This window comes from Sceloporus occidentalis, unplaced genomic scaffold (genome assembly GCF_023333645.1).
Source record: "Sceloporus occidentalis isolate IW3139 unplaced genomic scaffold, rSceOcc1.0.p SCAF_238, whole genome shotgun sequence".
Classification (NCBI taxonomy): domain Eukaryota; kingdom Metazoa; phylum Chordata; class Lepidosauria; order Squamata; family Phrynosomatidae; genus Sceloporus; species Sceloporus occidentalis.
Genome location: NW_028317218.1, coordinates 653,670 through 724,699, shown reverse-complemented (window position 1 = coordinate 724,699; position 71,030 = coordinate 653,670). Strand labels below are relative to the sequence as shown.

Here is a 71,030-nt window from a genome sequence, read left to right as displayed (position 1 = left end):
CTGGATAATTCCTTAGACCCGGATATTCGTTCCGACGACTCCTCTAAAAGCAGCCTTGATTTGCAAGACGAGCCAAACGGCTTTTCCGGTATCTCAGTTTGGGGTACTCGGAGATGATGCTATCAGGATGGAATACAGCACATCTCTCACATCTTTGAACTTTTAAACACTCGATTTCAGTTAATAAAGCAATTCTTTATCTGAATTCTAACAGGCAGTTTCTTGAAACTAGATAATGAAAGTCTTCAGATCCGTCATGAAAATTTCCTTACAGAGACAAGTTTATATGCTTTCATATTATAGGCACTAGCCCCCCCCCATTCAAACATCGACAGTGTATAGAGAAATAAGGAGATAGGAGGCAGGTGGGATGTATGCTGGTGGTACTTACACGTCATACCTCTGTATCGGAGTCACCTTGTTTTTATTTTTATCGACTGTACCCGTAGACAAATGCAGGAAGTTGGGGTTTAGCTTGTATAACTCCTGCAGAAGCTTCTGTTCATATTCTTGATGTTTGCCCGCCTGTAGGATGAAAATAAACGTTCACGTTAAACGGAAAGAAAGCCATCCCTTTAATCTGTATGACTGCATGTCTGTTATGTATTTACATCGGGAAGAACGAGGAACTTCCGAGGTCTTGATTAATCAATAAAGAAGCGGGGGTAGAGTCTGTATGCATGTGTGTGTGTGTATGGGAGTACGGTAGTGTCAGTATGTATAGAGCTAGAGTTATTGTGCGTGGGTTAGTGTATGTTTTTGGATAGGGTGTGCGTGTGTATAAGTGCAGTGTTAGTGTGTATGAGCACATGATGTGTGCGTTACTGTGCGACAGAGTGTCATCATATAGTATTAGAGTGTGAATTAGCGTATGCATGTGCGCATAATGCAACTGTAGGGCGTTCGGCACAGCCGTAAACATGTTATAGTATATAAGTATGTTGTTTAGAATTTATTAAGCAATTCATATTTATTAAATTAATGTAATTTAGCAGCTTAAATTGATCCATTGTTCACTTATTTCTCTTATAAATTCTGTATTAAGTGGATCACCATTAATATCAATTATATATATATATATATATATATATATATATATATATAATATAAATACATACACACCCGACTCCTACATTTTTTCCCTGGCTCCTAGATCCAAACTACATTTGTCGGCCCCTGTATACACACACACACTTGTAAATTTGGAAGCACTTCCCTGCCAATGATTAAAGTATTCACAAAGTATTTTAATATATAATTATTTGTCAAGGCGGCTGTACCGGTTAATTCATAAAAACAAGATATGGCATTTATTAATGGTCAGTTATTCTATTTCGCCTATTTTGTCTCTAGTGATTATCAGTATCATTGTTACCGGACAGGACGGTAATTTATGTTCCACCTTTTCATGTTAATTGCATGCGGGCGTTTCATTTTTTTTTTTTTAAATCTCTAACATTATAACAAGCTCTGTAATTAGTATGTTAATTGCCGTATTACACTCGGGTTGGAAAGCGATTAGCACCTCGCGTGACTGTTGGCCTTTTGCGTGGCTTTTTAGTATTTAATAACCTGCTATAAATTTAAATCTCTGTGTATAATAAAAAAAAGTTCCTTCGTTATAAGGCGTAATTAATTCCAACTTTGGCATCGTCGAGTGGAATAACTAGAAATTGCGCAATGTTTCCATTGTCCAGAAAGTACAGACAAAAAAAAAAAAAAAAAAGTTATGCTTGCAGGTACATGCTAAAAAAAACAACAACAAAAAACTGCTTTAATAGAACAAAAAAAATAAATCACACCGCATGCACCAACATTTTAAAGGGGAAGTCCCACTGCTTTTTTTTAGTTTTTATTTTATTATTACTTGTCTTAATGTTTTGGAATAAAAAAGAAAAAACAACCCAATATTTTTTTTCAGTTCTACACCCATATCATACTGCCTGTGGGAAACACTAGAATGGCAAAGTCTTAATCACATTCTTTCTAATAAATGTGTATGTAGACATATGCTTCACTAAACATTGCCATAAAGCATCAGTGTGGTTTTTGAGCCGGGAAAGTCACCCAAAATATCACATGACTGACAGCAATGGCCGCCTCCAGTTCTGCAGATAAAGGGAGTTGATGTGGGGCAAAAATCATTTTTTTGTTAATGCCTATCTTCATCACTGTATAGAGCAACGGGGTCTTATGCTCAGGGATTAACATTGTTCAAAACGATCAAAACGTTTTTTTTGCCTCGCATCATCCGTCCTAAACCGGCACAAACTTAAAGAATCATTTGATTGCTATGATGAAGGTCCTGAAATATTTTGTCTTTGAACCTATATTTTTCTTTACAGCCCCTCTCACAGCGTGTATATTTTATGAGAAACACAAGTTATAGTCATCCTATACAGCAAACAATGCGCCACAAACTGGGGGGTCTTAGGTGGGGTTCACATAGCAAATGTTTATTATAGTAATAAAAAAAGTACAGAAAACCGGTCTGCTTCAGACCCCAGCAGACATTCGGGGTATTCCGCGCTCAACACAGTAATCCTATTTTGGTTAATTTGCGACGAGAAGACTATGTGTACACTCAGCGCTGCGGATTATGGTGGTGCCATATAAATCGATAATATTATGATTATTATCAGCACCAGAATATAATTCCGAAGCAAAGATTGAGCACAAAAGCGACGGCCTCATCTTACCTGCATTTCTTCCTTTGTAAAGCTGGCCGCCTCGTCCCCTAATTCGTGTAAATACATACAGTCTGGCTTGGGACACTGCATGTTTTTTAAGAAGTAGCTGCAGTATTTCGTAGTACCTAAAGATGCCTTGGAGAGAGAACAGGTCACAGTTATCACGTTCATTGTATTATTTACAACACCGATTCTTTACATTTTCCTGCACATTTTAATTATTTTTAGTTATTCGTACAGCGCTGCTTCACTAAATGGTTATTTTGGTATTGCGTTCGACCAAAAACCACTATTCCTGCGCCCAAGAGACGTTCAACTATCGGAATATAAACCAATTCTTCCATAAAACAAAGATTACATCGCTGTGGAGCCGGTGGGAGATGAGCATAGAAGATATTGCCCTTTTAACCCCTTAAGGACAACGGGTTGACCTTAAGCCCACTAAGGGCAATACATTGTGAGCCTGTACATGTGTCGTGAAGGGGTCCATTACTAAAAAGTAGTAACGTGGAGAGACATTAGGAGACCCTACATGGCCGCTCTCACCCAGTTAATAACTCTGCGTGAATTGGCCTTTTATATAACAATTCAGAATAATGCGCTTTTAATTCCGCCGCGTGAATCGTTCTCGCAGAATTTGTGGTCATGCCTCGGAGAGCCCGAATCCAAATTAAAATGATTAAATTATAAGATTAACCCCGTGTCAGTCGTTTGGGGTGAACTGAGAATAATTCACGCTGCGGAATTAAAAAAGCGCATTATTCGGAATTGTTTATTATATAAAAGGCTGATTCACGCAGAGTCATTAACGTTTAAGTGCGAGAACGTTACACTTAAGGCTAAAAGAAACGAGGGATCCGAGAAAAACTTTACCACCCAAGGACGGCTGTTCAGTAATGAGAGCGGAGGTTTACCGCGCGGATCTGAATGTTTTCCCGTTTAAAAGCGCCTCGGAGTCGCAGAAGAAGTACAGTACATAACCTTCTCGCGGCAGAAAAGTCTTTTGTGCTCGAAAACAAAAAAACGTTTGCTTGTATTCAGGGCAGCGGCCTTCGTTGGATGCGGGAGGAAGGCGGCTTTTGTATGAAACGTTTCAAAAGGAACTAAAACGCCGAGTTATTTTGGCAGAACTTAAGCTGCTACGGGGGAGAAGTAAGATATAACGGTGCTGTTTTGAACCGTATAAGCGTGCCCCCAAATATTCCTGCGTGTATAGGGGTCTCTGAAAGGGCTATACGCAAAAATTGTGACTTTTAGGTTTTTAGTGCCGGGTCAGTAACACTTTTGCACTATTTCCACCTACCTTTAGTGTTCTGCCGTCTACCACCACATTGTTGACGCACTGGATAGCTCGAAGTGCATCTTCTGACCGGATGTACGTTACGTACGCACTCGCGCTTGGGCCCTGATGAAAGATACATTTAAATATTAAACGGCGATCGGAATTAGACAGAAGGTCGGATAAACGGGAAACATAACGAAAAGAATTATAGGTTTTGTTAATCTGCTGTGAAACACCCCGGCACGCAGTTAGTGGTTTACCGTGTAGACTGAACTTCTCATCACTCTCAGCCAATCTCAACCTAAACTCCAAGCTCTGCAGATTCCTCTGTTCCGCTAAACACAAGAGACGGGAAGCTCGCAGTAAGGCCGAAAAACATGCTTATTAAAGAAGGGTAATAAGAGGGGGGCTTGTGCCATAAAAAGCGAAATCTCTCTGGCATCCCCCCCACCGACTAGATTGTAAACTCACAAGATCAGGGCTCTCTTCTCCTTTTGTACCAGTTTGTTATCACGTGTGACTAAATGATTCCACTGATTGTACCAGCGCTACGGAATCTGCTGGCGCTATATAAATAAATGTAACGTAATTTAATAGAGAGCCCTCAGTGATTCATCCACTGTTCCAAAACGTACTAATTAACTAATTAAAGAGGCCACTGGTCCTATTTTCACATAAAACACATATATAATAGTCCATTTCGGCAATTTGCTGCATCCAAATATATACAGGTATTATTTAGATCATCAAGATTAGGGGATTTCAATATGTATTTTTTAACAACATCGCTAAACACCTCTACGGTGTCTAACATGGCAACAAAGCTTGCGAGGGGTGCTCTCTCCACCTAATGTCTTGTTATACCCCTTTAATATATGTATCGCAAGAAGCGCTGCGTAAATTGTGGGCGCTATATAAATAAAAGATAATATATAATTATATATAAAAGATAATAATAATAACAATATTAATAATAATATTAATTACTGCGACATGCTGCAGTTACGTGTTACACACATTTCCACAACGTACCTGTGAGCCTGCATAGGATGTGCTGTTATTAATGACAACTTTGTGTATTTTACCAAACTTCCCAAAATATTCCGGTCGTTTTAAAACCTGGAGAAAAAAAAACAAAAAAACCACAAGAATGAAACAGTATCTGAATGAATGCTCTAACCAGTTCCATGTATTAAAAGCCGAGTGGTCCCTTTAAACGTCAGACCGTGTTTCGCTGCAGCTTCTCCTAAACATAAGAGGAGGCTGCATTTTCTATTGCAAGATTAAGCTCATATTAAAAAGAGCTTCCAACAAAGGAATGATCAAGGAAGCAAATTTTATACAGTTCAAGGGGGGGAAAAACCAAAAACTGGTCACGTAACGTTACCGAAAATGATGTTTCTGGTACCTCTGGGTCTGCGAGCCGCTGTGATAATCCCACTACGAAAACGAGGTTTTTCTGCACAACACGCACGCTGGCCAAATGTTTGCGGTTTTCTGATATTTTCTGTTTCCTCTCGTTCTGCTTTTGCTTCTTTTCATTCTTTATCCTCTGTAGCTCCTCTTGGGAGAGGGGTTTGTATACTGCCGGGTCCTCGGGATATGGCTACAGCGGAAAGAGAGGCATTTAGAAATTTGCCCAGCCGGCGCAGCAGGACAGAGCAGGTCCTTTCAATAACAATAATACCTAAAAAAATAGTTTTTTATTGAGAAAAGCAAGCCCGTGGGGAAAAAAGGGAAAAAAAAGCCATCCGACCGACCATATTAATTCTTAAAAAAATGAAAAATAAAAAAGGAAATAAATATTAAAGAAATAAACTAAATTAAAAAAAATGAAAAATAAAAAAGGAAATAAATATTCAAGAAATAAACTAAATTTTAAAAAATGAAAAATAAAAAAGGAAATAAATATTAAAGAAATAAACTAAATTAAAAAAAATGAAAAATAAAAAAGGAAATAAATATTCAAGAAATAAACTAAATTTTAAAAAATGAAAAATAAAAAAGGAAATAAATATTAAAGAAATAAACTAAATTAAAAAAAAGGAAATAAATATTAAAGAAATAAAATTAAAAAATGAAAAATAAATTAAAAAAAAAATAAAAACATTGACGATGTGCTGCAAGCCTGACCTTTCTGCAAGCGGGGCAAAGCCCGTTTTCGTCTGTGCGTATACGATGCCAGCAGAACCGGCAGATCTGATAGCCGCATGTGCAGGGAAAGAAGTTGATGTCATCGATTTCCAACGGTTCCATGCAAAGGGGGCACTCCACTGGGTCTTCTTTCACATCGGGGCTGCGGGACATCTTTCTGGGATCCCAAAAACGCAGGAAAAACAGACAAACAAAAAAATATTCCAGGCTTGTAATAACTTAATGGGGGGTGGGGGAGAAATTAAAATCCGTTTGATGCGAAGATCTGAAAGAAAGAAAGAGAAAAGCACCGATAAGTTAGGGCATTGCTAATATCCGGGCGATGTCTTCACACAAAGAAGCCGCGAAGCAAGGGCCGGTCAGAACACGGCGCGGGGCCAATAGTTTGGGCTAAAGGGCATACAAAGATTTTGAAAAGTACAGGAGGGAAGTTTATTTCAAAGGAGGAGGAAGAATTGTGCAATACAAATGTAAACCAGAATAGTTAGCATAAAAAAAAACCTACATTAGAAAAAAAAATTGCCTGCCTTTTGTTTACCAACCAGTGTGACCAATTCGGTTAAAAGTGGGCGACTTCGGGAAAAAGTTGGAAGCAGAATTATCTAATTAACTAACATACTGCCCTGTTCTTTAGCTTCCTTCCAAAGGCTGCCTGAACCAATCAGCAACTTAACGGCTGAGAAACAACCTAACGAGACACTCGGTCTTAATCCGCACTTTAATGCATCCGACAGCGGAGAGGGATAGGACTGAAAGCGCTCCCATGGACTGTAATGGGAAAGCCATTCCTGCTGCCGATTGGCTGCTTCCATCAGCCAATCAGTTGCGTGTGATTACAGCCTGCGGGTGGGGTCTTCTGCTGCAGCTCTGGATCTGCAACTTCTCCCTTTAGGCATACTTGTATATGTATTCAATGTTCAGGGGGCTGCCTGGCACACAGACGTGGCCCTTTTAATTGGGAAACGCATGACAACAGAAAGTTATGGTTACCATGGCGTATCCGTAAGGTTTTTAAAATATAGCGTACCGTTCAAAAATTTGGGGTCACTTAGCAATGTTGTAAATGACTATTGTAACTGGAAACGGCTGATTTTTAATGAGGCTCTTTATCACTCCCATCACTCCTGTGCTCCAATGGCCCTTTATCACTCCCATCACTCCTGTGTTCCAATGGCCCTTTTATCACTCCCATCACTCCTGTGTTCCAATGGCCCTTTATCACTCCCATGTTCCAATGGCACGTTGTGTTCGCTGATCCAAGTTTATGTTTAAAAGGCTAACTGATCGTCAGAAACCCTTCTGTAATTATGTTACGGCCAGAAATTTCCTCGTTTCCCAAGAGTGACCCCAAATTATTGACCCTCTTAATCTGTATGCATAGAATTATTATGTGGTTTATGTATCAGAATTCTTTACCGCTCGGAATAACTGCAAAGAGAGCTTTCGGTTACACAAACAGCTCTGTTTACACAGTAAGATTATTCGGCCTCCTCCGAAACCCGAGGGGGACAATTTTGAAGAAAATAATAGTGTATTCGGGGGAAAAGCTGGGCGAATAAAGGCGGCCGATACAGATACAGAAAACTCGCGTACGGTAGAAAAGGTAACGTGTACTAGATCGGAAAAGAGAAAAACTCCCTGGGACAGACGCGCCGCGTCACCACTACTCCTGCAGGGAAGGCTTTAAGCTTTCCATACGTCTTTGTGGACCCACTCGCAAGGAGCTTATTTTTAGCCTGGTGTCAGCGGGCAGCTCTTTCTTCCGCGTAAGCATCTTCTCCGGCATGCCTCACTGAGTCAGCATGCGCGCCGCCGACACATCCAACATCGAGCCGCTGAATGAACAGCGGCTGCCGGAGACAGAGGGCCGGAGAGAGGGGGGAATATCCGGGACCTCGGACAAAAAATGCCTTCCGGAACATATTTTCATTATAATATTATATATAATTGCATGATATAATATAATATATATTTTTGCCCCCATTTATACAAATATTTGTTTTTAAAATATATATTTTTTTACATTTTGGATTTGAGGGTCAGCTTTAAAGATCAACCCTTTCCTAGTAAACAGATTACTTACTTTGCTCCTTTAAATAAAAATATTACCCAAAACTGAGCTGGGGAAAAAAAAAAAGTTACCATAACAATAATATAGGAGCCAAAAAAAAAAAAAAAAAAAAGTGCTTTTGTGACACAGCGCCGCTAAGAATTTTTTGCATTTTTAAAAAAAAAGTTATTATTGGGTAAGAGCGTTTAATAAAAAGGTAACATTTAATGCCGTTCCGGATCACAAAGGCTGAAGGGTGGGGAGAGCCACTGGTGATGATCCAAAGCAAGAGAAAAAGTCTTGCATGTTTTTTGGACGCTGGACTGAAGAATAGAGGTAAAACCTGAAAATCAGCAATTAACCCATTCCTGGCATAAAACATGCCACATCTGCCTATGTTTTATGTAAACATATTGTGTGTTTTTTGTCCTCTGCTTCTCATTCATTACTGTTTTCACCTCGCCTGCGTGTGTTGAGCCAGACCACAACACGATACCCTTTGCTCTCAAAGCACTCCATGATGTACTTTACTTTTAGAGGTCTCAGCGAGCTCCTTCTCCCAGGTCAACCAGAAACAATCACCAACTTCCCGAGGCTGCGGAAGCTCTCAGGACACGCCTTCCCTGCTGAGCCAATCACGGAGAGCCGTGTAGTGCAGGAATGCGGGGGCGTGTAGCCGGCACATTCAAAGTTGACATCCGCAACCTGCTCTGCCAGGCGGCAGATCCTGGCTCAGCTACTTGATAAGCGGACGCCAATAAAAGCGATATACCGATATATATATATATATATATATATATATATATATATATATAGCGCCATCATATTATGCAGCGTGGTACAATCTCTAGTAAAGAGTTTAACGCACAATGTATCGCTTGTGAGCAGGGTCCCCCCGCAACGTAGGGACTCTAGGAGGCGCTGCGGGAATTGTTGGTGCCGTATAAATAAGATAATAACGCACATTTTTCGACAACGTGTAAACGATGCGCTGCGGATCGTTGAATTTATAGACATCTCGTACTTTCTGATCGCTCCAGCCTAAAAACATCCAGCCGAGTCACCTTAAATGACACCGCCGTGCCATGCTGTAACGTGAAAGGGTTAACGGGAACGCAGGCTGGCGGCCTCGCTTTCTGGCACCGAGCTGTGCTTCAGCGGTAGTCTTGGCAACCGCTTTTTTTTTTGCTCCAGAGGACGCTTGTTTCAAACAGAAAGGTCCTTTCAGAGAATTCCGAGATGCCCCCCCCCCCGGGGGCTATTAATAGACGTTCTTTACGCCGACAAAAGGAGCTGCGGAAATCGATGCCGGCGAATCAAACAAATACAACAACGCTTCGGTCTGCAAATACACAAAAACAACAACAAGACGGGCCGTTCCACGGGAACCAAATGGGGGGGTTCTGTCTGGCGGATAGGGGCCGGCGCGGACCGCCGTTCGCTTTCAGTATCTATTTGGCTTTAATGTAATATGCAAGAAATCACAAGAAAAGTGGCAGATTCCATAAAAATGATTTGGAGGTTGTGGGGTGGGGGATCGGGAGTCCTTCTGCAGGAATGGCACGGAGCGCCGGGGGAGACAAACACCATTTGGGAATCAGAGCCCCCGAGCGAGTAATCACCGGGAACACTTCATTCTGCCTCCCTTCACATCTGTTACATTGTAATAGCAAGAGATAGAATTATATATATAACGGTGGGCAGCCGTTTGTGAACACTGAGAATCATGGGAGTTGTGGTTCAGCGCTGGCACCACTTTAGTTTCAAAGAGATACAACATAGCAGAGCGATTTCACCCAACCCGCAACAGACGCACGTCTAATTATTACGCTTTACACCGGAAACTCTACTGATCCCAACACCCATCCATATCCGGCGCCTCTGCACCGACACCCATCCATATCCGGCGCCTCCGCACCGACACCCATCCATATCCGGCGCCTCCGCACCGACACCCATCCATATCCGGCGCCTCCGCACCGACACCCATCCATATCCGGCGCCTCCGCACCGACACCCATCCATATCCGGCGCCTCCGCCCCGACACCCATCCATATCCGGCGCCTCCGCACCGTCAACCATCCATATACGGCGCCTCCGCACCGACACCCATCCATATCCGGCGCCTCCGCCCCGACACCCATCCATATCCGGCGCCTCCGCCCCGACACCCATCCATATCCGGCGCCTCTGCCCCGACACCCATCCATATCCGGCGCCTCTGCCCCGACACCCATCCATATCCGGCGCCTCTGCACCGACACCCATCCATATCCGGCGCCTCTGCACCGACACCCATCCATATCCCGCGCCTCTGCCTTGACACCCATCCATATCCGGCGACTCTGCACCGACACCCAACTATAAAGGGCCATTGGAACACATGAGTGATGGGAGTGATAAAGGGCCATTGGAACAGAGGAGTGATTAATTTCCAACATTAACACCGTCTGTGCTGGATTTCTGATCCAAATCTGATTTTCATTCAACAAGAACATTTTTAAGTGACCCCAAACTTTTGAACTGCAGTGTACATGGAGCTCAGAACACGTATCTCCCTCTTCCAACACGAGGCACTATGGCTCAAAATGAACCGCATCAAAACCAAAATCGGGCAGAACGAGCTCTAAAACTACATACAACGCTTTAAATAATCCAGAGTTTTGGAGGAAACAGGAAGCGAAGATTCCAGAACGCTCACCGTGGAGGAACATCGTCGGTAAACGCATTCTTTTCCCAACTCATGAATCAGAATTTACAACCTACTCCGACAGTCACATGACAAAATATCACATGATCAGAAGCCAATTCACTTAGCGTGACAGTAAATGCTATTTGCATAATAATTTCACATAAACTTGCAACAAAAACATTGAAAAAGAAAACGCATGACCAAAGGTGAGCCTGCTCCTGACTCAGGTTTTGTTGTTGGGTGCAGGGGATGCCAAGCAAACAGGACTGGTTTCTCGTCACAATTTCATTCCCTGTCAGCAAAACAAGTTGTTATTTGATTTCAGTAACACATTTTTTTAAATAGAAAAACAGCTATTATATAAACCACAATGGTTCGCCCATTCTAGGGAACTGTCACTAATTCTTTTTTAGCAAATATTTACACTACCGTCCAAAAGTTTGGGGAAAAGCAGATTTTGTCCATAAAAAAAAAACAACACATGAAATGGATCAGAAATCCAGCACAGATGGGGTTAATGGTAAATGACTATTATAGCTGGAAACTGTTGATTTTTACTGGAATCTCTTCACAGGCGTACAGAGGCCCTTTATCACTCCCATCACTTCTGTGTTCCAATGGCCCTTTATCACTCCCATCACTTCTGTGTTCCAATGGCCCTTTATCACTCCCATCACTTCTGTGTTCCAATGGCCCTTTATCACTCCCATCACTCGTGTTCCAACGGCCCTTTATCACTCCCATCACTCCTGCGTTCCAACGGCCCTTTATCACTCCTGTGTTCCAATGGCCCATTATCACTCCTGTGTTCCAATGGCCCATTATCACTCCTGTGTTCCAATGGCCCTTTATCACTCCCATCACTCCTGTGTTCCAATGGCCCTTTATCACTCCTGTGTTCCAATGGCCCATTATCACTCTCATTACTCCTGTGTTCCAACGGCCCTTTATCACTCCCATCACTCCTGTGTCCCAATGGCACGTTGTGTTCGCTGATCCAAGTTTTAGTTTAAAAGGCTAATTGATGGTTAGAAAACCCTTTTGTAATTATGTTACAGCCAGAAATGTCCTTGTTTTCCATGAAAACAGCTCAGTGACCCCAAAGTTTTGAACGGTCATATATACTTACTGAGGATATTTAAAGCTTGTCGGTCGCTGTGGATGTTTTGGAGATATTTTGTTTAAAAGTCTGTAATAAGCTGGGGACCGCGGGAAAAAAAATTAAGCAAAGATCTCAAACATATCCGTAAAGTAAAATCTACCCCATAATGAGTAGAAAGCTGCGTTCTGCGGGAAAATTATTGATTAAAGCGCAGGTTGTTTTCAATTTCACGCCGGCGAGTTAATCTGTCCGCGGAGCATTTAAAGGGCCAGGCGTGTTTTGATCGGAAGACAATGGACTGCCGTCTCTCTACTTCCTTATAAAGTTAAAGTCCATTTAACACACAGAGCTGCTCTCGGCTGAGAAATCTGTTTTGATCGCATCTGCCAAGAGAACTCAAAATAAAAACTTGTAAGCGGATATTTTTATTCCAAATTAATGATAATTAGAAAAGAATATAAAAAAAACCTATATACAAATTAATAAAATACCGTATTTACTCCATTATAAGAGTAGGTTTTTTTTTTTTCTAAAATCATCTGAAAAACAGCTCTCTTATAATCGAGGTCGTCTTTTATTCAGACATCAGGTCCACCTTCGCCGAAACAGAACCCCCGCCTACTACAGCCCCCCGGATGCATTAGAGACACGCTTGCTCGCATTCAAAGACTCGCCAGACTCAGAACGGCAAGCCAGCACGCGGACACACGTATGTGCGGGTCACGTGTGTCACACAGCGGTCACATGACCCCGCCGCTAAGGAACGATCCGCACGCAGTCCGGCCCGCCAGTCGCTGCTGCGCCTCGCAAGCTGCGGAGAGGAGTTTCTAGTTTAAATAGGGTCAAATCTTTGTGGACTACAAATCCCATGATCCTCAGTCTGCCTTGAGGTTGTTCCTAAAAAATTTGCTTCTCATCTGAGTTTGTACACATAAAACATGGAGTGAATTACCCCCCCACACACACTTTACTGCCCCCCCAGCTCTACCCGTTCCGTTCTCTGTACATCTAAAGACCTTCCGGGGTCACACAGAAAGGACCATTTCAGGACTGAGTTTCTGTTTCATGTAAAGTTTCACTTTTATTTACTTATTTTTTTAGTCGTTTTATAATAGCGGTTGTGCTCGGTAAACGGCGCCAGGGCAGCGATCGCTCGCCCGAAATGCGATTCCTGACATTCTGCTGCCCTGCAAACTCCAACAGAGTAGCCGGCGGCAAAACGCTGACCGAAGCCTCCAGATAGCGAAGAAACGACGGCCCCGAAAAACACGCTTTATTACTACGAGATAAAAATTCGGGGGGGGGGGGGGGGGTTCACGGAAACATCTTCAGCGATAACAGATAACCTTTAAAAAATAAATAAAAATAGGAAACACAAACTATCCTTTTCTTCTAAAAGATCTGCGGCGTTGCATCACGGCTGCGCTACAGTCTCCCAGTTACAGAGGACGAGAATTATTTTAGGATGGAAAAAAGGTCTTTCAATCAAAGTTCCCGCAATGCATAAAACGGCGAGGATTCCCTTAGAGTCTCTGGCGAACCAGCGGGACATCCGCCACGAAGCGGCCGCCGCGCGCTGAAGCTTTCAAGTCAAACTCGGCAAGAGCAGCTCGTCGAGAGATGATAATCCTGGAGTAACGGCTAATAGAAGCGGAGATGCGGAATCACGCGGGATACCCATTGTACTGCGCTAAGGAATATGATGGCGCAATATAAAACAATAAATAATAATAATAAGGAAAGAGTTGGATCCGCCAATGTTACGCGCCATTCGTTCGGCCCGAGCGCCGGCGGGGAAGACGTCCGGAGACGCAGCCGCTCCGAAAAGCTTCCCGACAGCCGGCGATCTACAGACGAGGCCTCGGCACTCCGCTGAAATTCCCGGATCGGTCAAATTAAAAAAGGAGGTGGCTGACGGCTATGATTGTCTGTAATAACCCGTCACCGAGTGACGCCCAAAACACACGAGGAAGAGAAACATAGAGGAGCGCAGACTCTGCCGGCACATCGGCCCCATCCGGCCCCCGTCCAGTGGCCCGTTTCTCCTGCTGTAAAGACTCAAACCTTAATCAGTCATTGGTCTCATCTTGAATTCAGGAGCCATATGTCTGTCCCATGCGTGTAATACCCTCACTGTATTACCCTCTACCACTTCTGCTGGGAGGTTGTTCCACTTATCAACCACTCTCTCAATCAGGTACACTTTAACATACATGTCAGGCCACTCACACATGGCAAGTCCCTATGCCACAGGAGGTAGCTGGGTGTATCTGACCAGTCCTTGCCTTTTTTGGGGCAGACAGTCTGGGAGTGCTGAGGCCTGGCAGTCTGAGGCCTGGCACTTTGCTCCCCTCACACCGCCCTGGTAGTCGCTGCTGGCCTGCCCTCGGAGGGGGGTGGGTGGGGTAGGGCCCAGGCTAGGCCTCCTAAGTCAGCCGGCCTGCTCCCGGCACTTACCCTCGTACCGCCTCCTGCGCTGTGTGCCTGGGGATGGCGGGCGGCTCCTCCTGCTGATTCTCTTCTGACTGTAGCCGGGAGTCCGCTGCTTTCTCCTGTGTAAGCTTCTCCGGTAAAAGTGATGAGGCCTAGTTCCGGTAACTCACTGTCCGTTTTACCTTCGGTGGCTTCTCAAAACCAGACGGCCACCATCTTACATTTGGGGGTATAGTGCTTTGGCAGCTGTGGTGGGTGAGAATAGGAAGTGCGCGTGCGCGGAGCGTACTGACGGAAGATCCCGGCCATGGCCTGCGAGCGAGCGCGCGGGGCATGATGGGAGATGTAGTTCTCTGGATCATAGATGGAAAACCCTAAAAGTTAAACGATGACAAATGTTATATTCTTATTATTAGAGGCCTCCGTGAGAAATGGAGCATTTTGATTATGGAAGCGCAAAAAGCCTTTCAGGACTCTCATTTTTGCGGCTCTATACTTGCAGCAAAGGCTCTCGGGAGACGCAGTCCATGGTGCTAGCTCTTTGATCGAGGCCGTCGGCTTACAGAAATACAACACCCAGAAGGCAGCACGGTGCCTGACAAGTTTCAACCAAAGTAAAAAATGATAGTAAGAGGGAGGGAAAATAGCGATTAAAGCTAAAGAACGAATTTGCGTGGCAACCGCTGTGTTTCACGGGGTTTATTCGCAGAACACAACGGGCGGCAGGTTATTCTCTGTGATTGTGAAGCACTTTATAGAAGGTTCTTTTCAGGCACTGACTGGGCAGTCCAGCCGAGGACCTCTGCTTCCGCCCAGGAGGTTGGGTCCCAAGATGGAGTCTCCGTTGGCGGTAAATTCAGGTAAATAAAAAAAAAAATAATAATAAAAATATATATACTGAGCGAGTGTGCACCGCTTACAATGTAGCACGAGGGGACGCGGCCGGAAACGGGGCGGCTTTTCTAGTTCATTGTTTTGACTGGGGTTTATGGGGCATTAGGGCAAAATGCCTACCCTGCACATGTTGTACACACAATTACTGATGGAGGGGTATTCTGTCTCCAATAATCGCCCTTAAGTAAATTAAAATGGGACATTTTACCAGTTCAACTAACATAAGTGTCCCTGTTAAGTTAATAATGTCCCTCTATGGGCCATAGTTCCCCTGACGCCCCTCTTTTCTAGGAGGTCAGAATGTTTGCTGGGTATGAGGGGATCGCAGGGTTCTACAGCCCTAAAAGCCCCGATAATGTGTATATAATGTGTTATAAATTAAGCGGGGTAAATAAAACCCATTCTTCTTAAATGCCCCCCCCCTCAGTTACACAAATACCCCGCAATAGGGCACAAAGTCTCATAAAAAGTAAAGCCCCAGCCACGCCCCTAACCACACCCCTTCAAAATAAAATCGTGAAATAATACGTTACCAGAAGAGGACCCCTTTCCCAACTCTGCCTGAACCCCAATAAAGTTCTTAAAGGTACCGGTTGGGTGTATTTCCTGTATTTGTCATATTCCCTTCATTTTTTCAATTTGTTCATTACTAGAATTGCATTAAATATGAGTTTCAAAAATATTGCGCTGTCTTCTTTTTTTAACCCTGTTGTGAAAGATGACGTGCCAGACCTCCAGCAAAAAAAAAATGTCTCCAGAGCGATCACGTTCGCCATTGGGGAAGGCAGCATGCCCCTCGTAAGATGGTGGTGCCCCTTCTGCTGTAAAAAAGGTTTCAAGAGGGTCTGTCCAAATCCTCCTGAGACCCTCTGAGCCCCCCCCCCCTGCACGATCACGGTACTGCTATCAGCAATGGAGCCCTACTCTGATCAGTAATATATAAAAAAAATATTCCAAATATATTCCAAATTTTAAAATACATAAATAATAAAAATGTAATCACATTTTAAAATAATAGATTTCAGTGATGTCACCATGACATCATAAGGACAGCTATACAGTTTCAAGATAATGTAAAAATTTAAAAAAAACCATATAAAGTAGATTAAAAATAGCTGCTCAAAACTCTCGTGCCCCTCACGCTAGAAATGTACGTTAAATATGCCCCTAAAGTGCAAAAATAAGACAAAAGTGTAAAATGTAAGGGGGCCATTTTACAGATAAACACAAACAACACAGAAATGTTAAAACAGCTATTATAATAAAGGCTACACAATTTCAAAGACAGTCCGGTCACGAATGAGTTTGAACTGTTATAGTTTTTGCCCCATAATGTTTTCCGGTAGCTGCATATCGGACATTTCTCATTCTGCTATCTGAGCCCCAATCTACTAGACAGACACCCCGACTTCTTATCATACAGTCTGTGGGAAACAATAGAATGGCTCAGTCTTAATAACCCAGCCAGACTCTCTGACTAATAAAAGTCTATGGAGGAACGGACTTCATTAGCATCGCCATAAAGCATCAGCTCAGTGCGGTGTTTGAGCCGGGAAAGTCACCCAAAATATCACATGACTGACAGCAACGGCGGCTCCAGGTCTGCAGATAAAGGGGGTTTATGTGGGACAAAAGGAGATAAAGCCGGGTTTTTGTCACTCAGTGACTATATTGTATACAGTGCTGGGGGTTATGTTTTTGGCAAGGTGTATTCAGGAGGCAAAGCTTAAACAAAAGATAAAATAGACATGCTGGTCTCATACTGGTCAGGAGATGACATAGACTAGAGATGCCTTTACTATCTTTTGCCGTTGATCTCAGCTTCATCGAAGTCAAATAGTTTATTGCTGTTAAACCGAATATCTTGAAAACAATTCCTCATTGCAAAAGGACAAACCGCTCCTAGTTCTGATATATTACAGATATGGAGATATATGCATAGGATACGTGTGTGTGTGTGTGTGTATATATATATATATATATATATATATTTGTATTAACCCGTGTATTGTGTTCCAGGGACCAGTCTGTGGGGTCCTTACAAAGACCTTTGGCACACCGTGGACAATGCGCTGCTCAGGCGACAACCTGACGCTATACAGCTACTGGACCTCGTCTTAAAGAAACACAAACCAGACTTCATATCCCTCTTCAAAAACCCCGTATGTATATATATATATATATAGTTACAGGGGATCTTGTTGGCTTAGTATTCAGTTTGGTATGGTCAATGGATTAAGCTTTCTGTTGTGGCCAGCCACACTCAATGTATAGAAACTGTCGTTCATTAACTCTTTACTTCACTTATTTGTAACCATTTGCAAGTAGGAAAATGTATGTTTTATGAACCCGGAGTCTAGTCCCTAAACTTTATTTTATTATTCATTTTTTATTGTTTTTTATTGTATATTTTATTATCCATTTTTTATTAGTTTTATTATGTATTATTTTATTATCCATCTTGCCCTTTGCCTCATGGAAATTAGTGCTTACGTTATTTATTTATTTACTGGAGTCAAGAGAACGATCATTTACCCCCGTGATGTGTCAGGCACATCGTTGTCATTAACATGTTTTTCCGTGACGTGCCTGGCATGTCAGTTGCCAGGAAGGGGTTAAAAAAAATAAAGATGCACAATATTTCTGCAATTTATATGCTTCATGCAGCTAAATCTGGCAATGGCGATTCATTTATTAGGATACTTAACTAGATGTTATAATTTATTATGTTGTAAGGAAAAATACTTTCTAGCATAAATTTAGGAGGATGTTCAAATTTTACTTTCTAGCCAAAAAGTGCCCAGCAGCATGAAATGATTAAAAAAGCCAGCACAGAGGGCATCGCCATCACAGGGCAACAGGGCTCCAGACTCCTTCCAGAGCAGCTCATCAAGGAAGCTTTCATCCTCAGTGACTTGTTCAACATTGGAGAGATAGCAGCTGTGGAGCTTCTACTCGCTGGTAAGCAGTGTTCCTTTTGGGTCGATCCCTAACCTTGTGTAAGGTCATGTAGACCACCGTGTGGGGTCACTCAGCTGTTTTCATAGGAAACAAGGGCATTTCTGGCCATCAATTAGCCTTTTAAACTTTAACTTGGATCAGCGAACACAACGTGGCATTGGAACACAGGAATGATGGGAGTGATAAAAGGGCCATTGGAACCCAGGAGTGATGGGAGTGATAAAGGGCCATTGGAACACAGGAGTGATGGGAGTGATAAAGGGCCATTGGAACCCAGGAGTGATGGGAGTGATAAAGGGCCATTGGAACACAGGAATGATGGGAGTGATAAAGGGCCATTGGAACCCAGGAGTGATGGGAGTGGTAAAGGGCCATTGGAACACAGGAGTGATGGGAGTGATAAAGGGCCATTGGAACACAGGAGTGATGGGAGTGATAAAAGGCCATTGGAACACAGGAGTGATAAATGGCCATAGGTGCTACGTGAAGCATTGCTAGCCTGTTTTTTTCTTCATACAGCTGTCAAAGCCAGTTCCTAGAGGTCCTAATGTTGCCTGATATTTAAAGATTCATCAACATAAAGAAACGTTTAAATGTATGCCACAAAGCTTCTCTCCTCCCCTGTGTTATATATTCCATTTTGTAATTGTTTTACAATGTTATTAAAGTAAAGGAGGTACTGTGTATCAAACAGGTAATATTTGTATTTGACAGGAGAACATCAGCAGCCTCATTTTCCTGGCCTGACACGAGGGTTGGTTGCCATTCTCCTTTACTGGGATGGAAAGAACTGTATCGCCAGCTCGTTACGCGCTCTCATGCAGTCACGCAAAGGCAAGACCTTCACCCTGGAACTCAGGTATTGCTTGGGACAGACGCTCTCTCTCTCGTTGTCTCTTTCAAAACGTAATTATATTTTAGGGCAGATTCTAGATCGGATTTTTCCTGGTCGATAATCTGTAAAGCGGGATACGGTCGGGGTACAGACATATATCACTTATGCCGTCTACTGAACAAAGGGATGATTCATCCAACTATTAGCTATTATATGAATCACCATCGGAGGAAAGCATACAGCGATTTCTCACCCGTGAGATCAGCAGACCTAAACCTTCCTTTGCAAAGTGCTTTGCGGTGCATTGTGAAACTGCTCATTCCAAGGCCTTGTAGCGGTAAACGGTTTAAACAGACCCCGGGGGGGGGATTGTGTGCATCCCTTTTGTCACCTTTTTTCTTCTTTTGCAGTCCGGAGTTGGTGTCCATGACAACTCGCTTCACCGATGATCTGATGGAGAACGGACTGACTCACAAGATCCTTGATCTGCTCTCGCAAATTGACGTTAACAACGAGTTTGAGAAGCTGCAGAAAGAGAGGGGCTTGGGCAGCGAGAAACACCGCAAGCAGGCAAGACATGCGGGCTGTGGGGAGGATAAGAGCCCAATGACTCGATACATACAAACCACGGCTTCTGTTAGCCGGCCGTAATTAGTTTTTATCGATTTTGCAAATACATGAGTGCGGTTTATCTTTCGGTCAAAATGTTTTTATTTAGAGTGGATCTGGCACATTCTTACATTACTTTTTACAGTTCAGTATCCTTAATTTATATGCACTTTTAGATATTAAGCAAAGCATTATATGTACCTGGCAGAAACCCATTATAAACCCATCTTAACTTGCCATCTTCTCAGTAACTTGCTTCTACCCTTTGATGAAAGTGGCTTGGCTTCTTCGCACTCAGAAGGCGTTAGTCTGTTGTATACGATCGTCTCTTATTCTATATGAGTTTGTAAACTGGCTTCTATGACTCCCTTTGGATCTCCAGGTTTCAGATCTAATCAAGGAATGTCGGAAATCACTGTCAGAAAGCCTCTTCTTGTGGTCCTGTCAGTCTCCCCTGTCCAAGGAGAATACGCTGCTTCTGATCGGACACCTGGAGAAAGTCACGTTGGAAGCCGACGGCACGCTGCACGCTGTTAACCTGACCCTCCTCATGGCTCTCCTGTACTGCTTAGATGTAGGATTTCTGGATCAGGGGACAGAAGACCGAGAAGGTAAAATTCATTCTGCAAAATAGAAACCTTTTGTGGTTTATTAACTAGCATTTTTTTGGTGGTCACTCATAGACATGGGTTTTATTGATCAGAACTATTGCACTTTTTTTCCCACTTGGGTATATTTAAAGTTTAATTTTAAAAGGACCCCTTTTTAAATATGAATATAAGTTGTGTAGATGACATGCCCTCCCTAAAGTGTGCGTGTTTTGGTTTTTAACTCTAAATTTTAATATTTCTTAGGTTAGTTTGAGAATGACTGGTCTTCTGGAGCCAGAAGGGATTTAATCACTAAACTGTGAATTGGGGGGGGGGGTGATTAACCCTGACGTTTTTAATGACACATCTTGGTTTTCGTTATTGAGTTGGAGTGTGACATTATTGGTGGTTTTCTGCATAAGCCTTCCAGTTACTTTACAACATCTTGTTCTCTGATGTCTTTTAGAACTGATTCATCAAACGCCTCTTCTTACCGAAAGGCAATACATAGCAGCCATTCACAACCGACTGCAGGACAGCCAGCCATGGAAGCTCCCGGGCCTTCAGGCCACCGTCAGACTTGCGTGGGCGCTTGCACTTCGAGGGGTGTCTCAGTTATCTGAAGTGACAGGTAGGATGAGTAAAGGAAGCCAAATTTCACATGATCTATTCAAATAAATTTTCTTATACGTCATTGCAGTGTAATTCATGCATGATGTTATAAGTAATGCCATACAATATAATAGGATACTGTTATTAGACTATTCATCGATGTGATTAGTGTTAATATCGGGACATGATTAGCTGGAGACTCTGCTGCCCATCGTAGGTTGAGCCGCTTTCAATGATGAAGAAAAAATAGCATATATGCCGGAGCAGAGTATACGTTTAATATTTTCCAGCCATTGTAGCGATCCCATACTTCTCATCTCCTATATAAGTAGAGATTCAACTTGGGAGACCTCTAGAATAGCAGAGTGGGGGAATAGAGAGTTCAAACAGTACAAGTACAAGGTGAATCCAGAGACAGATAATATAGAGATATAAGTACAGGACCACGATTTTGTTCCATCACCATGCATTGCTTGTGTGACCCTTTACCATCAGATTTCTGGCATTTCAACCCCCCCCCCATCTATTTCCATAGCATTGACAGAGTTTGCTGAAGCCGACGAAGGCATGGTAGAGCTGGCTATCGGAGGCAATGCCTTCCTCTTCCTCACAGATGCGGTGGTGGGGTCAGAAGGCTTCTGGCCGGAGGAATTCTTCATTCGCAGGGTTCATAAACTTGTTACAGATTTCCTCACGCTGATGCCTATGAAAGTAAGTTTCCTTGCAATAAAGTTTCTCTGCTCAAGTGACCTGAAAGTCCCAAGTTTTTAAAATGATCTGGACAGAGAACACCTTAATGGGTGTAGTCAGTACAGATGTGTAGAAGCTCTGTTTAGTACAAAGTATTGTAGTTTGGGATCTCTGCCCTCTCCTATGGGGACAGTCCTCTCATCCTGAGCGTGGAGAATCCAGAGAATTGCATAAAAATTGTCATACCTGATCCCTTAAAAAAGTTTTCTGTCTTTTTAATTGTTTTGTGTGACATTTAACCTAATCCTAGTTTTACGCTACAGAGATTATGCTTTAAAACCTGGTTTTAGCAGATAAAGCATTAAATTAACTTGATTGTGAGGCTAAATAATGATTTAAACGTCCTGTCTTGCGCAATAGCTTTATATTGGGTGTCATTGCCTCATCAAAAGCGGTTTGGTAGTCTCATAAACCTAAATAGCTGTATATTATGATGCCAATCTATATGGGAGTAACAATTTGCCAAATTTACACCCTATTTTTAAGACTGTCCCTTTTTACAGTCGCCTTTCACCGCATCGATTGAGATTCTCCGTTCTCTTTAGGTGAAGCAGCTGAGAAATCGGGCCGAGGAAGACGCCAGGTTGATCCACATGAGTTTCCAGATGGGTAACGAGCCCCCTACATCGCTCCGTCGAGATCTCGAGCACCTAATGATATTGGTAAAGTCACAAGTTCAGTTTTTTAAACGTCTGGAGTACATTGATGTTGTAGATGTTGGGTTATCACTCAGTTAGTGAGCTGCGTAGCCCCGTCTTTGTAAAATACATTTTATCGCCAGCGGTGGTACCGTTGTTGCTTTTTAGGTAAGTGGGCCCAGTGATGTAGAGCTTCTTCTTAGATAGTATTTTCGTATTCAGTCCCTTCTCCAAATTTCCTCAACTTGGAGGCAATCATTGTAAGATGAATGGGCAATTGATTTGCAGATCAGAAGATTTTTTGCTGGCTTAATTTAATCTATTCATAGTCCCTTTCTCTTCAGGATAGTTAAGAGCTATATAACTTCTCATTGAATGTCTCTTGTATCCCTTGCAGATTGGGGATTTGTATAAGAAAGATCCATTCAACCTTGAATTGGCTTTGGAATACTGGTGTCCTTCAGAACCTCTCCAAACCACAACCCTGATGGGGTCTTTCCTTGGGGTAGCTCACCAGAGACCCCCGCAACGTCAGGTATGTTTCACAATTACAGTTAAGTACCAAAGTTTAGACAATGATTGTAAATGCTGTTAAAAAAATGCTGAACTACCATAGTTAGATTGTAGTGACTCAGATTATCTGATATTTTGGTAGGTTGTTCTATCAAAGTTTGTAAGACAGATGAGCGATCTGCTTCCATCAACGCTTTACATACCTTACCTGAAGATGCTGCAGGGTCTGGCCAGCGGCCCCCAGTGCGCACATTACTGCTTCAGTCTCCTGAAAGCCAACGGTGGGGGGCATGGTACGTAGTCTCTCTGGGCTGAGTATAAGTCACTCTCCATGTAAGTAGCATCAAATCCAGATATTAATTTGCTACGTATACATTTTACTGTTCTATGCACTATATAGGTGTGTGTGTGTATATGTGTATATATATATATATATATAATTTGTATATTATTTCCAGTAAAGATAAACTGTTCCCAAATTCGATGTTTGTTATGAGGTCATGACTCTTGTCGTTATTTGAAGTCATCATAGCCTGTTAATTTGGCACCAGCAGATAACACTCAGGCAGGCGTTGGGAGTCCAGTGTCCTGGGAACATTTCTTCCACTCTCTCATGTTATATCATGAGCACCTGCGGCGGGACATGCCAAGCTCGGACAGCATACACCAGCGTCACCCACTGCTCCGGGGAATCACCCAGCACGAGCTGGACGGGCTCACCGCTTGTTTGCAGCTAACCACCATAATCATCGAATGGGTACGTTACTTCTGGATAGAGTAGCTGCTTATTTATCCCAACTGAAACATTTATCTTATGCATAATATTATGCGATTGTAGGCAACGGGTGTTTTATGCACTTGCGTTACCTTTTATGCATCAAATCACCCGGTTAATCTGATATTTGGACTCATTACTATTCTTGTATCTGCTGTCCAGAGTGAAAGCGCCAGACTGGCTCTCTGTGAGCATGCCCAGTGGATGCCCGTAGTTGTGATCCTTGGCTTACTGCAGTGCAGCATCCCACCTGTTCTCAAGGCTGAGCTACTGAACACGCTGGCGGCGTTTGGGAAATCGCCAGAGATAGCTGCTTCTCTTTGGCAATCCCTGGAATATACCCAGGTATGTGACGAGAGTGAAATCTAGAGGAAACCTTTTAGAATAAGGCAGCCACGCTTTTTAATATTCAGTTGCGATCAATTTTTTTTTTTTTTCCAAACAGATTTTGCAAACTGCAAGAGTTCCGGGTCAGAGGCAAGCGACGGGCATCGAGGTATACAATAAAACCAAGTTATATTTACAAGAGCATAGGGACAACATTGCTTTCTTCTGCCAATAAAAGCCCACTGGAAACAAAAAATCTTTTGGCATTTCATCTACGGAGAAAGGGAGCCTTTATATTTGTCACAAGTTTTTTTTTTTTGTTATTTTGTTGTCTCGTGGAAAGGTGGAACTTAATGAAATTGAGTCGCGTTGTGAGGAATACCCGCTGACCCGAGCATTCTGCCATCTGATCGGTACCTTAGTGGAGAGTTCTATTCCAGCCAACCTCGGGGCCGGTCTGAGGGCCCCTGGCTTTGAACCCTATCTCCAGTTTCTCCGAGATACGGTATTCCTCCGTTTCCACGCCAGAGCCTACAGGAGACCCGCAGAAAAGGTGAACTTCCAAACCATGCATGGTGATCGAGCTATATGCGGCAGTAAAGTTAAAATCGTGGGCCTGCACCTATATCTCTATATTATCTGTCTCTGGATTCACCTTGTGCTTGTACTGTTTGTACTCTCTATTCCCCCCACTCCGCTATTCTAGAGGTCTCCCAAGTTGAATCTCTGACTCTGGATTAAGCTCACCAGCCCTACACTGGGGTGGTGGGGGAAATTTTGACTGGGTGCACCATATTCATGCGATGGAGTTTTTCAGCCGTTGGTCTTTTTTTTAAAGGTCTGAGGTTGCGCTGACTTCCTTTTCTTGCCGTTTCAGTGGGAGGTCGCTGAAACCGTGCTCAACGTCTTTTACAAGCTCCTTAGAGACTACGAGCCCCAGCCTGAAGACTTTGTGAATCAGTTTGTGGAGCTGCAGGGTAGGGTCCCCCCCCCCCTCAATATTGGCCGAAAGTCTTGCAGAGGGAGACCCCGTTTCTTACATTAAGTTTCTTGTTTTAGGGGAAGAGCGAGTCGGTTACAAACCCCCAGGTTTCAACCTAATGCACCATCTGCTCAATGAATCTCCCATGTTGGAGCTTTGCCTCGGCCTACTGGAAGAGGGTGTCACTCAGCTGGACACCTACGCACCTTTCCCAGGTAACACAAAAATAGGAGAGCACAACCTAAAAGGCTTAAAAATTCAGATTCCCGGGTAATGACCAAAAAGTACACAAAACAAAGCAAGACTTATTTAATTCAACGAACATACAACCAGGTTGTTCTCTGGTAACATCTAAAATATACAGTATTTTATTATTGGACATTTTTTTATTTGGGATTGTTGTATCAACAAGGAATACAAGCTAATGCATAGATCAGTAAGGCTAATGATCAACGCGTTTCACATCGTTGTTACCGCTCCCTTTTCAAAAATATATTAAGACTTTTTCTCTGTCAGCTCTTGCGCATGTAAAATGCATTGGGGTTCATTCTCTTACTCGCTCTACCGTACGGATACGCACTAAGTCTGACGTTCTCTTAACGCAGGTAAAAAGCATCTGGAGAAAGCCGTGGTGTATTGCTTCATGCTCCTTAATCTGACGCTGCAGAAGGAAAATCTTTTCATGGATCTGCTGCGGGAAAGTCACCTGTCTCTGATTGTCACCCCCTTGGAGCAACTCCTGCAAGGCATTAACCCTCGCTCCAAAAAGGCAGACCACGTGGTGAATATTGCTAGGTGAGTGTAAACGGACTCTTCGCTATATCAAGAAACAGGGAGGTATTGGTGTAGGAAACATAAGATCAAAAATATACCCCCAACGTTCCTTCGTTGGATGGTGGGGTGAAGAGTTGGGCCCTAGGAGGGCCAAAGGAAGTACTGCCAACCTATGTCGTGTTGTGACGCTTTATTTTAGAGCGTTTCAACGTGGCGGCATGGGGGCTGCAACAGTACAGACCCCCCATCGATTTACTGCTCCCTGGGCCGGTCAAGAAAGAGGACCACCCAACCAGCGCATAGTCCCTGCTGTCTGTAAAAACAGTGCCTATTGCGTTAATTTAATCGAGCGGTTTCTTCCGCAGGTACCTGTACCACGGCAACGATAATCCGGAACTGGCCTTTGAGAGCTCAAAGATTTTATGTAGTATCTCTTGTAATCCAAACATCCAAGCGAAACTCGTAGGAGACTTCACCCAGGACCAGGTAGGAGATCTCTGAGGTCTGATTTGAAAGCCCAATGATGTTGCGTTAATTAATGCCTTCATTTACCTGTAACCTGATTAATTGCATCACATATCAACTGTTTTCTACAGTACAAGGTTATTGCCCTTTAGGTTCAACCATCAATAGCCACACATTGATCAGATTTGCACCAGCATACCTGACCTTTCCTCTGGGCAAAAAGAGGTTAATAAATTGTCCGTAACACATTGCTTTGTCCTGGTTCCTGCAGAAAGTTAGCGAGAAGCTGATGGCCGGGTTTGTGGAATGTCTGGACAATGACGACTCGGAGGAGTTCGAGAACCCTATTGAGGGTGAGTATATTCCCCTTTTGATTACAGGAACCGGTTAACTCCATGGGATTCAATGTTCTTTAATTCCCTCGGTCACCATGTGTCATAGGCTTTGCCACCTTCACACCACCAAGTCAAATCTCCCATTGGGTTATGGGAACGCGTGCCTAAAAAGACCTGGACCTAAAGCAGGTTTACAATAGTTAATAGTTTAATATTGATGGAAACGAATACTCTTTATTGGAACCTTGTCAGCCGGTTGCTAAAGCTGACCCTCCATCGCATTCTGAGTGAGGGTGTTCTTGGAAGCAGCAAATCCAACAGCGAACAAAGCTGAAACCGGCAATCATTTTTAGTTGCCGGTTACAAACTTCTGTTTAAACCTCCAGATACCGAAACGGAGAAGAAACGAGGGGCGCTCCGCCACAAGACTAAAATTCACATCCTTAACCTCCTGATCACCTCGCTGGAGATGAAACCCCCCAACCTTGCCCTTTATCTTCTCGGCTTTGAACTGAAGAAACCTGTCGGTACCACGAACCTTCAGGACTCAGGTATTGTGGGCACGCTAGCCGAATATCGCTTTGTTTCATGGGAAGGTAGAGCGTACGATCGTGGCGCCCATGGGTGGATCTACATGGAAACTGGGCTTTTGCGTTGGTATCAATGCATCATCCGAGGCAGGTTTCCGGTCTTATGTTTAAAAGTGGCTTCCTCTTATGCAGGTGTGTTGGGATGCCCGAGGACCTGTCTGCATTCCATTTTGAATATCCTAGAACAGGGAACGAAAGAGCGGGCCGGCCCGACCGCAGTATGGGAGTCTCCGCAGCTTGCCGAACTCTGTTATCAGGTATGTTCCTCGTTTTGCTCCTTTCACTGCTTTATTTTAATCACGCTTTAATCCTAAAACATCCCCACGTAGTGTTTATTACATGCGTAATAATGCAATCATCTTAATGTCGCTGTGCAGGTTATCTACCAGCTCTGTGCCTGCATGGAGACCTCCGGCCCCACCATGCGCTACCTCCGCACGAGCCAAGACTTTCTGTATACTCAGCTCCAGCACCTTCCCTTCTCTGTGAAAGGTAAACACCCTGCGGATAAAACTAACACGTTCGATGTCAACAAATGGCGCGGCATCATCCACAGAATAATATTATTATGAGAATTATTATATAATTATAAATTAAGAGTTTATCTTCATAATACAACAGGCCCCCTTTTACAATTTTTTTTTGTCTTTTACGTTCTTTCAGATGCATATATAATTTAAAATATTAGCGCATAGTAAAGCTTGCATATTTGTCAAGGAAATCCACTACCAAAATGCCCCCTTTTCAGCTTCTCCATATACACACAGACATTTTTAGAGGAAAAAAAAATATTTAGATGATGTAAAAAATAAAAAAAGAGCAAAAATATATTTTTTCTCTAACAATCCCACTTTAATGACGACCATTGTGTGAACTTTCTTGGCCAAATTAGGCAGCTGTTACCCTTAAATTGCTTGTATATTCAGTATACGATCGCCATAGAGAGTACACTAATTCCTTTTAAGTTAATACGGCTCCTGTCTTTAAACTTGTTTTGTCTCTAGAGCATGAGATTTCCGCCTTGAATCAAATGTCTTGGCTCATGAGGACGGCTTCCATAGAGCTTCGGATTACGTCGCTAAATCGTCAGCGTTCCCACACGCAGAGACTTCTGCATCTGCTCCTCAACGACATGCCCGCAAAACCCCACGCAGGTTCGTACCAAGATTGACGTCTTATAAATAACCGCACGGCGTCCCGTTTGTCTGACGCGGGATGTAGTCTGATGAGATTGGGAGCGATAACTTGCAAACGGCTGCCTTTTGCCATTATACCAATATTCCAAGCCACACTTGATTTATCAGCAAAAGATACATAAATAATAATATATATAAAAAACAAATTCCTAATTTTACACACTTGTCTCAATTCTCGGACGGCGAAAACTATTCTATTCTGCGAACTGATAATATGAAAACAATGTGTGCAGGTACAATCTAAAATAGTGAATCATGTTTATTTTAAACATTCGTAAATACTTTGACTCTTCTCTGTCTAATGGTTAATGATTTCTTGCACTATTTCTTCAATTTAAATTAATTTTATGTGAAAATCTCTCTATAACAGCTGACGGGGAAGCAAGCATGGATGAAGAAAGCCGGGTTTTTGGTGTCTCTTTTTATTCCGACGTCACTTCGAAAGGCTAGTTTTTTGGGTTTTTTTAATTCCATTCTTTTCTTGTCTTTCAGACGTTGCCAATAGTGTTAAACTACAACTCCCATGACTCTCTGCTGCAATATGATATCTATAATAACAGTGCCAAGTCTTAAACTCGCATGCTGCTGGGCTTGCATATTAACAGCAGGGACCCATTTTTGTAAATGAATTATCAGCTTTAAGCACTCAGAGCTAAAGTAATGGTTATTTGTATAAATATGAATACATTGATGATCTAAAAACCTATAAAAAGACCCCAAAAAAAGCAGCGGATCGAGATTTTTATTTCTTTTTCTTGTAGTTCGTAGGAAAATCCTGAACATCTTGGCCTCCATAGACTTCAGCCAGGAGATCCCGGAGCCCTTACAGCTGGACTTCTTCGACCGCAACCAAATAGAGCAAGTCATAGCTAACTGTGAACACAAGAATCGCAGGGGCCAAACCGTATGCAATGTGAAGGTGCGCCCCCCCCGTGACTTAAAACGGCTTGAAGACCCGCTCTGCAACGACTTAAAGCCTCACTGGAGCATTACAAGTATTTATTAACGTTCTATGATTTTATTTATTTTCTCAGCTTTTGCACCGGGTTCTGGTCGCAGAGGTAAATGCTCTCCAAGGAATGGCAGCCATTGGACAGAGACCTCTGCTCATGGAAGTAAGTGGTGGGGGAAAGGATGGTTTACTATGGAAAAGTGGGGAGGATCTGTCTTGTTGGGTAAGATGCAGTCTAGTCCTTCTAATATAACTTCAAGATCTCCATAGCCAAGGGGCTACCAGTTAGCAAAAGCTGATCTCCTTTTTTGGGCCCCCCGTCTTACCACCATCCCTCCACCATGTTTAAAGCTGGCGAGTCCTGCAACAAGTCCAGAGAATATTAATCTTTGTTGCCCGTTCCTTTTGAGGTTGTGTTTGATCTTCACATTATTCCTACAGGAGATAAACACTATCCTTCAGTACGTGGTGGAAAGGAACAGGCTGCTACAGTGTCTCCATGCCAAGCGTCACGCACTGGAGTCCTGGAGGCAGCTGGTGGAAATCATTCTGACGGCCTGTCCCCAGGACCTCATACAAGCCTCGCAGCGCCAGCTGATCATCAGAGACCTGCTTCAGGACGTGCACAACAAGGTAAACGAGCCACGGCGACCATACTAAGCGTTTCGCTTATCCTGGGGTAGCCTGCGAGTCCCATCTGCGGTTGGGCGACAAATACCATGACTCTCAGCTTATCTGCCCAAAGTCACGGTTCAATCTAACGCTGCGTTTGTTTGAACCCCTGGACCCTTTACTGTATCTTAAATCTGATTTATTTACTGTTCAGTATACAGGGATTTGCGTTCAGGTTGTTTTTATTTATTTATTTTCTTCTAAAAAATTTTGTGTGTGTGTGTATAGATCCTGGATGATGATGCCACACCTGAGCTGATGCCGGTAGTGGCCGGAGTCGTTTTTACCTTGACCGCTCACCTAAGTCAGTCGATCCGTACCGAGCAGAAGCAGCCGCTGGCAGCCCCAGGGTTGAGCCAGTCGCAGTACGTCCCGTTGCTGGACGACCTCTTTGCGGCACCTCCTGGACCCGAATCCCTGTTTTCTGGATATGCCTCCATTGGAGAATCCTCACTTCACACAATCCTTCAGAAGCTGCTAGAGTTCGTCCTGAAGACGGGTGCGTGTTTCCATCGTGGATATGCTTTTCTGGGCGTCTCTGCAGATCTTTGTATTCAGATTATATTTCTTTTTATCGCCTAGTTGAAGAATAGTAGTCTATAATGATCTCTTAAGATCATATAGAAACAAGTGGATGCACTTAGGAGATGTAATTAGTATAAATGACATTTCCTAGTCTTTTTGAAGAACATTTTTGTGCAAACATGTAAGGAATGTTGTGTTAAAACCTTTGAAAATTAACTTTGGCTTTTCTTTAAACAGGTGGGGGCTACCAGCGAGTGCGGGCTCACCTGTACGGATCACTGTTGTATTACCTGCAAATCGCACAAAGACCTGATGAGCCGGACACTCTAGAATCAGGTGAGTGAGCTTTCTGTCCCACTTAAACTCTTAGTTGAATCTGTCACCCCCCCCCACAATATTCCACTTTTCCTTAATGCTAAACCCAACCGTTCCCTTTTTATCAGTGACAACACCCGATAAATAATCTAGTAACTCTAGAATTAAATAACCGTAATCCCAATGTAAATCCTCTTGTCATTACCATATATAAATAGAAATTTGTGATGGTATACATCCTTAAACCCTCAGCTCAAAATACAATGTGGGAGCGGCTGACCGCCCCGGAAGATGTATTCGCCAAGCTCCAGCGGAAAAACCTCTCTATTTTTGAGAGCTACGGCACGGCGCTAATGGAGGTTGTTTGCCGAGATGCCTGTGACGGCCACGAGATAGGAAGGGTAAGTGTAGCTTTAAAGTGATAATTGAGTCCGTTTTAATAACTCTGTTTTACCCCTAACCCTGTTATATCCTTTTGCAGATGCTAGCGCTTGCTCTGCTGGACCGGATCATCTCGGTGGACAAGACACAGCAGTGGCTCATATATATTTCCAACAGCGGCTATTTAAAGGTCCTAGTGAACAGCCTGGCGCAGGATGACGGGACCTTGCAGAACCTGCTCAATCCACAGCCGCCTCTGCTGAAGGCGCTGTATATATACGAATCCAAAATGGTACAGACTTATCTATGTATACAAATCCAAAACGGTACATTCAGCAGATTCTAATTATAACCATTATTGTATGAATGTGACAAGGTTCTGCAACCATTGGCTTCCTGCTGGGTATCATGGGAGTTATCCTCTATCAACTGAACTTGGTCTTCTGTCTATTTAAGTGCTGTGATTTATTTTTTCCCCCCCCCCCAAAGAAAATGTATTTCACTTTTTATCAGCTTGCCATTTACAATTTGTGTGTTGTAGATGTTACCTTAACAAAGCTTGTACATGTACGGGCTCACAGTGCATTGTTCTTAAGCACAGGGTCTCCAAGGTTTATGAATGCTTTCTAGGATCTCCCACCTTAATCACGATTCCTATATTGCTGGCTAACAACCGATAATTCCGCTTGGTCTCTTAGGCGTTCCTGACCCGTGTGGCTAAAAGTCAACAAGGAGCCCTGGAGTTACTGAGGAGTGGAATCATCGCTAACTTGGCATCATTACGTGTGTTTGGAATGCGTCCCGAAACCAACTCCAATGGGTTAGTAACATGGCATCGGTCTGTATCAATATACATTTTATCACAATTCTAGTAAACTTTCTGTATTTTAGTCGTATAGATGTAAGAGCAGGTTGGTGGAAACTTGGCAGTAGAGGACTGCATTGGGAGGCGGGTCCCGCGGGAAAAAACTTGCGGGCGCAGGCGGTCTTGCTGGGGCTGCGGGCAGGAGCGGGCGGTCAGGCACTGTACCTGCGGGTCCCGGTAATCCCGCGCAGTCCCGCAAGGCTGTCTTCTCGCTGCTCCATAACAGCGTCTCCTATCTTGCTCCGCCCAGGAACAAGGCGGAGTCACGTGATGTGACGTCGCTTCCTGTGACTCCGCCTTGTTCCTGGGCGGAGCAAGAGAAGAGACGCTGTGAGGGAACAACTTGCGGAACTGCGCGGGAAATCAGGTAAGGAGGCGGGCGGGATTGGCCACAAATGTGGCGGGAGCGGGCGGGATTGGCCACAAATGTGGCGGGAGCGGAACACCCACATTGCGGGAGCGGGCGGGAGCAGGATTAAAAAAGCAGTCCCGCGCAGGGCTCTACTTGGCAGAATATTTACCCCATAAATGGTCATTCTACGTTATTCGTATCATTAACGGCCGAACACCTGAAGCGTTGAAGCCCGTCCTTCCTATTTCATAAACATTTGAATAAACTTCTCTGATTGTTATTCTTGTCTTTTTCTCAGTGCGTTTGGAATAAGAGAGGCTTCTGCGTTCATCCCCGGTCCCGTGGAAAGACACAGACAGATCTTACTACCTGCGCTTCAGCTCTGTCAGGTGATCCTGACCTCTAGTACCGCTCAGCCATTACAGGCAGCTGGACAGGTAGGTTTTTAATACTCAAGACTAAAGATCACTGATAATGTCTAAATGCCAGTTACGTTGTGCTCTAAGGATGCATTCACCGCTACATCTATAATGCGTTTACTCATCACTCGGGTTGATGTTGCGCATGTTTAATTTTTCTCTGTGCGCCAGGTCTTGCAGTTCCTGGCTACTCATTTGGACACGATACATGCGATTCTCAGGAGCCCAGAAGGAAGTCTCGGCTCCTTGCAGGAACTTGCTTTACTTACAGGCATCATCAGTAAAGCTGCGCTCCCAGGTAAGGATGCGGAATAAGTCTTACCAACCCCAATCAGCGCATTAACGTAACCCTAAATTCTTGAGTGCTTCAGCGGTGCTTGCCCTGCATAATGCATGGTTGAATAAGCGAGATTGCATTCACGGGCTCCCACTGCGTTCTCCTATATTCTCCATATTAAGTGGTCTTGAACAATTCCGTTAGTCTTAGCTTAACCGTTAAATGTCTCATAGAGGTAGCTTCCGGGTCATTTGTCGCATGTTTGTGTTTTGAAGGTGTTGTCACCGAGATGGACAACAATGTGAACGAGGGGTCATTGATGGAATTTCAAGGACATATCAGACGTTTCCAGGTAAAAAAAACAACACATTAAAATATATATTAGAGTAAATGCTAATCATTACTGCTCAGCATGGATGTGCATTCCGTGTTGAACTAGTTCTACTTACATATTGCATTATTCCCTTTACATTTATAGGCCAAAGGGACAAGATGGCTAATTCCTGCACTTATATGCTTTTAAGGGAGCTCAAAACTGTTTGTGGATTTTAAGAACACTTCAGCCATTATATGCGCATTAATTTGACGGCTGGACCCTTTTTAATTATTTTCGTGGAAATAGGTGGATGGATTTTTGCAGAATTCTGCTTTAACATTTGCCGTTGTTTTTAATGAAATGTATAATATCGGACTGTGTATTAGCTCTAGTTTTTGTTGAGATTGTTACGGTTCTCTTCCTCCTCCGCAGCGTCAGTGTCTTGGATTACTGAACCTTTTTGGTGGGTCCGACAAACTCCGTCAGTTGTGTCTGCAGGACGACCTCTCTCAGGTGGACAGGGCCAGCAAGAGAGATGAAATGGAGCTCGCTGTACAGCAGGTGAGACTTTGTCTAAAAAAAAAAAAAAAAAAATAACTGTGGGTTGGAAAAAGTATGTGAACCCCCTAGTCTGATCACTTCAACAAAAGCTAATTGGAGTCAGGAGTTGGCAAACTTGGAGTCCAATGAATGAAACTGAATTGGAGGTGAGTTTTAGAAGTACTTTGACACATTTTGAGTTTGCTCTTCTCAAAAAACATTTGATTTTTTTTAAACCTATTCTAGTTTACTATAAAGTTTTCAAGCTCATAAAAAAGAGCATATTAACCCTTCACATGAGAACCCTTAACTTTGCTCATTTACAAAGAAAGATGGGCAGTCCTGTCTCTGCTGCCAGGCGTCAGATCCAACCACCAGGTAACCTAGAAAGGAGCCCGTTGTGTGACTTGGGTATATATCCACTGCTTGTAGTACATTAATTAGCGCATATGCCCTATCTCTGGTGATGTATTATGCTGGAACACGCGTGTCAATATGTTTGGACCTTTCTAAATGCTCTGGTGTCTCCTAGATCTGTTCCAATGTCATGGAGTACTGCCAAGCCCTTATGATACAGAGCTCGCTGACCTTCACGCAGTCCGCCTGCCTGTTCACCCCCAGCCTGATCGAAAGCACCAGCAGAGACGGATCCAGGCCAGGTAAGGACATCGTCTACCAGCCAGTATCGTTATTTTGGGGGGTGGGGGGCTGCATTGATAATTATAGAGATGTATTTAGTAACTGAAATATTTTATTTCTCTCCTGAGAATTAGTTTTTTTTCTTTAAACAGTTAAATGTTACTTAAAATGAACCTACAGTCATTCAGTATTAGCCCAACTTTTAATGTTTATTATCTTGTTGAATAATTGCCTTCTATTCTTTCCCAGACTCCCTATCTGTCCTTCAATCCTCCCGCTTACCCGGCTTGGGAATTGTGTTCTACTTGCTGAAGCAGAGCGCCAACGACTTCTTTACGTATTACGACATCCACCGGCAGAGTGTCGGTAAACTGCAGAACGTGGAGCAGCTCCCGCCGGACGAGATTAAAGAGGTGGGCATTCCATGCTAAAGCTTCATTCGGTGGCTGCATTCAGCTTGACCTCGAGGAACAACGTTCATAATCAATTTCACCGTCTGTATTCATTTGTTTTTATTTTAATCCATAGCTGTGTCAGGCTGAGGTGTCCATCGGCATGGATAAAATGTCCACCACGCAGAAGTATGCCATAGCCCGACGGCGACTGGTTAAGCTCATCAACAACAGAGCCAAGCTTCTGTCTCTCTGCTCATGTATCCTTTTATTGATCGTTACGAGATCTCGGCAGTGCTGAATATACACGGACGTATCACCTCTGATAAAGCGTTACATAGGAACGTGGTGATAGGGGGTAGTCTTCGCTATTCTGGAAGCCACAGATGGTGTGGGTAATCTGTTCAAGCCACTGGAAGCCGTGTCTAGCTTGCGTGTTAAGCGACTAGCGGTTTAGAGGGATATTTTTTTTTTTTTAATTATGTACACGATTTTCCTTTACCGGACACTTCCACAGATACTATAGAAACCTGTTTGTTTGTTCTTTGGTGGCACCTGGAGTATTATTTGCTTCACTGCACCCCGAGCGATCCGCAGGATTCTCTCTTTTCAAATACTACCTTCGGCGGCAGAAGATTTCAGGGTAAGCCATTTTATTACGCAGATGGTAAACGAGACTGCGTTATAATTCATTGTTTTAGGTGGTACAACTTAGACCAGACCGCTGTCCTTTGTACACATCTTGTTTCCCTTTGACCTCTTTTATAGAAAAGGTTTACTGTATAAAAATGCTTATTAAAAAATAAAATAACGCTAATAACGGGCTTTTGGGTGTTTTTCTTTTCAGATACAGTAAATACAGATCCCAACACGGATAAGCGCAACAGAGTAAGTCAGCAGGACCTCGACATGGTGAGTGATATCGAAATACGTGCTTTTGGAAGGTTTAGATTACCCAATAATACAGAAATATTTTAATATTGTTGCCATTAATGGTTGCTCGCATTGTCACTTGACCGATATTTGCTTCCCTCGTCTTCATCCTTGCCCGTGTCACAGCTGAGACTCCACGTCATGGCAGAGCGAGATGGCCATTTATTTCCCCCTACTTTGGAAATGCTTCATTAATGTGATCCAAAAAACACATACCCTGGTACAAGCCCCCCGTAGAAATATAAATTTCTTCATCCTTTTGTGTGCAAATAAACATTCAACCTTAATTAACCCTTCTTTCCGTACTAGTTGTTTAGGGTGAAGAATTGTAGCTCCCCAGAAAGCTGAAACTAACTTAATTTACCCGTTTCGTTGCCCCCAGATTAAACTGAATAGATGCACATCATTTTATACCCCCTCCTACGTTATCTCCCAGCCCCGTGCCCTGTATATTTTCAATGTGTATGGTTCTTTAATCCTTGTCGGTGTAGTGATTTGGAAATACATGGTTTTTTTTTGTTTTATGCAGCTGAAGGCTGAAGGGGCAAATCTCTTCGGGGAAACTCTGCAGAAGCGACTCTTGGACATCGAAAGCCTCTACTGTAAAGTGCGATCCCGTCACAGTTTCATCCAGGCGTTGGTCCGGAGGATAAGAGGCCTCTTAAGAGTATCGAGGGCGTGACCGTACCCCCCCCCCCCCAAAAAAAATAAAACTTCAAATTATCTTTCCGGTTTCTAAATTATGGACTTTTTCACTTTTTTGAACCCAAATGAAAAAAAGTATATTATGTGATATGTTTTATACAGAGACAAATTAAAACACGTACAACTTCAGTCTCATGAATTTGTAGTTGTGGTTAAGTTGTATTCTACGGTAACAGTTATCAGAGATTCTGTCTCTGTTCCTTGTGTAATTCCAATCTTGGTAAGCTTTTAAATAAAGGGTTAAAGGGACAGTTTACTGTCCTATACATCCTCGTAAATGCATATTAAAGTACATAATAGCTTACAAGCTTAAATACGTATATTAAATACTAAGCATTGTGTACTTTACTATGTATTCACTAACTGTAGGGGGGGGTTAAAAAAAAAAAAATGAGACGCTGCAGCCACTCCCTCTGCAGGCTAGGTTTCACACCCCTTTTTAAAGTATCCAATCAGTGGAAGGAAAGTGTTCCCATTGAAATCAATGGGACCACTTTCTGCGTCTATATGGGGGTCCCTGAAACTCTAGCGTAAGCTGGTTGCCGGTAAGTGCGGGTACTAGAGGGTACTAAAGCATCCCATTAATCTATTTTTAAAAAGCTCTGTATGATTTATACCAGAGAATAAGAGGCGATTATTTTTATATATATATATATATATATATATATATATATATATATATATATATATAATATAATCTATATATAAGATATATATATCTCATTATATAAAATTTTATTTTCCATAAATTGTATTTCTTTGCAATAAAAAGATATATTTTCTACTTTTTTTTTTTGCAATAATACCAACTGTATACTTTACAAAGAAATACACAATTTATGGGAAATATTTAAAAAATATCGCTTTAATGAAAGTTTTGTGCACTCTCCTTAAACACAACCACACAAAGTAAAGCTGCTTAGGATTCAGTGAAAGTAATAAAACACATTCGTCATTATTTATTTTCTGAAATTAAGTATGTGGATTTTTAAATAAGTTTTATTACAGGAAGGTAAAAATAGAATGTGACTGACGGGCATGTACCAACCTTCCGCTCCTATTCTGTTCAGTATTACATTTGTGTGTTTGTATTAATTTTAACAAATTTTGTTAAATTTTTCATATGATCATCCGAAAATGAGCAGGGGGCTTTACGAAAACAAAGAGAAAGCGGCAAATTTCTTTTTTAAATCCATAGTTTTTTTTTCTTTTTTTGGATTTGTAGTTAAAAAGAAAAAAAAAAACTCATTTAACTCCTCCCCTATCTGCCTCTCCTGCAAGCAGGAAGCATTCATCAGTACACTTCTGGCACATGCTCAGTAGCGCTCTAGTTAGTGGGGGACTAACCTCCCTTGAAATCAATGGAATGAGCAGCAGCCAATCACATCCATGCTAATGGAACACTGATGTTTGCTAGCATTCATGCGATAGGCTGCTGCTGATTCAGTGTGCTTCCTGCTTAATGCTTCATTGGTTCCGGTAATAACATTATATATTTTTATATATAATCTAACACGTATAAGGCTTTCAACACAACTCTATACATTAAATACATTTTAGACTTGGGGAGTATGGAAATCGGATTTAAACCCAGATGGGATGCTGAAGCTAAAAGTGATGTGATCTATGTAACACCTATGGCCGTGTCCGTCCTTACAGTGGGCAGAAAGGGGTCGCCCCAGGCCATGTGCTCCCCTCTGTCCTGCGTGCACAGCCAGCTTGCTTTAAGGGGTCTGGGGGTCTGGTGCGTGGTTTCTGGGAAGATATTTTGCGCTCTGTTTTGTTTCACTCTGGGGTACCATGATGTCATAACCTCCCCTATCGTCCAGGGGCCGTGAGAAAACGCTAAACTCTAATAAATGTACGTTATGGACGATGAGGGGCGCAGCACCCCGTTACCCACAACCCTGCCTACGACTGTCATGCGGTTTCTCCATACCTGGGAACTTGTGGGCTCCGGCTACCCATAACCTACCCTTGCGGGATGCGGCCAGGACTGCCCTCTGAGACCGCCGGAAACTCCCCCATTTAAAGGGAAAATGGGCGGGGAGTGGGGCGTGTCAAGACCCCGTGACCCGGAGCCAAACTCGGAGAGTTTCCAGTCTGAAGTCATAGCTGCGCTTTAACTACACTGGGAAAATTGCTTTACAGCTGATGTTCTTAAGTCCTCTATTGTGGGGTATTTGTGTAACTGATTTATATTTAATTCATAAAGCTGTTTCTATACACATTATTGGGGCTTTTAGGGCTGTAGAACCCTGCGATACCCTCATACCCAGCAAACATTCTGACCTCCTAGAAAAGAGGGGCATCATGGGAGGAAAAAGACACATGAATTTTAGGAAGTATCCTGTAGAAGCGTTTGGCTGTCAAAAAACTTTGTGAACAGCGGGCTTGTAATGATACTCCAGGTACATACAGGGTTGCTAATACAAATGCAACGGATCTTTCCATACAGTATCCTCATTTAGCCAGTTCCAATGACATTTAAACATCTGTATAAAATGGGTTAAAATATACCCTGTTTTGCAAGTATATACTTTTTAACTCCAAATACTCCATTTTACTGTAAGTTAATGAACTTTAGCTTGAAATGGGATTTAGGACCCTGAGCTCCCTCTGTAAAGCGCCTTTGACATGCTGAGCTTTATTACCCACAAACTCATTCATTATAATTGCAATGCAGACGTTCTGCCCTACTCAAATATGGCGTCGCCGGGGCTTCCGGCGGATACAGGAAGTGGCTAACTGAAGCGGAGCCCGTGCAGACAAGAGACGTTTCCATTATGCTGCAGTTTATAGTAAGTACCATTTAACCTATTCCCTGCCAGACAGGTGGATAAAAATAATATTTAATATAAAACGCTTATTTGCCAGGCTTTATTTTATCGTGGTGTATAGATTTGGGGCTTTAAGGGTGTCCTTGATAAAATTGTACCCCCAAAACCCTTCTATGTCCTGAAGACGGTTGCAAATGAAATAATACAACTCAGTAATTCTAGGAAAACACATTTTTTTTGCTTTATTGATATATAACTTTTTACTTTACTGAGAGGGAGTTACATAAGTGGAGCAACTTCCCAGCAGAAGTAGTAGAGGTTAACACAGTAAGGTCTTTACCCTTCCCGTTGACACTTAACAGTGGGTTATGAGGTCACCCATGTGACATCATTATTAACCCCCCCCTGACTTTACCCATTAGGATAGTCTCACCTGAATACCAGACGCATTTCGCTTAGTTTGCGAGAACAATGATAATACGTTGGATCGGGCCGTGCTTTTCACGCAGATTTTAAAACGTATTACTGGATTATTTGCAAACTTTAATAAAATGAACATTTTGTACGAATCTACGATCACAGATTTTTGCACAACTCCCATGAAGACCCCTGTATTTCTCCAACATTTTATTATAATTTTATTTTTTCTTCACCTGCAGCTGGGGTTCGCTTTCGGCAACGTGGTGGGTATGTACCTAGCGCAGAACTACGAGGTGAGCACCCGTTACTGAACCTGGCCCTCACGCACGGCCCTGGGGCCATACACTTTATGGGGCTCTTCAGCTGTCATGTTCTTTTATATGAATTCTTTAATTATTATTATTATTATTATATTTTCTCTCTTCCCCCCCCCAAGGTCCCAGATATAGGGAAGAAATTTGAATCCATTAAGAAGGATCTGGAAGACAAGAAGAAGCCACCAAATGATAAATCTTAACTTCTTCTTTCAAAAACCCGTCGATTCAGCAGATCTTCTCATGCTACGTATCCAAAGGCTTTACTGGGTAGACCGATCTGGACTCTTCCGGACGGGATCCTGATTGTTACGTTTACACTCCGTGGGGACTATCGTGGCCTTCTGTTACCAATTTAGTGTTCTGGTGTTTTTGTTCAAGGTTTCTCCCCGGGCTAGTGACCATGCAGCGGAAGAGTGTGCTATGTCCAACAATCGCTTTCTATAGGCTTTGTAGATTTGGTAGAAGTTAATAAAATAACATATTTACGGTAAGATGCTCTATACACGTCTTTACTTCTCTTGTGGGGGGGGGGGTTTCCTAATAATTTGTCCAATTTCTGTGATATTGTACTATTGAATCATCTTCCTTTTTTTGTATTTCGAGGCTTTAGTCGAAGGGGGAAGCTTTTATCGAACAAACGTTAAAAAAAAAATGTAGCTGCATAAACTTTCTGGGATCATGTGATCCCTTAATACAGCGCTACGGAGTCTGCTGTCGCTATATAAATAAATGTAGTGTAAGAAGGGGACCCCTTAGGCCCTGAATGCCTATGGGGCACCCCATTGTATGTGTTTCTACGTTGGCTGAACAAAAGGCGTTCCTTATGACTATTGTGTCTTATCACTTCTTTCATGTGACGGTGTTCCGAATAGTGGAGACAGACAATGGGCCGCATAAGTAATCAGCCTTGGCTCAGCCCCACTTAAAGTGCAGTTTGGGCTTTTTCAGGGACCATTGTTGTCCCTATAAGCCATGCTGATGTCCCGGCCGGCGTATCGTATGCTAAAGTCTGCCTTGGCTATGCAGCAAAGCAGGGTAAACTCTTCATGAGAACGCAAAGAGTCCGTGTCCCTTTAAACGGCGGGGGGGGGGTCATGTCCGAGCTGTCCTTAATGCACTGGGATCGTCCGGATTGGGGTCTCCAATGTGTCCGCTATCCACGGTTATTCGGTATGGCTTCCGTGGCCAATGCGGCCGTGTCGCACAAAGCAAAATACAATAGTCGTACGCCCAAGGTTGAGTAGCATTTAATAACTGGATAAATAAATAGGAAGACTGAATATATAAACATCTAATATAACAAACCCCCCTTTTGTTCCTTTGGTCTGTGGCTGAGAGGTTCTCCTGGTCCGAGGGGGAAGTCACTTTTTTTTTTAACCGCCTATTTTTGGCTCCGTAAGTCTCTCCTTCTCTTTCCGTTTGGTGGCATTCACGGGTGAGTAGTCGAGTTGGTAAACGTGGCCCATTCGGGGAAAGAATCCAGTTGGAAGAGACTGGTTCCCCAGGTGTTAATCGCAACCATAATCACAGCCAGGCCAATCACGTTCACACCGAATCCAGCTTTCACCTGTGGAAAAGGAGGAAAAGGAAGATATGGTGGAAATGTCGTTCACAACGAAGTACATAAAACACGAGGTTGCAAAATCTTACCATATCCCTGATCTGGCAATGACCATAATTGTAGACAATGGCGTTCGGAGGGTTTCCCACCGGCAGCATCACCGCAAAAGAAATGCACATGGTGACCGGCAGCAACGTGTATAGAGGGTTTATATGCAGGGTTTCAGACTGAAACAGAGGAAAGACCATGGTAACAAATAATCTTCAAATGTGTTTTATTTCCAGATATCCAAAATGATAATTAGTTACTATGTTGCAAATTGAAGATTTATTCAGCTTTTGGATAAGCCGCTTTCTATGGGCTGATATTAAAGGGGAAGCCTCATTGGAAACTATATCTCCTTGAGCATAATCCCCAGCACTGTATACAGTAATATAACCCCCCAGCGCTGTATACAGTAATATAACCCCCAGCGCTGTATACAGTAATATAACCCCCAGCGCTGTATACAGTAATATAACCCCCCAGCCCTGTATACAGTAATATAACCCCCAGCGCTGTATACAGTAATATAACCCCCAGCACTGTATACAGTAATATAACCCCCCCAGCGCTGTATACAGTAATATAATCCCAGCGCTGTATACAGTAATATAACCCCCAGCGCTGTATACAGTAATATAACCCCCAGCGCTGTATACAGTAATATAACCCCCCAGCGCTGTATACAGTAATATAACCCCCAGCACTGTATACAGTATAACCCCCCAGCGCTGTATACAGTAATAACCCTCAGCACTGTATACAGTAATATAACCCCCAGCGCTGTATACAGTAATATAACCCCCAGCGCTGTATATAGTAATATAACCCCCAGCACTGTATACAGTAATATAACCCCCAGCTCTGTATACAGTAATAACCCCCAGCGCTGTATACAGTAATATAACCCCCAGCACTGTATACAGTAATATAACCCCCCAGCGCTGTATACAGTAATATAACCCCCCAGTGCTGTATACAGTAATATAACCCCCCAGCGCTGTATACAGTAATATAACCCACCAGCGCTGTATACAGTAATATAACCCCCCAGCGCTGTATACAGTAATAACCCTCAGCACTGTATACAGTAATATAACCCCCAGCGCTGTATACAGTAATATAACCCCCAGCGCTGTATACAGTAATATAACCCCCCAGCACTGTATACAGTAATATAACCACCAGCGCTGTATATAGTAATATAACCCCCCAGCACTGTATACAGTAATATAACCCCCAGCTCTGTATACAGTAATAACCCCCAGCGCTGTATACAGTAATATAACCCACCAGCGCTGTATACAGTAATATAACCCACCAGTGCTGTATACAGTTATATAACCCCCAGCGCTGTATACAGTAATATACCCCCAGCGCTGTATACAGTAATATAACCCACCAGTGCTGTATACAGTAATATAACCCCCAGCGCTGTATACAGTAATATAACCCCAGCACTGTATACAGTAATGTCGGTGACCAAAACCTGGTTTTATCTCATTTTGTCCCAATAAACTCCGTTTATCTGCAGACCTGGAGGCGGCCGTTGCTGTCAGTCATGTGATATTTTGGGTGACTTTCCTGGCTCAAACACCACACTGAGCTGATGCTTTATGGCGATGCTAATGAAGTCCCTTCCTCCATAGGCTTTCATTAGTCAGAGAGTCCGGCTGGGTGCTTAAGACTGATGCTTGTAATATCTTTTTAAGATATCTATGTGTTACTCACCAAGCTGCACAGTATGGGCAGGAAGATAGTGACTGTAGCTGGATTACTGACGAATTCCGTCACCGCCGAGACGAGCACGCAGGCCAAGAGAGGAACGGCCCATGGGGGCAAGCTGCTCAGACATTCCATCTGACGTCCAATCCATATGGACAGCCCGGACGTCTTCACGGTGAAAACAGAGTTCAGAATAAATAAGACCAACATAAAACATATAAAGGCTTTGTATAGAAACCTTCACAAGAATAACTAAAATTAAGCTGAGGGCAGTCAAGCTCATTGAGGACTTTCAAGAAGTGGTCAACTTGACCCGGATGTGGTGCAGGGGGAGTCGTCATTGTGGCTCACGAAGCTTATGGCCATGTAAAAGGATTGGACGTGTAGGTGAGGGACACCACATGGACCATACGCCAGGAGAATTTGTTCTTATAGCTAGTTCTGGCTAAACGCCCTCTCCTTTCCTTGGGTCCTTTCGAGGGATGAACGTTTCCATAGAATAATATGAGTGACGGAAATTTTCCAGACCTGAGCCCAGACAAAGAAGGGAGTTTACCTTACACCCCGCAGCCAAAGCGTATCCCCCTCCGACTAAGATGACAATTTCCCAAGGCATGTGTTTCTGGAACTCCTGCCACGTCAGCATTGGGCCATCTGGGTAATTTCCTCCATCGTCAGACTGGCCATGTCCTTCAATGAGAAAAAAAACATGTACAAGGAATGGGTTCCCTTATTCTTTTTTGATCCAGAGCAAGACCACCCAAACAGTCCCAGTAAACCAATTTTCAGCTTAATATAAATAGAATAATACAATTTGCTTGCAGATCGGCCCCATTCGGCCCCCGTCTAGTCGCCCGTTTCTCCTGCTGTAAAGACTCAAACCTTAATCAGTCGTTGATCTCGTCTTAGATTCCGGAGCCGTATGTCTATCCCATGCATGTTTTATCCCATCACTGTATTACCCTCTTCCACTTCTGCTGGGAGGCTGTTCCACTTATCTACCACCCTTTAACTAATGTAAAAAAAAATTCCTTACATCACATCTAAGCAGACGCGTTTAAAACACTCTAGTCAGTTCCAGCACAAGCCCCCAGTAACTGTTACCATTTGGAAAGGAAGACAAAAAGAATCCTAATAGGTTAATAATGTTTCTTTAAGATCCTGTTTGGAAAAATCCATTGTGGGATTAAATTTGGGAATAAAAGGACTTTACGGTCCTTACCTTGGTCATCCTCCCCCCTACATAGAAATTTGGGTTTCTTGGATGGCAAGAGAAACAACAGGAACCCGAGAAAGACAGAAACGGTGGCATCCGTCCGGAAACCCTTTCTGAAAGCAGATCCAAATGAGGTGCGTTCAGTAGCAATCACACATAATTACTGATCTAAGATCCAAACAGGCAACAAAATAATAATAATAATAATAAAATAAAAAAACCTTAACAGAAAGTCAAACAAAATAATAAAAAGATGTGCTAAATTATCTCGATGGATATATATATATATATATATATATATATATACATACACATATATCATATATACCATGCCATGTGTCCATAGGATACAGGTGCCAACCCATGGGTAAAAAAAGGTCTTCTCACTGTTTTTGGGAGAAAAAGTTCTCCAGGTTCTCATTGTTTTTCTCTATTAAAGATAAATTAGATTTTACAAGGACGCTTACTTGTCAAATAAAGATTCCCAGCCTGGTACGAATCCCGGCTCACGCGTGAACCAAAGGATGGTCATCAAGATGAAGAAAAAAACGGTGACCTTCTCTGGGTAACTGCGGAAGAGTACCGGAAACAGATTTGATTTAGAGGTGTAGAGGCTGGGGGTTTTAGTGTCCTATTGGGGCATTTAGAATAATAATGGGTTTTAATTACACCGTTAAGTTTATTAAGCCGTTTCCTGCTGTTTCTATACACATTATCGGGGCTTTTAGGGCTATAGAACCCTGCGATACCCTCATACCCAGCAAACATTCTGACCTCCTAGAAAAGAGGGGCATCAAGATGAGACTTTAGGAATTTAGGGGCAACAAAGAGACTGGCCAAACTAAACAGGGACACTTGGGAGCTATGCCAAACCATGTAGACACTATATATTCTGCAAGTATTAACAGATGATAACAATTGGTGGGATCCAAAAATTGCAGGAACACCTGTTCCATAATCTTCATTCATTCATTCATTCATTCATTTATTCATTCATGTTGTCCCTCTTTCCCCTTCTTCAATCATTCTTTCCCTTTTATAAAAACCTATTTGCTTCCCCCTCTTCGCCGTGTGTCCGATATCCCTCTTCATTTTAAAACATGCCTCATTTCACCCAATTTCTCGTATTCCTCCTGAATTCTTCTCTCCGAACGTTCCTCCTGCAAGGTCTTTTTCTTCTTGCTGAGAGAACAGGTCTCCCTGAAACTAGAAGAAAAAAATAAAAATAGGGAAAATATGTAGCCATTATAAACTTAACAAAAACCTTTAGCTCTCCATAACTATTTTTCCAGAAACTATTTAGCTTCCTCAAGCATAATGGACCAAAATTGGTGGATATCTGAATCTGGAGCCCATGTATTCCATTTATAATGTTCTAAATGTTAAATGTTAAAAAAATAATAACATTTTTTTAGAATGTTTCCCCAAATAGTTAAATTCAATTAAAAAAATGTTTTAGAATACTTCCCTAAATAGTTATATTCAATAATAAAAAAATCGGAATGTTTCCATAAATAGTTATATTCAATATAAAAAATGTTTCCCTAAATTGGTTAAGTTGTTATGAAATAGTAATAATAGTTTTTTAAAAATAAAATAGAATAAAGGTTGATCATTTGGATCACATACAAGATTATGCATTATCATGATGTCATATTTTTATTTAAATGCAGGAAGAACCATGGCTTAGGAGGTCAGGTTTTTCCAAGGTATAACAGAGACATATACGATACAAATGAACTGTTTGATGGGGTATATTTAGGGGCCTCTTCAATGCACTACATGTAAGGGTCTGATTGTAAGCTCTTTGGAACAATGTAGGGAAGCTGCACGTACTAAACTATGCGGGAGGAACCACATAATCGTACTCACTTGCAGCCAAGGAAGAGCCAGTGCATCCAGACCCAGGTGATCAGCAGAACGATAACAGTGATGGGAAGACTGAACACAAACCACGTGCCAAAATTCACCACCTCGGCTTCTGGATAGCGGCTGGAATACAGAAAGACTCCATGGCATTAAATAAGTAACAAGTATCGCGTGTGCGAGAATGTCTGCAGCGCTCGGGAATCTCTAGCCGGACAAAAACCATGGACGTCCACCGACGTCAGCCCATGCCAATAGAAGCAGCCATAAACCCATATTCTAAAAATGGCAGAAAACGCTTAAACTCTGGAAACACAAAGTATACTTTTTTCCATACAGTTTCCCTGACATGTTAATACAAATAAATTTAAATGTGATGTCACAGTGATGCCATTGTGCCGATATCAACCATTGCCACATGGCTTCCGTAGGTGTTGACGTTCTAGCGAAAGGCTGTCACGCAGGGGTTTTTTTGTGTCTCCAATAACTTGGCCTTAATGTCTAGAAGATGATCCATTGCTTACGGGAAAATCATTTTTAATCACTGTTTCTTTATAGACTGTGGTCCTTACTTTTTGAAGTGCTCCAGAAAGATCAGACTGGTGGAGGTCCCAATGATGGTGGTCAGGCCGCCAATGGTGGCTGCATACGAAACGCTTAGAGACAGGCATTTGCAGATCATGTGATCGTGCCTCGATCTATATTTTTCTTGATCGTTCAGGTCCCTGGAGTCGGTAGATGGAAGAACAAGTATCTGTGTCTGCTAGAAATAGGGAAACAGTACAAAACTTTTTAACGTTTTCATGGACCAAGAGGCAGGCTCCCCACAAAGTAGCTGAGATCCTCGTGGGAGGGCTTACATGGCAGGCCATCCCAATTCAGAGACACCAGGGAAGTGATCTTATGAAAGCCCCACCCAGTCCAACATGCATTGACCCATAATGATAGAGGAGGTTAGAAAAAATACACGATCTTCTTACCTGTGGTATGGGTTGGCCATTGGGCAAAGGTTTTACCATCGTGATTGGGTTGGCAATCATATGGACGGCATTAAGGTTCTGCTGGGGAGGGAAATTATAAAAATATTTACATTTATCACTTCCTCAAAGTCATATCCCCAGTCCACGAATGCGGCACCAAAACCAAGTTTATTAACTAAATGTTAAGGTCGTTCGAATGGACAACTGATGTGGCATTCACCGAATAGCTAATGGGGGGGTTAGGCCTCACCAGGTCTGAAATGGGTCATGAGAATAATATCACAGGTAGTTTTTATGTGTTGGGTGACATGTACCCTAGTCTCAATCTTTAGATGGTCTGCTTTGGCTAAGGTACCTTGCTCTGGATTAGTTTGCTCAGATCCTTTGCCGTGGCCCTAGAAAAATAAAACAAAATTAAAATCATGGCATAGGGCACAATTCTCCATGTTGCATGTCCCTCATCATAGTACGCCTCCAACATGTAACTTGTAAGACACTTGTAGGATATATATAGGGTATTTTCCTATAGGGTAGATACAGTACGTGGCATTTATCTTTATATCTGGTAATAATGAAGACATCTCTCTTACTCCTCATTGATGAAGATCAGCTCAATCGAAGGGTGGCTTGGCTTCTCATTGATGCCTGTAATGAAAACACAACATGAGCAAATATTGCTTGTAGGCACCCAGTCATATAAGCACCCTCAAGTTCACGATGTCACTATGATGTCATATATTTTTTTTTTTTGGCCTACTGGCACCACCAAGTTTGATTGCTGGCCTGTAGTCTTCAGAAGAGAGGAAGCCAACACGGGTTATATGGCCAGTTAGCAGGCAGGTTGTAAGTAAACGATTACGACGTAATAAATTAGTAAATCTATAATCCTCGTCTGTCTCCGTAGAACCGCTAGGGTATGAATGACCTTTCTGCTGAGGACCCTCGGAGGTGGAACCGTTGGCGATGGTTCCCTTGTTGTCTTCTTCAGGAGTTGTCAGCTGCTTCAGTACCGCATCGACAATCGGCATCACCATAGCCGTGGAGGACGTATTGGAGAGCCACATGGAGAGCAGAGCCGTGCAGGACATGAAACAGAGCAATAACCTGAACAAGACGGGACAAACGCGAGGCTCGGTATTCCAGGGTCACAAGTAACGATGGAGGAAACGATACAATTTAATGGGAGGCCTATTTAAAATTAAGGTCTAAAAACGTTACCCAAGGTCAAACCTAATTATCTCCTGTGGTTTTCCTAGAATAATGAGGTTCCCGGCCCCCAAGGAGAGGATCATGCAACTTAACAATAGGGGCAACATAACTTAACGGGGAGGAATAATAATAACCATGTTACGATGGCTGCTGCCATGGTATATATTTTTTAATACATATATATATTGCTCTACCCCACGCAGTACTCACATGCCTGGCTTTGCCCCGGAGAGCGTCACCATGCGTAGGGCGATTCTTTTATGCAGGTTCCATTTCTCCACGGAAGCAGCCACGCAAATCACCCCCATTAGCAGTAGCGTTGTATTCTTCATGTACTCCGCAGCTACCTGAAGGAGACAGGTCACTTCACAACACTGGGTAGAGGTGAAGACGGACTTCATCAACCTTAATTCCTTTTTGTAGCTTACAGACACGCTGAGAGGGTACCAGAAATCAACAGTATACCCTAAGCATACCTCCCAACTGTCCCACTTTGCATAGGACTGATTTTGCCGGTCTATCCCCCCACCTGCATCACGCTTTAGGGGTTCAGGACTACGCAAGCACAGAATTGTGCGTATGCACAGTAGCGCTGCCTGTTTGATTGACACTTCACGTCCCAAGCTCGGCCCCCCGGCGTGGGGTAGGATTTGGGGGAGTATGCCTCGGTAACCCACGGAGTTAATACATAGCCAGATATTTCTGTAACGCCGGTGAGTTGATTGGCAGTCCGGCCACCTTTGCCCCACTGGGAGGGTCTCATCTAGAAGTGGAATTATTTCTAATAAAAAACTTCTTACTCCGGAGGGCAGGAATCCCGTCGGCTGCCGCTCAAAGCCGGCTTTGTTCTCCATTATCCGCCTGGCTTCCCGCTGAGCGTGTTTGAGGTTTGCTGCGCGGCGTCAGGGGGCTGCTGGGGTAATTGTGTCCAGTGGAAATACTGAAATGTATAGATCAAACCCCATGGTGTGTGCGGCCCGACTACCCACGGAATGAAAGCGGCGGTGATAAAGGACCCTCTGTACGAATGCAGGGTCGGACTGGTGAAGACTAGGCTGCCCTGGCACGTTAAGGTTATAAGGGCATTACTGGCCATTGGCACGACAGATGGGGTAAGTGTGGGGTGCCAGGTGGCCAGTCCAGGCTGGGAAACTCTCTGGGTTTCTTCCTGGAGACTCCAAGTCATGGCCCAAAATCTCCGGGGAGCGGGATCGAGGTTTAGACACGCCCCTCCCCGCCCATGGCCAGCTCTGCCCACAGACACCGTTAGCCCCGCCCTACCAACCACGTCTGCCCCTGTCCACCAACATCATCTGCCTACCCGAAGATGGAGGGCGTCGGGGGAGTCTGGAAGTTTTTAGGTACGGAAATAAATAGCGTCTTCATCATTGAAAAAAACCCCATAAAACTGGAATTTCCTCTCTTTTTTTCTAATCTTTTTAACACATTTAAGATTCTTTTCTGGTCATGTGACGGAGCGCCACGTCTCTCCTATAATCCTGTTTGCGGGAGCCATTGGAGCAATTCCGGGTCAATGAGATTATCCCCAGAGACCTCAGAAACATGTCGCAGCCTCAAATACCTAAAACATTAAATCTAACATTTCAATATAAACATTTGTTTCGTTGATTTTTTTAAAGAAATAAGAGGCCGACGTTATATCTCAGACCTCGCTAGATTTGAGCAGCCCAAATAGGGGGAACAGGAAGGCCGGGACCAGTGCAGCTGCTCCTAGCGGTACGGCCTCCGACACCCAGTACACGGCGGTGACGATCAGCACGTAGGCGCACGAGGATTCCTGCAGATACAAAGGAAGGAGAGAAACGGATTAACTGCAGGAAGGGAATCCAAATATCACAGGGACGGACTTCATTAGCATCGCCATAAAGCATCAGCTCAGTGTGGTGATTGAGCCGGGAAATCCAGGTCTGCAGATAAAGAGTTTATTGGAAAAAAATGGACCTAAAACTGATGTCCCATGTGTGCTGAAGTTGGACACACTGGAACCCTGGCCCTAATCAAAACCAGGTTTATCCTCGTGGTGGGAGCCTGAAAATGTTCAATGATTCTATGTTTGGTTGTAGCTCTTCTGAACTGTTGGGTATGACATGGCAGAGTCAAGCGCGAACTGGCCACCGGGCACACCAGGCAAATGTCCGGTGGGTAGCTGCCAACATCACCTCATACGCTGCTGGTGATTGGAACGCTACACTAGTCCTGGTGGATTCCGGATTACTAGTGTGGTCGTCCAACATGGTGTTTGAAAGTTAATGGAAACCATTTTAAAGGAAAGGCGCGTGTTGGATATCTGGTTTGGAAGATCAAAAACAACTCCGGTTCACCGGTTAGAGGTCCTTATCGGCCACCAAATCCATTGTTTCTAAACCAACCACTCATCGTGTAGGACAGTTGGGTAGAGATCCGAATGTGGAAATATATTTTTGTACTTAGCCAATTACAAACAAGATCTGAGTGCAGTTGGCGGTTACACAATGCGGGAGATGATGCTACGTTCAAGAGACACCCCGAAGTCTTTGGACAATAGGTACAAACATCGTATGACTCCAAGCATCATGAAACACGCCAGCCGAACCATCATCGTCTGTCGGAGGTTTGAGGGCAGTGAAGGCACTTTTGACTTGGAAGTTGCCCTCGCATGTCCTCACCATATTTACCTAAAATAGCAAGTCCTAATAAAATCTCTTTTCATTTTTATCTTGCACGTTAAGCACCATAGCAAATGAGAAGTTAACTGACCGCTGCATTGGCCCCAGTACGGCCCCTCGGAAGCAAAGAAACAACCTCCATGCAGTATTTCTCAACGGTAAGAATTAAAGACCAGACGCAACACCGTATCCAACGCCAGTCGGACCTGAGGGTAGGGAAGCTTTGAAAGAAACATAGAATTGTCCCACGCGCCTTTATATACCCTCACTGTTACCAGCCTCTACCACGTCTACTGGGAGGCTGTTCCACTTATCTACTACACGCTCAGTAAAGTCAAACTTCCTTCCGTTCCATCTCAGCCTCTGACCCTCTAATGTTAGATTCTGGCCTCTTGTTCTAATGTTTCTCCTCGTTTGAAATGACCTCCCCTCCTGGACTTTGTTGATGCCAGTTAGGAGGCAAAATGCCAGATTCGTTTAACCCTATCTTCAAATCATCTAAAAAAACAAGTGCATATTTCTCGGAATTAGATTGCGAGCCCTGTGTACTCACACTGCTACGGTGCAGCAGAGGGAGAGGAAGAAGAAGCAACGGGATGCTGACCACCAGCACCAGGTTCTTGGATCTGGCAAGCTTCGTCCATATGGCCATTCTCTTCATTCCCAAGGGGTCCGGCTGAACGCGAACTCCTCGTCCTGTGCTGGTAACTTTTTCTGGAGGATTTACTTCGTACTCCGAGTCTGCAGGCTTAAGATGTTGGCTAATCCTTGGCCGCCCTCCTCCCCTGGTTTGGCGAGAACCTGTTGGCGTGTTGCTAGCTGCAAATATTTGCAAGGGTGCCATGAACTTAAGGATTAAAAACAACTCCCCCTTTATAAAGCTACATTAACTGTTGAAATGCCGTTATTGTAGAGACCTAATTCTGACACTTTTCACGTGGAATGCCTAAGATTTGACCGACGTTGACATTATGAAGGCCGTGGCTCAGAAGTGACCAGAGACGCCATGACCATAGGCAGAGAGGGGCAGCTGTAACTTGGGGGTAGGCCATTGTTTCGAGACAAGTGGCTCTAGTAACATATGTATCCATGTATGTATCCAGTTTGGCTGAGTCTTGGAACGTAGCTCTGCGCATGCTCCCTGAAGATAATACAGTGATTATACCTTCCAACAGGCTAGAGGTGTGGGCCGGGCTAGGGCCACCTGTCCGCCTTACACGAAGAGCCACCTTGTGGCCACGAAGTGCAGAGCATTTCGAGGAGGCCATGTGGAAGCTACATCACAGACCTCTTGATTCGGTCAGGGGAGATCAGAGGATCTCTTCATAGGTGTACAGAGGCCCCTTATCACTCCCATCACTCCTGTGTTCCAGTGGCCCTTTATCACTCCCATCACACCTGTGTTCCAATGGCCCTTTCTCACTCCCATCACTCCTGTGTTCCAATGGCCCTTTATCACTCCCATCACTCCTGTGTTCCAATGGCCCTTTATCACTCCCATCACTCCTGTGTTCCAATGACACGTTGTGTTCACTGATCCAGGTTTAAGTTTAAAAGACTTATTGATGGTTAAAACCCTTTTACAATTATGTTACAGCCAGGAATGTCCTTGTTTTCCATGAAAAAGACCCTAACATTTTGTCCAATGTTTTTTATTTTTTGTACTGTTCATTTTTTTTAAATATATTTTCTGACAGCAATGATTTTTTTTAAATTTATTTTAACTCATGGTATTACTAATTTATTCAGAAGCCCTGGTATATTTAGGAACATCTTTTTCCACCTTGTAAGAGTTCTTTTATTTTAACAATATTTGTTAAAAAAAATACATTTTATGTTTTAACCTAATAATTTGTTACAGAAATAATTATTTTGAATTAAATAATATTTACGAATACATTATTGTTTATGAATAATTACGAATGACTTGGTTTCTGTGACCGTAACTAATTAGGGGATACGCAGTAATTATTTAATTGCAGGCTCTGGAATCTTAATTCAATAAACTTTACCATGGGTGTATTTTTTTATATTTCCACCAGGGGGTGCTGCCATACAATACATTTTTCATATTATTATTATTATTATTATTATTATTATTATTATTATCTTTTATTCATATAGCGCCAACAATTTATGCAGCGCTTAATACAATGCATATATTGACAAGACAATCCCTAATTCTTCAGGGATATTCTCTATCATGCCTGAAAAAGAGACCTAGATGGTTTCAAAAGCTTGGAATCTATGAGACATCAGTTACCAAGTTTACCAAATGTGATGATTTTATTTTTTATTTTAAAATCTAATATTCTGTCCTGATTTCAATAGAATTGTGTCTTGACAGATGTGTAACAATAGTGATTGTTTTTGAAAGGCAACATTCAGTTTAAAAATGAAAACACTTTTTTCACATTCCTTGATTTTTTTTTTATTTTTTAATACAATTCCCACTTTCAAAAAAAACCCAAAAACTATTTTGGGTTATGTAGGTATCTCTAAACCCCATTCCTTAATCACAGAACAAGAAACGCTGTCCTCAAAAGTCTCTTCCAAACTCCTGCTCTATAGTCACTTTATAGAATTCCTGACATAGAGAAAAAAAAAAATAATAATAAAAAAAAAAAAATAATAATAATGAAACATAAAACCTTGGTTGAATACAGCATAAATTCTCTTTTATTAATCCTGTAATATTGTTTGTCTAAAATAAATTATATTTTAATAGAAGTGATGTAATATTCCAGCATGCAGATTTTGCACACTATACAAAAAAACGTCTTTTTAAAAAAAAAAAAAAAAAAAAAAAGTTAAAATGTTAAGTCTCTTTTCAGCGTCGTGAAGAGGTTGCCGAGGGTCTCCAGCCAGACCTTCTGCTGGTGGACGTTCCGGAATGTCGATGTTTTGTATGCCGCGTAGGCGGCAGTCAGCAGAGTCCTCTCGAAGTCCGCTTTCCTCAGGGGTCCTTGTTGGTGGCTCAGCATCGCCGCCAGCCGCTTGATGTCAGAGATGCTCTTAGGTATGACATCATTGCAGACGACGTCAAACGTGGCGGCTTTTCTTAGAGATGCCAGCTCTGGAGCCAGGAGGCTCAGACGATTCTCTTTGTCGAGGTGAACGCCGGTCAGCAGGAACTAGAAGACACCAGGATTAAGGAGACCTTTATTTATCAAGATGAACCCCAGCCAGCCCTAAAATTACAAACATCGGCCCCCCGTCTAGTCGCTCGTTTCTCCTGCTGTAAAGACTCAAACCTTAATCAGTCGTTGGTCTCGTCTTAGATTCAGGAGCCGTATGTCTATCCCATGCATGTTTAATACCCTCACTGTAATACCCTCTACCACTTCTGCTGGGAGGCGGTTCCATTCTTTGTATGAAGTATGCTGAAAGTTGCAGCTAAACTAGACATTACACATTATGTATGCATTACAGGTCCCCGGCAGATGCCTGCTAGGAGCCTCACTGGCTTTCAGTACCACCCTGAGCCTTGTATAGATTAAAATTCTTTGCATGGAAACATACAGTAAATACGCGTTTCAGCCCCTCATACAATCAACACTTGGCTTAGCAACTCGTTCCCTTCAGGAAATGACGATATCTCCCCCCACCCTGCAAGCAAATTATATCCATTAGACCAAAATGGGGTGTTTCCACTCGCTCGCCAGCTGCTGGGGATCGCCAACCCCATCACTCCCAGCCAGCCAGCCAACGAAAAGGTCTTAATTGCCTGCCTCACCTCGTACAGCAGTTCCACCTCCAACTCTGACGTCTGAAGGACGGGATCCTGCAATTCGACCGAAGAACGGCGGATCCTCTGGGCCGCTGGGAAAAGCACCACTGGGGAGAGAGAGCAGAAAATGGATGACTAGGAGGGACTGGCCCTCCAAAACGGGGATACTTGGCAGCAATACAATATAAACGCAGGACTTTTAAGCCAAAATTTCTATGACAAGGGGCGTAAGAGGTTAATTTTAACTCCATGTGAACTCTGACTCCAGAAATATGGTTGCCAAATGGCAACAAAGCGGCAGAAGAAATAACTTTATTTTTCTTGTAGAAAAAATGTTAGCCAGAAATTTGGAAAGAAAATAAAAAATCTGAAATAAAATAAGCGAATTTCCCAGCCGGCGGTCTGAATGCTGGCGAGCGGCGTGGAACGCGTGGACCGCGGTGTGTCAGCGGGGTATAGAGAGCCGGCTCTGGGTGTTTTGGCATCCAGCGCGAGCCCCGATGACTCGGTTCGTATAAAGAGCTGTGTTTATACGATGCGCCCCGGACTCGCGCAGGGCGTCTCTCTACAGATAGGTGCCAACGTACTGCGGCAGCGGGAGTGACCCGGGCTGACGTCGGATCGCATTGGCGCGGACACTTTGTTAAAGTAAGAGCTGCCAGAAGCAATAAGGCAGAGAAAGATGAGATGTGAAAAGAACCTCGTCTTACAGCGAAGATGAAAAAGCCATATTTGTGCATGAACACATTTATACCTCCCAAGTGTCCCTATTTAATTTGTCCAGTCCTTCTTTTTTGGCCCCTAAACCCATGTGTTTTTCTTTACTCCCCTGATGCCCTTCTCTCCTCCCGTGATGCCCCTTCTCTCCTCCCCTGATGACCCTCTTTTCTAGGAGGTCAGAATGTTTGCTGGGTATGAGGGTATCGCAGGGTTCTACCGCCCTAAAAGTTCAGGCTTGTCTCGCTGTGTCATGGGTCGGTTGGGAAGATCAGGGGTGGGCTAGTTCGGGGAGGGGGGGACGCAATTGCCCCCTTCCCAGGCCAGTCCAAAGTTCTTGCAGAGGCAGGAAAGTGGCGGGGGTCACGTAATGCAATGTTACATGATCACACAGTGTGTTGTACGCACGTAAGCATGAGTGTGTGTGTTATAGGGAGTGTGTGTGTTAGAGGGAGTGTGTTGGGTAAGAGTATAAGTGTGTGTGTTAGCATGAGTGGGTGTAAGCGTGCGTAACCGTGAGAGTGTGTGTGTAAATATGAGTACCTGTGTGCACGTAACCTACTGATGGGGTGTAAGAGGCTGATGGCGCCACTTGGCTTTTCCTGCCCAAGAACTTTCCAGCCCTCCCATGGCAGAGATCTCCACACCTCCCACCTACTTGGCCAGAAGGTGTCTAATTCTCTCCATAGTGTGTCTCGCGTTTTAGGTCTGAATTCTATACCCTGCGAACGCTCTAAAGCAGAGCATTAAAAATAGCCCATAAGTGCTAAAAATAATTCGGTGCATCGCCCTCTCTTTCCATACACTGGTTAACGAGAAAAAATTGCTGCCAGGTCATTAAAAATAATTTGCTCCCCCCCCACCTGGAAATATTTAGAGCGCTGCGGACGCGGACTTTCTAAACAAGGAATGTTTTGTGTCACCAGGTCACTGCGCTTCTGGGTGGAGAAGACGGACTGGAAACCCAAACCCAAACCTTATCCTCGGGGTCAGGGATACCCTGTCTGGTTGATACACTAATTATTACCAAAGTAACTTTAACCCTCGACTGGCAGGCAGAAGAATAATGTGCCGGATCACGTTCAAGCGTATGATAGCTGAGAGGTCCCTTTATATCTTTGTGGTATCCCCCCCCCTAATAAATACAGAGGGGGGGGGATTCTGCAGAATTTGCCCCTTTGTCTGCCCTCCAGCTGTATTCCATGCAGGAGATATGTTCAGCCATGTGTGCCTGCATGGAAAGCGCTCCCATTAATTTCAATAGCCAATCAGTGGCAAGAACCATCAGGCTAGGCAGGAGGCGTGTAGCTGCAGCTCCGGAGCTGCAGCTTCTACATAAGGTATTATATACATATACATTAATACTTTAATATCCATTCTTGTTTTAGCGGGGTTGTCAGGGACGTTATAGGGAGATTTATAGTATATCTATGAGCTGCACCAGATTCCGTGATCCTCTGGTTCATTCCAGGTTAAAGTCTTAAAGATGTTCTGCCAAGCTCTCGCATATAGCCCAGCCAAATTCCTAACTGTTGTACCAGGACCCAAATTAAAGTGGATCCGACACCTTCCCCAAATATTACATTTTACAGTTCGGTACACGGAATACGGAATTTTTTGCAATACATTTTACAGATTAAAAAAACAAAACAAAACATACAAAAAAACGTTTGTATCGGCATACCCCAGCGCTCTGGAAAAAAAGGACTGCGATCAGGGAGGTGGGGTGGCTGGGGGTAACTGCCCGGTGTCAGCGCCCGAGATAAATATGTCACTGAGGACCATTATAAGAACCACTTGGATCACCATTTACAGAATAATTGTGAAGAGCCATTCAGGGGTTAATATCTGAGTCTTAAACGTCATGGCATTCCGAAAGTGACAGCGTCAGCCTCTCGGACAGCTGTTTCTCCAACACGTTTCAAACTTTCAAACGTTCCGGTTTGAGGGAAGGTCCCACATCTGATACCAAGATGTCTCTGGAACGGTCTGAGACGTCCACGGTCAGTCGCTTCTAGAATTCTTGTCTTACAGGAGGCTTTGATCCCCACTTCACAACCCTACATAAAATACGATCCGCATCGACACCTGTGTCAGTTTAACACCATGTGTGTCTGTATCTAAAAATGCGAGAATTCAGATTAAAAAAGGGGGTCCCTAAGTTTAAACTTGTGTTGTTACTTTTAGAGAAATACACTTATACATAGACATTCATGCTCACATACATTTTTACATAGACATTCATACTCACATACACTTATACATAGACATTCATGCTCACATACATTTAAACATAGACATTCATGCTCACATATACTTATACATAGGCATTCGTGCTCACATACACTTATACAGACATTCATTCTCACATACACTTATACATAGACATTCATTCTCACATACACTTATACATAGACATTCATGCTCACTTACACTTATACATAGACCTCCATGCTCACATACACTTATACATAGACATCCATGCTCACTTACACTTATACATAGACATTCATTCATTCTCACATACACTTATACATAGACATTCATGCTCACATACACTTATACATAGACATCCATGTTCACATACACTTATACATAAACTTTGTAAGGGCCAGGCTGTTTTTTTTACTTTTTGTACCCTTCATGACCACAGCTGTTTTAACACACAAGTTATATATTTTTTTCAGAACAAGAAGGATTTTCTTTAGATACAATTTCTAGAATTCTTGTCTTACAGGCGGCTTTGATCCCCACTTTACAACCCTACATAAAATACAATCATCGACACCTATATCAGTTTAACACCATGTGTGTCTGTAACTAAAAATGCGAGAATTTAGATTAAAAAAAGGGGGTCCCTAAGTTTAAACTTGTGTTGTTGCTTTTAGAGAAAAGTAAAAGTGTTTGCATGATTAACCTAATCATTGACATCCATGCTCACATACACTTATACATAGACATTCATGCTCACATACACTTAAACATAGACATTCATGCTCACATACACTTTTACATAGACCTCCATCAGGGCCGGCCCTACAATGGAGCCGACTGGGGCAATTGCCCCAGGCGGCACTTCAGAAGGGGCGGCACTTTGCCGCCCCAAGCGGGTTTTTTTTGGTTTTTTTTGAAGCGGAGGAGAGAGAGAGGGGCACCGAGTGGTTTTCGCTTACCCGCTCGGCGCCCCTCTCTCTCTCCTCTGCGGCGAGATTCCCTGTTCGGTCTCTGTGCCGGCTTGTAATGCAGAGCGCCGGAAGTGACGTGAATTTCCGGCGCTCAGCATTACAAGCCGGCACCGTGGCAGCACAGGGAGACTCGCCGCAGGACTGTTTAAGGGTAAGTACCGGTGGGGGGGGGGGTGTAGATAGTGACGCCGCCCCCCCCCCGGCGTCGGCGGGGGGCGGCATTTTAAACTTCGCCCCAGGCGGCGTTAAGTCTTCGGCTGGCCCTGACCTCCATGCTCACATACACTTATACATAGACATCTATGTTCATGTACATAGACATTCATGCTCACATACCCTTATACATAGACATTCATGCTCATATACACTTATACATAGACATTCATTCTCACATACACTTATACATAGACATTCATGCTCACACTTATACATAGCCATAGCGGCACGAGGAGACAGGAAAAAGTGGTCCGATACTCCACTGTATATACTATCTGATCTATTACGCTATACAAATGATACATTATTATTATTAGTATTATTATTATTTAAATGATTTGTACATTTCTTCAGATAAACGGAATCTGGACGTTTAATCGACCGGTCTAAAAACTATTTTCCAAAACATTTTGGCACAAGGGGGTTTAAATGATGGAAAACTGAAACCTCCTCCAATATTTGTAGTTCTCCGCGGCATTTCCTTAGAGAAACCTTTTACTATTACTCAGGATCCCACCCTTTCCCCGACATGACGGGCTGAGCGGCGATGCCAGTTCCAATCACCCTCTAGCGCAGTCTAACGAGTGCACACTGAAGGAGTCTTATTCTTCGTGACACGGAATCTCAGCGATGAACTCATTTGTTTTGTTTGGCCGTTTAAAGCGCAGAGAGCGGAACATTTAATTGGAACGTTTCCAGACAGAAGTATTCTTAAGATCAGATATATATTCCACCCCCCGCCACCCCCCCCACCAACTAAACGCCAGCTGAGCTACTTTTTAAGATTCCAGAAATTTGTGAAAATCTTCAAAACCAAAAAATACTGTACAAAAAGTTTTTTATTAAAAAAGCACTTCGGCAGGACTGGCCCCCACCCTCATGGAGTCTGAATAACGGTAGTCAGACAGTTAATGCGGACCTACAGGGCAATGGCGTACTTAAGTATGATTGAATGAGTTTACACTAAGCCCAGGGAGGGGCCCGATGTGCCGCAGGCCTCTGGCGTCGGATGATAGAGAGCTCAGTTGGTTCCGGTTCACGCAGCATTCCTCACAAATCCGGAACTGTGACCCCTAGAGCTGTGACCCCCCCGACACCGACATACTCCCCGTACTCAGTGTAAGGGGTGTGGCTTAAGGTATAAAGGGGTGGAGTATGTGCCAGGTGTGGGTGGGGTGTGGCCACTCACTCACCTTACCTAATTAAGCTGGGTTTTTAAGGTGATCTTATGGTTGCTGCAATGGAGGAAAATCAGGACTGTCCTGCTAAAACCGGGACACTTGGAAGGTATGCATTGGTGTATTTAAAGCCGATCGATAACCCTCATACATCTTAGTATTGCAAGCAGACCATGCAAGAGTGGCAGCGGAGGCTGCGGGAAACAGAACAGCTACCCCAGGGCAGAGAGGTAAACTGGGATTGCTCTGCAAAAACAGGACTGTTGGGAGATATGCCTTATATACATGCCAACTTTTGCTCCAGGTATCCTGAGACATAAAGTGGGTGGGGTTCTGTGACACTGTAGGACTCCATCTACTTTAGGCTCCACCCCTTCACTCCCCAGGTGTCTCATTTACCGGTGACAGTCTCAGACTTGAACGTGATGCTGTCTGTGTAATGTAATGCACCGCGCGTAGGCAGTATTTTTAATGGCAGGACAGTCCCAAATTTACAGGACCCAAAAAACGAGACTGTCCAGCACATTCGGGACTGTTGGCAGGTATGGCTTCAGTGTTCCGAATTGTAAAATATAAGATCTACTTAAAGTGACAGACGTTCCTTATGTGATCCGGATGAACGATCGACCTCTTTACAGAAACATTTAGCAGAGAGGGAACAGGTGCATAAAACGAATAGCATAACACAATCTATATAATATATATAATATAACATATATAACATAATATAACATATATAACATAATATAACATATATAATATAATATAACATATATAACATAACATATATAATATAACATATACAATATAATATAATATATAATATAACATATATAATATAAAAAAACATATCTAATATAATATAATATAAGGGGCCGCCTCACCTGCTGTTTCAATCTAATTGTCATGTTATATACTACCTGTTATGTGCTGTCTTCCCACTGCACAGCGCTACGGAATATGATGTCGCCATATAAAACAATAAATTATAATAATAATAATAAAACACAGACGTAGATGTTATCTGTGCTGTGCGCTCACATAGAAAATGATTAAAGACTTTCTTGTCTGGGGGGAATCAGAGGAGGACGTTGGGGGTATTAGATGGGGCTCTTACCCACAATGCCTTTGCTGTCCCCCTGAAGTCTGTATTTCTATTTAAATTCCTCCCGATAAGATCAGGGCAGCCGGCGGATCGTATTTAGTCTGACAAGTAAGTGCAACGTGGAAAGATTCCTTAGATGTGGACAGACAGACACCCTAGGGTGTGATGTCATAAAAACAGAGACCCCTTGTCTCTAGAGCCATACGCCTAACCCATGCGTGTTTAAATTCCCTCACTATGTTAACATCTACCACTTCTGCTGGGAGGCTGTTCCACTTATCTACCACCCCATCAGTAAAGTTAAAGTACGTTTTTTGTAGACTTAGAACTCTTAGGGTCCAGGGCACTCTCCCTTTTCACTTTCCTTTTTTTTTTGTATGAAAGAATTTCCATAAAACAAACAATATAACAAAAAATAATAAACACACAATTGCTTTTTCTTCCTAAAAAAATAAAAATAAATAAAATAGAACATTTAACCCATTGAGTGCCAGGGGGCTGAGCCTCTCAGTAGATACCCTCTGGCACTTGCAAAAAAAATAAAGAAGAGGACCTCCAGCCGCATTAGAACTCTAACTCTAAACAAGCTTAGCCAGCCACCCAAAGAAGAAAAAAAAAGAACACGATAAAAAGAAAAAAGATATATTTTCAGTCTTGACTTACTTCTCTGCCACTTGCTGGTGAAATTGGCCTCCACGTAGTTATAAAGCAGCAGTAGGAGACACGTTAGTACATACATGACTCGCTGGCTCGTTGGACGGGTCTGTTGGATGGGGACGACGCGTTCTTCCTCGCTTCCAGTAACCTGTTCTCCTGCGCGGCGGCCGCACAGTAGTCTGCTGCTCGGATCTAAGCTGCTGTTGGGTCGACTTTTAGGATTTTAAGAAGAGGTTTTTTTTTTACCCCCCCCCGCACACATCTGGAAATAGTCAGGAACGAAGCACGTGAGGTCTCTGCGTAAAAAAAAAAAAATCCCAAACAGCGTCCCGTTCCACTCACCGCTCTGTATAAAAAGGGGAAAAGCTATATATATATATAAAAAAATGTAAAAAATGTAAAAAAAAGATTTTTGGAAATAAATGTTTTTTTTTTTATCTAGGGCTGAAAAAATCTTTTAATGTAGAAGTCCTAACAAATACTTAGAAGCCAAAAAAGGGATGCGTCTTGGTCATCGATAAAATGTAACAGAAGAAAATTTAATATGTAAAAAATATAAAACCATATATAAAATCATATAAACCCCCCCCCATAAATACCTTTCAGCCTCGCACCGCTATTTCAATCCAATAAACCATAAATCCTATAATAATAATAAATAAATAATAGTAAATAATAATAATAAATACTAAAAAATAATGATAGACTAATAATAATAATAAATAATCAACGATTATATAATAATACTAATAATAATAATTATTATTATTAATTATTAGTATTACTATTATTTTTGCAAGAAATTACTGAATAGATGGTTATCATATCCGTGGAACCTTCAATAAGACTCCAGAGTTGGGAACAGAATTATCTATTTTAGAATGTTCAGGGCTAGATTTACATTGCAGGGGCCCCTAGGCATTATTTTTTGTAGATGGGCCAATTGGTACCAATGGCAGAAAACAGGAGGCATTCAGGAAAATGGCTACAGTGAAGAAGAAAAGGAAATTGTTACTATTCCCCCCCTTACCCAACCACGGCTTTCCTAAGAAATCGAGCTATAGGCGCATCCCTAGTTCATCACGTGGAGAGCTGAGCTCTGGGGATGGAAGTTACGTTAGAATACAACCCAAGACAGGTTTCTTTATGTGATGTTAGAAATATTTACTTTACTGAAGGGGTGGTAGATAAGTGGAACAGCCTCCCAGCAGAGGAGGTAGAGGGTAATACAGTGAGGAGATTAAACATGCATGGGATAGACATACGGCTCCTGAATCTAAGACGAGACCAACGACTGATTAAGGTTTGAGTCTTTACAGCAGGGGAAACGGGCGACTAGATGGGGGCCGGATGGGGCCGATCTGCTGGCAGATTCTATGTGTCTATGACCTGAAGGCTGTGATCTCTCTTCAGCCAGGACCTGTTCCTGGCTTTTATTGGATGTTATCTGACATCATATTTATTAATTACCGGCTTTAATTAGATGAATAATATTTGGAGGCTTGAAAGGCGATCGCAGTTTTGGAAGCTCAGGAAATTCCTTCCATATCTCTGCGCTCCCTCCACCCTCGCTGTTTTCTGAGAATGTTCGTGTTTTTTCCTTCCATGCGATGTTTCTCAGACTCAGCGAGTGTTTCCCATCATCCTCGGGACAAGGCAACGACCTCCGTCTCGTCTGACCCTGGTTTAGTAACATTTCACTTCCTATGAAACGAGGAGCGAAGGACAAACGTTTTCCAAAGAAAAGGGGCTAATTTATTAAACGGGGGCCATGACTTCCATGGGGCAAGTCGCTCCAGACGCCGGAAGGTGAAGGCCACGCTTGAGCTGTAAGGTGGCAATGTCCTCGTTCCTTGGTTGGGCTACCAGAAGTGGGTATGATGTCATAGTCAGGGGTCCAACTGATGACACAAAGAATCCCTAATGACATCTCCAGAAGACAACCGGAATTATCTAAAAGGAGCAGGTCTGGGGCGAGGTTCTAAGAGTAGAAACATCAACTAAAACATTCCACCGGTTTCCATGGTTTTTGAGCAACTTTTTAAAACCTTTGCTCCAGAATTAAATTTTTTTCAAGAATTATTATTTTTTTTTTTAAAACAAAAATTGCTATTTCAAGGTTAACGGCACAAGCTCTGCGTCTTGGAACGCGTCTAAGCCTGAAAACGAAATCATTCTCCCGCTGATATAATAAAAGCCACCGCTGCTGCCCCCTCCTACGGCGTAAAATAGCAAAGCAGATTATTACTGAGCAGAAGAAGTGAAAAAGTCTGACCTTTACTCCCCGGGCAGCCTCTGGTTTTATCTGCAGCCTCTACAATCATTCTACCATCGCTTATTACCTTTCAGACCGGGGGGGCCGACACAACAAGGCCTAGACCACCGCTGTGATCATTTATAAAGACTCCCAATTGGTGCGTTTGCTGTAATATGTTATGGCTGATATCCCTGCTTGAATGCAGGTGACTAAATTAAGTGTATGTTTAAATAAAGACAAGTCAAGGTTTCCACGCGGGTCGGTATTTGAGCCGTTTGGGCAACGCGTTTGGCGAGTCGCTACATAGAATCTTCACGGTGGGCTATTAAAGGGTTAATATTTCAAGAGTCTCAGGGTCCGCTCGTTTAGAGAGTTCCCGGGGGTGATCGCACACTCGTATCGTATGGGGCTCTCATACTGCATGCGCTAATCGCTGTTACTGATACATTTTATTGTATTCTCTGGATGTTGCAGATTTTGTGTTCATAGAATTGAACGGTAATTACAAACTCTCACCAGCAGAGGGCAGTATAAGAATGTTAGGAAATTATTATTATTATTATTATTATTATTATTATTATTATCATTATTATTGATAACGCATCACGCAGAGAAGCGGTGATTTTAAGGCGTTTTCACCTATTTCCATACAAGTTTCCAGATAAAACTGAAATCTAATTACTAGCTTTGGGTGCCTGATCTGTGTTAAAGCTGCCGTTCCATCTATGCTGCTGAATTTAACACTTGCGGCTTTAGAAACACAATTCTTCATCCATGATTGTTTGTGGTGTAAAAGTTTTTTTCATCATTTTCCAGGGAATTCTTAATTGTCATGTGACACAGAAGCTGATATGATGCTGCCATAGAAAAGGAAATGTTTCTATGGTAGTTAACAAGTCCTCGGTCTCATCTTAGATTCCGGAGCCCTACGCCCATACCGTGCATGTTTAAAGTCCCTCGCCGCATTAGCCTCTACCACTTCTGCTGGGAGGCTGTTCCACTTATCTACCACCCTCTCAGTAAATTACAAGATGTCATTCTCCATCGAGCAACAAAAAAAAGCAGTTCACACGGAGGAAATAAAAATCCCCCCAGTCGAGGGGGACCGGTGGGAGATCGAAACATCAAAGCTTCTTTGATTTAGAAATATGTTTCCGGAGGTGATTGCAGAGAATTCCTACTAAGCAATAAAATAGCGACAAGCCGGGAATTTCTGACATCTGGACGCATCGTGCTGACTGGGCACTTTGTAAAGAACCCAGATAAAGTGAATGTCCCAAATACATACCCTTGCTCCCCCCCCCCCCGGGGGTGGGGGGCGTTAAATAAGCTTATGGTGCAAATTCCATCGGAACCTTCTCTGCTGTTGTGTTCTTGGAAAAAAAAGCAATTGAGGGACGACAACCAGAGACAGCTGAGAAACATCACATACTTTTCTAAGAATCTAGAACAGGTTTGGTTCTGAGCATTCAAAGATTAAGAGCAGCACAGTGTTTTAGGGTGACAATCTGGAGGTGACCCCTATATCTTTAACACCGATCTGACGAATCCATAATAACCGTTTTCTTAATAAAATGACAGTAAAATCCCTACTTTAATAGAGTGCACTTTAGTGAACATATCTTTGAGTCTTGATAATTAGGTTCTAGGTGTTCCAAGGGTTCAAAGGTCAAGAATCAACTCATTTAGAACATTCCAAGGAATGGAGTATTGGATCTAGTCAAAGAGGCAAGTACTTTCATCTTAGGGGTGATTTGATTTCTCCGTGACTTTAAAGGGTCAATTCAGTCTTTCCTTTGGTGAGAACCTGCTGCCATTACTTACGGCTCCAGATCACAATGAGTTCTAGGTAGCTCAAGGTGAATCTTCTTAAAAGTTTTGCCCGTCTTTGGAAACTGGCAGAAAGTAGCACTTTTTTACATGTTTCCACCCAATTTCATGACAATAGTTCCACCAGGAGGATCCTGGCGACTCCCGTGGGGGCATTTTTCAAGATTCCTTTGAAGCCAATGAACTTTTGGGATGTCATGAAACCCAGGAATGAATCGACACATGGTGATCTCCGCTAGTTCCAGTAATTGTTTCTCATCTCTACAACCTTCTATGTCATTATAAATGTTTCCTCAGCCTGGGATATTCAATACAAAAAAAATACGTTCTAGATATGTACATTGAATCTAGAAAAAAAGACAATAATCCTATAGATCCGGAACAGAAATAGTTCCAAAGACCAAAGACGTTCATCGAAGCATCGAAAAGCAATATTTTTACTTTTATTTGAAGCAGTAAAATCCAGGACAAATGACAGAGAAATCAAGAATGTATTTAATCTAGAACAATTGTAGAAGTAAAGTTTCTACAAAACAAAACTTTCCAGACTACAAACTCAAGTTTAAATCTAGAATTTCACATAAAATGACAAATTTGGGAATTTCCTATTCTAGAACTTTAATATAAATATCATCCGGATGTCCTAGCAGTTGTAGCGATTGTTCCTTTATCATCATTCTAGAGACCCCCGAGCTCCAGATAGAGTAATTTAAGAACATCTTCTGTAATAATCAAGCAAAAAATGATTGTGGTGACATCATAAGCGAACATCACCAACAATTTATGGTTTTCACATTTACGAAAGTTTTCAGGTTATGCCCCCTACCAAGCTGACTCTAATTTATATGCAAATTACATTCCTACCTAGGTGATGTGATATTTTAAAAAAAAATGATATTTTTGCTACATGTGATCATTTTAAGAAACTAGAACAAATTCACAAAATGTCCAAAAAAGTCATCGGTTGCATTACATGTTTAATTTAAAAACTTCTGTTCCATTGAAAAAGAACATTATTAGCTTACTCTGCAATTTTAATCACAATTTAAATCATTTTAATTATTTTCATTATTATAACATTTAAGATTTTTTTTCAGTTTCTACGGCAACAACCAATCAGTGCCTGCTCTTGAGTCACATGACAATTAAGTATTCCCGTCAAAAAAATAATTATTTCTGGAGGTTGCTCGGGCATCAAGCAGTACGAGGAACGAGGTTTTTTAACGATGGATTTAATTTGTAAGATGTTAACTTCAGCTGGGCAGGTGGAACTCCATTAGACATATTTTGGGTCGGAACAATAAGGTTTTGTTGTCCTGTAGAAGGTTTTCTTGACTTTTTACTGCATTCCGTGCCAAACCGATTTCACCCAATACTCTAAGATTTAACATTAAATTGAATTAAATATATAAAAAAAGCGTAAACTCTGAATCCAGAACCCCCAACGGTGCAGGTATGAGCACAGGTGGAGCTGTCAAAGCCCCCCCAACCATTGATGGATGGCTGAAAACCTACTCAGTGTGGGGTCTTAAGGACTGACGCTGGGCGCTGAAGACCCTTCCATACACACAATTCACTTTGATGGATAGAAGCTCTATTTCTTCCGTGGTTTTCTGACACACGAGCGTATCTTGATTAATCCCCCCCCCCGCACATCCAAACCCACTTTCCCCAAGATGCAAATGAGCAAAATTCGGCAACGTTTAAAGGCGACGTTATTCGGGGCGCGCCTGAGCCGGTGTTTTTAATGTGATGTAAAGTAAAATGTATCCGTAACCCGCACACGATGTATAGGATACGTGAACATAACGCTGGTTGGTTGGACATCGTGTGCTTGTAGGTACATAAGCTTTCTTTTGCTACATGTAAAGCTTTAATCTCTCCTGGTCCCCCCGTAGATGGCATCTGCTCCGGACATCTGGACGGTCCTCACCGCTCATGATCCAGATGTTCTGGAGGCTCCCGTGGAAGGAAGAGCGAGTTCTGCTTCCTCCAGGCAAAGTCACCGTTATGGAGATGGCTTCGGTCAAAGGTCTCCTCGGCAGAGACTTTGGAAACGCTCAAAGATCGACGTTCTTGCCCAAAAGCGCGTTACGGGCGCTCTTCCCGGGAGCCTGCGGGCCGGGTGGGACAACGCAGGAGAAGGATTAGGAAATGAATTCCATTTTTCTCGTAGAAACTTTGGATTCGGCCCATCTCCATCTCCTGCAACAAAGTATCCATTAAGCAGACAATCGTTATTTGCGATGTAACCTTTCCAAGGTCCTTAAAACCCCATTCTGAGTAAATTTTCGACAATCAATCAATGGTTAGGGGGGGCTTTGACTGCTCCACCTGTGCTCATGCAAGAGACTCAACGTATGTAAAAAAAAATGTTTTTGTTTTTTTAACAAAATATAAATAAAAACAAGAAATAAATAAATAAATAAATAATTATGACATCAGCGGTATACATAAGATGTACCCTATTGTACTGATAATAGTGCAAAAAAGAATAACTCCCGTTCTTTACCCCCAAACCCCTTAAACCGGAAGCATTAAAATGACTACCCCATAGGGTTCTATGTAAGGGATGGATGTGGCCCTCTAGAGCATTAAACGTATATGTATGTTGGGTATCATAAATTGGGTCTTTGTTCATCGAGGGCATCTACTGCTTAAAATAATCTCTAAGAAAATTGCAAATTAATATATTATAGTCCTTTTTTTTTTTTTTTTTTTTTTACACACTAGCACTCACAATTATTACTGTATTTTTATGATTTCAAATGAAAGGCCTACTTTTTCTGGAAAAAAAAAAGAGGATGTATAATTTGTGGGGGTTCATCAAACACGGAAAAAGGGGAATTTTAATTTAACCCACAAATGGCCAAAAAACTTCCGGTATTGGTACTAAAAACCCTTGGTCCTGAAGGGGTTAAGTCTTAAACCATTGATTGTTTCTATGCATTTCGGCAGTTTTAAAGACTTTTGTGAAGTTCCGTAGAATTCTCAACCTATGGGAACCTAACAGGGCTTTGTCTTGCTGCGTCGTGGTAACCGATGGGGACGGATAGTCACGGCTTCATTGTATAAATATGTAATTTCTCATAATAAATATCGTCCCGTATAAAATGCCGCTGGATACGCCGTTACTGTCGCGGACGCAATGCGACTCCATAAAACCGGTGGAACTTTGCCAAGAAATGCAAAAGCTCATTAAAAGAGAGCAAAATCCCTTTATATAATATTTATTCCAAGAAAATGAGCCGCGATCGGCTTAGATTATGGTATAGAAGCCGGCGGCCCCCTGGCCAAGTAATGTGGACCTCTGTGAACTCGGTGACATTGTGCTCGGCCGCCAAAATGCCCCCCCCACCGTTGCCGAGAGGGGCAGGAAAAAGCCATGGGTGGCAATAAAATACTTGCTTACCTTGGCAACAAAAACTCAACACTTAAACGCACCTATTTCACAACCCCAAGAAAATTATTCCCCCCCCCGTATTGTATACAAATGCAGGAGTTGCGTATTGATAGCGCATGCACAGGGCTTTGGGAAAAAAAATGTATTATTATGTAACAACCAGGAGATAAAATAATCATAAAAATACCTAAAATCAGCAAATTTGAGCACTTTTTCTACATTTCTGCGGCGCCAGCAAAATTGGAAATGTCAGAAAGGTAAAAAATAAATACAAAATCCTTTTTATTTAGAAAAATAATGGAATGAAAGCGTCTTATTCGAGAAAGGAAGCCAAACCTTGATATGGGATTATTTACGCGACAGTCCTGCGCATGTAGGCAGAAAATATCAGCCCCCCCCAGCCGTGCCGGCTATTAAATGAAGCAGATACTCTACGATCGCTGCGTATCGTTATCACTCGTTTAGGAAGAAGGCGACTAAGCGCGTTACTCGAATATCTCCCGTTCTGGGTTCGTAGAGACAGCGGCTTAGAAAAGTAGGGAATAAGGATTCTGGGAGGACAAGGATATTAAATAATCGAAAAATGCCGGCGGCACGGAAAATATGGGGGAAAAAAGACCTTTTATTTTATCCCCATTTTTTAAGAACATTTCCCTGATTTTCATTGTCCGTATTTAAAAAAAAGAAACTTATTTGAATAAAATACTTTATAAAAACAATTAATTCACCTCTGGTTATTAAAAAGGTCGGGTTAAGTGAAAAGTAATGCAGATTTTTTACATTGTAAAAAGATCACTTGAGAATTTTATGGGGGAATCAATCTCTGACCTGCTCCCACTAGGATAGGATATTGACAATATTGCCTTTGTTGCCATTGCAGCGGAAAAAAACATTTAATACTATTGAGTGATGGAAAAAAGCAGTAGATCTATTTATTATTCTTATTATTCTTATTCTTATTATGAATTGTTTTTTCTATTTGGTTAGAACTATTGCTAATATTAGAAATGTATAGTTACACACTATAGTGAAGAATCACCAGCACAATTACTTCTAGATTGTAAGCTCTTTGAGCAGGGCCCTCCTCAACCCCCTCCAAGTTGTACTTGTGATGTATTTCTTGCTATGCCTTGTTTACACAACGCCGCCAAACATGAAGGCGCTATATCAATCAATAAATAATAACAATAATAAAAAGACTTTTTGGAAATCTGAGTAACTTACATGTGCAATTCTCCTGATGGCCATCGGGGGGCGCAATTCCCTCACATATAATACAAAGAAGGCGATTCTCTTATGCGGCAGGGATGCCTGCGTTTTCTTTATATAATGTGCTTTTTCTTCCGCCAGAGGCTTAAACGCTCCGTTTTTACCCTGCGTTGCCGGCAGTTCTGCTGACATTTTAGTTTAACCCCTTAATGACAAAGCCTGTACATG

At 42.7% G+C, this 71,030-nt stretch overlaps 5 protein-coding genes across 14 annotated transcripts in view; 2 read left to right on the top strand and 3 right to left on the bottom strand.

The window, feature by feature from the left end:
- Positions 1-6,279, bottom strand: part of LOC149276465 (CCR4-NOT transcription complex subunit 4-like) — a 16,908-nt gene extending 10,629 nt beyond the window's left edge. For 3 of the 10 annotated variants that reach the window (XM_089503607.1, XM_089503609.1, XM_089503615.1), the window contains exons 1-6: positions 6,106-6,279; positions 5,381-5,578; positions 5,005-5,091; positions 3,994-4,095; positions 2,700-2,825; positions 392-525 (exon numbers count right to left, since the gene is read on the bottom strand). In XM_089503607.1, the coding sequence (XP_089359733.1) occupies positions 392-525; positions 2,700-2,825; positions 3,994-4,095; positions 5,005-5,091; positions 5,381-5,578; positions 6,106-6,279 (821 nt within the window). The remainder of the gene's footprint in view (positions 1-391; positions 526-2,699; positions 2,826-3,993; positions 4,096-5,004; positions 5,092-5,380; positions 5,579-6,105) is intronic. The other 7 variants (XM_089503608.1, XM_089503610.1, XM_089503616.1 and 4 more) reach the window with 4 other exon arrangements.
- Positions 6,280-15,236: 8,957 nt separating this feature from the next.
- LOC149276464 (nuclear pore complex protein Nup205-like) lies at positions 15,237-36,510 on the top strand. The gene is made up of 43 exons (XM_089503621.1): positions 15,237-15,264; positions 17,318-17,460; positions 18,088-18,259; positions 18,974-19,118; positions 19,505-19,664; positions 20,086-20,314; positions 20,760-20,924; positions 21,441-21,616; positions 22,201-22,317; positions 22,691-22,828; positions 22,949-23,099; positions 23,358-23,563; positions 23,744-23,926; positions 24,027-24,077; positions 24,252-24,461; positions 24,786-24,885; positions 24,968-25,105; positions 25,496-25,685; positions 26,030-26,150; positions 26,401-26,482; positions 26,851-27,015; positions 27,187-27,311; positions 27,432-27,546; positions 28,059-28,208; positions 28,621-28,695; positions 29,012-29,169; positions 29,285-29,365; positions 29,644-29,835; positions 30,103-30,373; positions 30,637-30,735; positions 30,967-31,115; positions 31,196-31,387; positions 31,794-31,915; positions 32,611-32,749; positions 32,903-33,029; positions 33,284-33,360; positions 33,757-33,885; positions 34,397-34,523; positions 34,753-34,916; positions 35,032-35,155; positions 35,413-35,538; positions 35,743-35,807; positions 36,358-36,510. The coding sequence occupies exons 1-43, from the start codon at positions 15,237-15,239 to the stop codon at positions 36,508-36,510; spliced, it is 6,030 nt and encodes a 2,009-aa protein (XP_089359747.1).
- Positions 36,511-39,319: 2,809 nt separating this feature from the next.
- Positions 39,320-40,250, top strand: LOC149276463 (short transmembrane mitochondrial protein 1-like). The gene is made up of 3 exons (XM_089503645.1): positions 39,320-39,334; positions 39,973-40,026; positions 40,170-40,250. Exons 1-3 carry the CDS (start codon positions 39,320-39,322, stop codon positions 40,248-40,250), a joined length of 150 nt encoding a protein of 49 aa, XP_089359771.1.
- Positions 40,251-41,479: 1,229 nt separating this feature from the next.
- On the bottom strand, positions 41,480-51,967 carry LOC149276462 (solute carrier family 13 member 4-like). The gene is made up of 16 exons (XM_089503644.1): positions 51,869-51,967; positions 50,319-50,447; positions 48,860-48,996; positions 48,366-48,544; positions 48,031-48,085; positions 47,796-47,835; positions 47,441-47,518; positions 47,033-47,220; positions 46,467-46,586; positions 45,699-45,800; positions 45,062-45,163; positions 44,587-44,707; positions 43,935-44,057; positions 43,385-43,546; positions 41,701-41,838; positions 41,480-41,617 (listed from the first exon to the last, which is right to left on the bottom strand). Exons 1-16 carry the CDS (start codon positions 51,965-51,967, stop codon positions 41,480-41,482), a joined length of 1,911 nt encoding a protein of 636 aa, XP_089359770.1.
- A 2,158-nt stretch (positions 51,968-54,125) lies between these two features.
- On the bottom strand, positions 54,126-55,672 carry LOC149276461 (protein FAM180A-like). Its single transcript, XM_089503643.1, has 3 exons — positions 55,633-55,672; positions 55,052-55,152; positions 54,126-54,449 (listed from the first exon to the last, which is right to left on the bottom strand). The coding sequence occupies exons 1-3, from the start codon at positions 55,670-55,672 to the stop codon at positions 54,126-54,128; spliced, it is 465 nt and encodes a 154-aa protein (XP_089359769.1).
- Positions 55,673-71,030: the final 15,358 nt, after the last annotated feature.

Bases quoted from the DNA above. Each gene is read 5' to 3' on its own strand.
- LOC149276464 (XM_089503621.1), top strand. From the start codon at position 15,237: ATGGAGTCTCCGTTGGCGGTAAATTCAG. The intron at 28,696-29,011 runs GCTAGTTTTTTG...TTTTTCTTGTAG, and splicing joins TTCCGACGTCACTTCGAAAG to TTCGTAGGAAAATCCTGAAC. The intron at 33,030-33,283 runs GTAAGGATGCGG...TGTGTTTTGAAG, and splicing joins CAGTAAAGCTGCGCTCCCAG to GTGTTGTCACCGAGATGGAC.
- LOC149276461 (XM_089503643.1), bottom strand. From the start codon at position 55,672: ATGCGATCCGACGTCAGCCCGGGTCACTCCCGCTGCCGCA. The intron at 55,153-55,632 runs GTACGTTGGCAC...CTCTCTCCCCAG, and splicing joins GGGTCACTCCCGCTGCCGCA to TGGTGCTTTTCCCAGCGGCC. The intron at 54,450-55,051 runs GTGAGGCAGGCA...GGTGTCTTCTAG, and splicing joins AGGTGGAACTGCTGTACGAG to TTCCTGCTGACCGGCGTTCA.
- LOC149276463 (XM_089503645.1), top strand. The intron at 40,027-40,169 runs GTGAGCACCCGT...CCCCCCCCCAAG, and splicing joins ACCTAGCGCAGAACTACGAG to GTCCCAGATATAGGGAAGAA.
- LOC149276462 (XM_089503644.1), bottom strand. From the start codon at position 51,967: ATGGCCATATGGACGAAGCTTGCCAGATCCAAGAACCTGGTGCTGGTG. The intron at 45,164-45,698 runs GCATGTTTTAAA...ACTCTTCCGCAG, and splicing joins GAGAAATTGGGTGAAATGAG to TTACCCAGAGAAGGTCACCG. The intron at 41,839-43,384 runs GTGAGTAACACA...CCTCTGTTTCAG, and splicing joins TGCCCATACTGTGCAGCTTG to TCTGAAACCCTGCATATAAA.